This window comes from Oncorhynchus mykiss, chromosome 1 (assembly GCF_057628025.1).
Source record: "Oncorhynchus mykiss isolate SJ-2025 chromosome 1, ASM5762802v1, whole genome shotgun sequence".
Lineage (NCBI taxonomy): Eukaryota > Metazoa > Chordata > Actinopteri > Salmoniformes > Salmonidae > Oncorhynchus > Oncorhynchus mykiss.
This window is the reverse complement of record NC_143022.1, coordinates 25508655-25580743: the sequence shown is the minus strand read 5'-3', so window position 1 is coordinate 25580743 and position 72089 is coordinate 25508655. Positions and strand designations below refer to the sequence as shown.

The following is a 72089-nucleotide window of genomic DNA, read 5'->3' as shown; positions in this document are numbered from 1 at the left end:
CTAACCTGCCCTACCCCAGTCAGCCCCAGCCAACCTCTATTTTGACAAGGAGTCAGTGCTGAGACCAAGGTCTGTTTTCCAGATGAGCCCTGTATAGCACCACAATACACATCAAACTACACATTCATATGCACAATAAAATACACGTTATTATACACAACAATACATGAAAAGCAAAACAATCCTAAAAAACGGACACATTCGTCAGTAAAAAGGACCCCTGACAAACGGCTGAAATGCCCTAGAGGCACCAGTTGTAATTGTTGATCATTCCACAAGTAAGGTGCAAGAAAATGAAAGGTTGATTTACCTAACTCTCTAGACACCAGCGGGCTTGATCATCTGTCATTTTAAATCTTAACAGGGATGTTAGGCAAGGCAGACGTTTGTGGAGCGTATTGATGTGATCTGAATGATGTCAAAGAGGTGGGTGAGATTTTATTAAAATGGGTCTCCTATCGCCCAAACTCTGAACCTCACACCTGACTGAGAACCTCGTGCAAACAGCCTTCTGGACACAGCCTACCCTGTGCTCTTTGGCTGTTTTTGTCAGAGGGCGCAAGCCAATCACTGAATAGGGAATACAATATTGAAAGTTGATTTGAGGTGGCCAGCCAACCAGTGGGTAGAATAAAGAGATGGCTGAAATGAAAGTTTATCTCAGGATTTCCAAAAATGATGAGAGTTCTAGGAAACTGAGAGTTGCTGAGTGAATTGGTTCAGATCCATACAGTATTGGACTGCCACTTGTCTGTAATTCATTGCGTGGTTACGATCAATCCCTGGATACCTAGTCACTCCATTCTACATCTCACCCCAGATCTCACCCCAGATCTCAACCCAGATCTCACCCCAGCTCTGGTATCTATTAAAGTTCAATCTGAACATAACTGTCTTTGTGTTAAAAAGGGATGAATTAGCTATGCCCCTTGGTACCAATGCTATTTGTGTTTGAGACTCAAGAACACCCCTGCAGCCACTGAACCGCAGTCCAGACCTCCCAGACCTTGTGGTTCTGAGTCAGATGATTGAGCCTCAGACATCTAACTGACTGGCTCAGGAACAGTTTCAAACATAAAACCTGGGTCATATGACCAAGGCCCTGATGAATGCTCTTTTCATGGGAAGATGATTCCTAGCAAAACAGAACAGTCCTGTGGGCACAATCAACAGAGCGAAAGCAGGCCTCTCCCCACCCACCCTCCATCTCTCTATTCCTCTCTCTCCTATAATCTCTCTCTCACTATCTCCCTCTCACTCCCCTCTCTCTTCCCCTCTCTCTCCTGATATCTCTCTCCCCCCTGTTGCTCTCTCTCTCCCTCTCTTCTGCTATCTCTCCTCTCTGTTGCTCTCTTTCTCCTGCTATCTCTGTCTCCCTCTCTCCTGCTATCTCTCTTTCTCCTGCTATCTCTCTCTCTCTCCTCTGTTGCTCTCTCTCTCCTGCTATCTCTCTTTCTCCTGTTATCTCTCCTCTGTTGCTCTCTTTCTCCTGCTATCTCTCTTTCTCCTGCTATCTCTCTCTCTCCCCTCTGTTGCTCTCTTTCTCCTGCTATCTCTCTTTCTCCTGCTATCTCTAGCTCTCCTGCTATCTCTCTCTCGTGCTGTCCCTCTGTTGCTCTTTTTCTCTCTCTCTCTCCCTACCTACTCTTACTTTGTATTAAGTGCTTTGCTTTACTGTGTAGTAGTGTTGTGAGATGTGCATGGGTCAGTTAGGAAGACAGTGTGTAAATCATTCGTTTGTATTAATATTTCAGTAGTATGAATAGGATATACCAAACAACAAGAGCATTATTGGATTGGAGGTTCAGAGAAGTATGGGTACTTGCACAGTGTAAATGGACATAGGGCATTATTTAAGGAGGATAGAGCCTTTAGGCTGAATGGTGATCCTGGTCTTGCATGGTTAAACCACTTAAAGGCTTGTGCAAACATACACACACACACACAATTGTTTTTCTATCCTCGTGGGGACCTAAAATTGATTTCCATTCAAAATACAATTTTCCCTAACCCCTAAACTTAACCCTTACCCTAACCTTAACCCTAAACCTAACCTTAACCCTAAACATAACCCCTTACCCTAACCCTAATTCCAACCCTAACCCTAACCCTAATTGTAACCCTAAACCTAACCCCTAAACTCAAAATAACATATTCTATGTCCCCACGAGGAGATGTTTCCTTGTTTTACTATCCCTGTGGGGACTTTTGGAGATTTTAGGTCCCCACGAGGATAAAAGAGCAAGATGACACACACACACACACACACACACACACACACACACACACACACACATACACCTACCAGTGAGACGAAGGGAGCAGTGGCATCCCCTGGTGGTCATTCACAGGAACTTGTTCCTCTACACCAGACTAGAGCCAGCTCTCAGCCTCACTGCATTAAAACAGTCACAATAACAAATAGATTCTGATGCAGACTTTGCATACCTCTCTGCACACACACACTCACAGACATATAGAGAGGAATACAAAGTCCCCATCCTGCGTCAGAGCCTGCATGATGATGCACAGAGTCAGGCTGTGCCATGCCTCTCAGCCATGCCTTTCATCAAATTACCTGCCCTGCATGGATGCACCTAAAGACTGTCTGATGTCTGCAGGCGCTCATGAATATTGATGATGAAATAGATTGACAGTTTGATCTCATTCACTCTCGTAATGGCAGATAAATGGGGTTATGTGCTTTGACTGTCAATAACTGAATCAGTATGCATGAGAACTTCACTCGTGTACCGGTGTTACAAAAAAGAGGCCACAGAGGTATATATAGTATCTGATCTATGGAAGGTGAATTCTCAACTGTCTCTCTCTCTCTTTCTATCTGTCTCTCTCTCTCTTTCTCCCAGTTTGATCTCCCGTATGCTGCAGAGGGACCCGTCTAGCCGTGCCTCCCTGGAGGAGATCGAGAACCACCCCTGGCTGCAGGGGGTCAACCCCTCCCCCACAGGGCACAGTGCCGCCCCCCTCACCTCCCACCGCAGCCTGTCCCGGGAGGAACACGAGATCATCCTCCACGCCATGACCAGCGGCAACATCGCTGACCGCGATGCCATCCAACAGTGAGGACTTCCCTATATCTTCCTCTTCTCCCCAGATTCTCCTTCTCTCAATCCTCTTCCTTTGTACTCTACCTCAGATCTGAAAGCTTTTCAAGCAAGATAACTTGGTGATATGCATTTGTGGATGCAGTTCTGAAATGTGGTTGTTTTAAAATATTCTATTCTAAATTTAAACAACATTTTGTGTCATTCTGGTACGCCCAGGGCTCTAGAAGCGGATCAATACAACCACATCACAGCCACGTATTACCTGCTGGGGGAGCGCATCCTGAGAGACAAGCAGGAGCAGCCCAGCGAGATCCCGAAAGTTGACAGTTCGTGGGCCGAGCCATCACAACTCCAGTAAGACTCAGCATTCATTTAGTACAGTCAGTCACAATGATTCACAAAGGCACACAGTGCAGTCAGTCAGTCACAATGATTCACAAAGGCACACAGTGCAGTCAGTCAGTCAGTCACAATGATTCACAAAGGCACACAGTGCAGTCAGTCAGTCACAATGATTCACAAAGGCACACAGTGCAGTCAGTCAGTCAGTCACAATGATTCACAAAGGCACACAGTGCAGTCAGTCAGTCACAATGATTCACAAAGGCACACATTGCTGTCAGTCATAGTAAAAATGCAACTAGCTGATCATGAACTTATTTCTAATATATCTTTCTCTTCTGCAGGAGGCCGCGGTCTGAGCCTCTGGATCTGGAGCAGAGGGGGCTCCATGGCCTGCTGGCTGGCTGTCCCCGCCGAGGGGTGTCTGATGCTGTGGACTTCCTGACCCACAGGCCCCTGCTGCTTCAGCCACAGCCAAGTCGCACAGAGAGCCCCTTCCCTAAGTACAGCACAGAGCCCTGCCTGGGGCTCACCCTGCACCCTTCACCTCCTGACGAACCTCCACAGATCAAGAGCCTGGGAGCCCTGCAGCTTATCTGTGAAGAGGAAGAGGAGGAGGAAGATGAGGCGGAAGAGACAGGCAAACCACATGTTGGATTTCATAATATTCAAACACTGCCTCATATAATAGGCTTGGTATCAACCTCTGTGTCTACAGAACAGTCTAGTCCCATGCTCACAGCTCCAGAGGCTTCACAGAGCCCAGTCAGAGTAGTCCCAGGTCAGGGAGAGGAAACAGGCCTGTTGGCCACCTCAGTGGAGGAGGCACTGGAGACAGAGAGGGGGGAGTGGGACAGGGAGCTGCAGGCCAGGGTTTCTAGCCACAGCAGAGAGATGGAGCCTGACCAGCTGGCAGCCATACAGGAACAAGAACAGGGTATGATGGAGTCAGGGGAGAAGCCCATGGAGGAAGGAGACATGTCATGTGACCAACTGAGGCTAGGTAGTCATTTGACTTCAGACCAGCCAATCAATGGTAGTTCGATCAGCCCTAAAGCTCAACCTCCATACCTGCCTCGCCTCGGGGGGGTGCAGTGTTGTTGTGGGCAACAGGAAACTCCCAGCCCAGACATCATAGAAGGGGAAGATGCTATTCTTAAAAACAACAACACCACAGAGTCCAAGCCTAAGCTCCTGGTGCAGGGTGGGGGGTCCACCCCAGGCGCCTCACCCCGCTCTCTGCCCCATAACCACTGTGTGGACCTGGGCCCCGACGGGGTGGAGATGACCCGCAAGGTGAGAGGGCTTGGTGGGGAGTCTGAAGGGGACACTCCGGAGGAGCTTCAATTAGAGCGATCCCACAATGCACCACAGGGTCGCCTTGGGCCCAGGGAGACGGGGACCGACCCTACGTTCAGACTGGATCCTGGAAAGGGGAAGAATGTGAACCTGAGAGACCGCCTGCTGCAGTTCCCTCTCTGTGAGAAGGCCCTGTCCTTCAACATCCAGCCCACCTCCAAGGAGAAACTCCTGCCCTTCGCCCAGTACAACTGCTGCCATGTACTGTAGGCAGGGCCACCTGTAGATACCCTATACCTCCCACATTACTCACTCTGTCCCCTAGCCAAGGGGTAGGAATGGGCATCACTCCTGACACCCTCACACCAGGCCCAGACCCTGTCACTGTTCCATCTACTTCAACTTCAACACAAAACACTGGTGCAGACAGTATGTAGCCTATCTGAACTATCGGTCTGCGTCCAACCTAAACGGAATTATCATACTGTGACCTCAGACACGTTCCAGCCAATTGTAGTTAGACCTGTGTGGCCCCCACCCTGACCTCTTCATACTTAACGTCTACTGCTGCTTTCTTTGTGAGACAAAAACTGGACCTCATTGTGCTGCTATGTACTGGACTATAGAAAATGCTTTTTGTGTGGTCTTCTTAGACTATCACGATATACTGTAGCTTTGAATTGATTGCTATTTTATTTGCCCTTGTATCATAGCTTTTCATTTTGTACTAGCCTATCTAGAACTGAGCCCATTTTAGCATATGGTATGTTGTCACTCTGAGGCCTGCTAGTACAGTGCTATAATTGGAATGTGTAAGATGATGCATGCTGTATAGGTGAAAGCTACACTCCATGCCTCAGGCGCCATCCTTCGTTAGCTCAGCTAGCGGCATGATGGAAGGTGTGATGATGCTCTAGACAGTGTAGCTGGAAGCATGGTATAATTTAATGCGCGGGGTTACTTACGTCAATGACATTGTTGGTGCACTAATGTGGGTGCATTGTTGAATCTCAGTGGTACACAGTAGTGCATAAGGAGATGTGTCGGGCAGCGTTGCTCATGGTCACGTGATGAAGTAGCCTCGCTTGCGAACTTCAAAACCAGTGTCTGACCTTGGACCATGGGGGAATTTCCTCTTGGTCTACTGGCCTGGTTGCTCCCTAGGGAGACCCGCGATGATATCCTGTATGTTACATTGGCGACCAACGTGAGGCGATCTCTCGTGGGGGAGGAGGTCAAAGGGGGGTGAATGTAGTGGACTTGTCGGACTTGGTTGCTCATGGTCACGTGATCAGGGTCTGCGTTGGGAGCCGTGGGAGACCATGGTTCATATCACGTGTGTTACAGTAGCAAGGCTTGGGATCTAAACTGAATGTAAGAGCAACACCCAGGGAGAGAAACATTTTTGGACAGAGTTTCATAATGGAGACTTAAAAATATATACTGCTCAAAAAAATAAAGGGAACACTTAAACAACACAATGTAACTCCAAGTCAATCACACTTCTGTGTTATCAAACTGTCCACTTAGGAAGCAACACTGATTGACAATAAATTTCACATGCTGTTGTGCAAATGGAATAGACAACAGGTGGAAATTATAGGCAATTAGCAAGACACCCCCAATAAAGGAGTGGTTCTGCAGGTGGTGACCACAGACCACTTCTCAGTTCCTATGCTTCCTGGCTGATGTTTTGGTCACTTTTGAATGCTGGCGGTGCTTTCACTCTGGTGGTAGCATGAGACGGAGTCTACAACCCACACAAATGGCTCAGGTAGTGCAGCTCATCCAGGATGGCACATCAATGTGAACTGTGGCAAGAAGGTTTGCTGTGTCTGTCAGCGTAGTGTCCAGAGCATAGAGGCGCTAACAGGAGACAGGCCAGTACATCAGGAGACGTGGAGGAGGCCGTAGGAGGGCAACAACCCAGCAGCAGGACCGCTACCTCCGCTACCTCCACACTACTGAGCCTCATTTTGACTTGTTTTAAGGACATTACATCGAAGTTGGATCAGCCTGTAGTGTGGTTTTCCACTTTAATTTGGAGTGTGACTCCAAATCCAGACCTCCATGGGTTGATAAATTTGATTTCCATTGATCATTTTTGTGTGATTTTTGTTGTCAGCACATTCAACTATGTAAAGAAAAAAGTATTTAATAAGAATATTTCATTCATTCAGATCTAGGATGTGTTATTTTAGTGTTCCCTTTATTTTTTTGAGCAGTGTATATATATGATATGGTATCAACTAAGTAAATGCAGGTCTTCCAGATTGTTTGTGTATACTGGTATGTACTTTATCCTTATTCTTACAAATGCCATTGAACTCTTTTATCATAACGTTTATTTTTTTTTGTTGTAGAAGAGAGGTGTGTGATTATAACAATTGTTTTGTGTTGTAAGTGTGACAGAATTCATCCGGAGTGATCATGAGTCTCATGAGTGCCCATATGGGGGGAAAAAATACATTTCAAATATATGTTTTGATAAATTATTTAGGATACATGTGAAATTTTAAAAAAATTGGCGAAATAATGCATTTTTATTTATTGAATACACTTTAAATACATTCCAACATAAATGACAGAATATATTTAAAAGGTTTATATCAATGTGTATAAAAATGTATATCACAATATATGTTAAAGTCATCAAAAAATGTATTTAATGTATTTTAAAATGCATTCTGAAATACATTAAAGATGTATTTTAGAATATATTTTGACATGTATTTGGAAGTGTTTTGTTAAATATATTCCAACATGCATTTAAATGTATTTGTAAGAAATATATTTTTTTATTAAAATGTATGGCAAACATGAAAAAAAAATGCCAAATCGTATTGCAGCAAAATGGTGACTGTCTTAACAATGAAGCTTTAGTAGGCTCTTTGGTATCACATGCAGTTATGTGAGTCTCATTAAGACTGCAGAACTGTCAGTCTACAAGCTTAACATTTAAGCACAGAACACAACATAACACATTAAGTGTCATGTCAATTTGTCACATGAGGCTAAAAAGACTTAGCCACGCCCCAACAAGCCACACCTCCAAGTCTTCTAATAGGCTGCCACTATTACACAATCCATCTTGTCAAAATACATTTATTGTACTTGACACATACCAAAAGCACTAACATGAATATACATGCATTTAAATGACAAAAAAAATAACTACAAACATGATACATTATCGGTCAGTGAATGTGCATATGACAAATAAACAAACAAACTTGATGAGAGCATTGCAACCAATGTCCAACGGGCAGAATTTAACATGTGCTGGGTCGTTCCACAAAAATAGTGCCTTTTTGCGTCCCTTTTATATGTTAAGTATAAATTATACACCACTATTGAATTTTGAAAGCCTGTTATATGAAATTAAGTGCCCTTTGATATAGACCATAAGGATAATTCAATAAATCTGATTTTCAATATGAATAAAGCTTCCAATCCCCCTGTCACAAGGGGATTTATGGCTGATTTAACTAGTAGTTACCAGTTGGAGGGCCATTCAGTTTTTCCCAGATTTGGTAAATTCCCAATTGGTTACGAACGCACCATAACACCACTAACCATCCTCTGTAGAGCTGCTATAACACCACTAACCATCCTCTGTAGAGCCTCTATAACACCACTAACCATCCTCTGTAGAGCTGCTATAACACCACTAACCATCCTCTGTAGAGCTGCTATAACACCACTAACCATCCTCTGTAGAGCCGCTATAACACCACTAACCATCCTCTGTAGAGCTGCTATAACACCACTAACCATCCTCTGTAGAGCTGCTATAACACCACTAACCATCCTCTGTAGAGCTGCTATAACACCACTAACCATCCTCTGTAGAGCTGCTATAACACCACTAACCATCCTCTGTAGAGCCGCTATAACACCACTAACCATCCTCTGTAGAGCTGCTATAACACCACTAACCGTCCTCTGTAGAGCTGCTATAACACCACTAACCGTCCTCTCTAGAGCTGCTATAACACCACTAACCATCCTCTGTAGAGCTGCTATAACACCACTAACCATCCTCTGTAGAGCCGCTTTAATACCACTAACCATCCTCTGTAGAGCTGCTATAACACCACTAACCATCCTCTGTAGAGCTGCTATAACACCACTAACCATCCTCTGTAGAGCTGCTATAACACCACTAACCATCCTCTGTAGAGCCTCTATAACACCACTAACCATCCTCTGTAGAGCTGCTATAACACCACTAACCATCCTCTCTAGAGCTGCTATAACACCACTAACCATCCTCTGTAGAGCTGCTATAACACCACTAACCATCCTCTCTAGAGCTGCTATAACACCACTAACCATCCTCTGTAGAGCTGCTATAACACCACTAACCATCCTCTGTAGAGCCTCTATAACACCACTAACCATCCTCCGTAGAGCTGCTATAACACCACTAACCATCCTCTGTAGAGCTGCTATAACACCACTAACCATCCTCTGTAGAGCTGCTATAACACCACTAACCATCCTCTGTAGAGCTGCCATAACACCACTAACCATCCTCTGTAGAGCTGCTATAACACCACTAACCATCCTCTGTAGAGCTGCTATAACACCACTAACCATCCTCTGTAGAGCTGCTATAACACCACTAACCATCCTCTGTAGAGCTGCTATAACACCACTAACCATCCTCTGTAGAGCCTCTATAACACCACTAACCATCCTCTGTAGAGCTGTTATAACACCACTAACCATCCTCTGTAGAGCCTCTATAACACCACTAACCATCCTCTGTAGAGCTGCTATAACACCACTAACCATCCTCTGTAGAGCTGTTATAACACCACTAACCATCCTCTGTAGAGCTGCTATAACACCACTAACCATCCTCTGTAGAGCTGCTATAACACCACTAACCATCCTCTGTAGAGCTGCTATAACACCACTAACCATCCTCTGTAGAGCCTCTATAACACCACTAACCATCCTCTGTAGAGCTGTTATAACACCACTAACCATCCTCTGTAGAGCTGCTATAACACCACTAACCATCCTCTGTAGAGCTGCTATAACACCACTAACCATCCTCTGTAGAGCTGCTATAACACCACTAACCATCCTCTGTAGAGCTGCTATAACACCACTAACCATCCTCTGTAGAGCTGCTATAACACCACTAACCATCCTCTGTAGAGCCTCTATAACACCACTAACCATCCTCTGTAGAGCTGTTATAACACCACTAACCATCCTCTGTAGAGCTGCTATAACACCACTAACCATCCTCTGTAGAGCTGCTATAACACCACTAACCATCCTCTGTAGAGCTGCTATAACACCACTAACCATCCTCTGTAGAGCTGCTATAACACCACTAACCATCCTCTGTAGAGCCTCTATAACACCACTAACCATCCTCTGTAGAGCTGCTATAACACCACTAACCATCCTCTGTAGAGCCTCTATAACACCACTAACCATCCTCTGTAGAGCTGTTATAACACCACTCATTGGAAGCACAAGACCTAGACCTACACTTTGACATATTGTGGAGCGTTGTATGATGTATCGTTTTTGTTTGAATTGATAAAACATTTTATAATAATAAAAACAGCCTTGTGCCCAATGTTTTTATTATTTAATTAAGCTGAAGAGGGGCACTTACTAAAAGCCTGTTTGTTTTTTTTATGGGGAAAACATATTTTTTATGAAGTTGAACATGTGCTCTTTATGACAGAATGAAATAATTAGGTGAAATCAAATGTTTTTTTTTGTACTCACCATCACAATTTAAATGATATCACTGCCTAAGTTTTTCCCAATTAGGAACCACTTTGACACCCTTTAGACTAGATGTCATAGCCATGCGTTTCCGGAATACATGCATTTTAGTAAAGATGCAAATGTATCTACATGTATTTGAAATATATTTTACGTTACGTTAAATATATTGAAATGTATTTTTTTTTTCGTATGGGGGAGGATACCTGTAAAATGTTGTTGGATTTGCCTTGTGATTTGTGTATACATTTTGTCTGTCTAGTGTTTTCTGAGCGAACGTACTGCTACTACTCTAAGAGATACAGCTTGATCAAATCAGAAATCCTACTCTAGTCTAGATGGGAACTAGCTATTATGCAAGGAACAAATGTTATTGGAGAGTGTTACAGTACGAGTGTCTTCAGAAAGCTGTGTTCTTTCTCATCAGTGGAATGCCCAGAGGAACGATGGAACAGTGGTACACGGAAATCCCATGCTACTGAATGCGAGCAGAATGAATGGCGTAGTCTCAGCCCCCTCGTTGTGGAAGAGAAGAGTGTAGTGATGGACACAGATCACTAACCTTAGCTGGCACATATATGATATGAACACGCCAACTCCACCTCCCCTGTCTTCTTTCCTCTTCTGTCATTGGACGGGGGTGGGCCTCGGATTCCACCAACCAGCTGTCTGGTCCTCCTCCACACCTGGCCTGGAGTCAGCTGACTGAGGTGTGTCCATCTGTCTGTCGGCCCATTGACCCTGATTTAAACTATGACTATGTCTCGATGAGATTCATTTATTTTTGTATTTATTTATTAAAGTGGATTAAACCAGTCACGGTGTTGTGATGTGGATGATTTAAGGGGTACAGTTGAAGTCGGAAGTTTGCATACACTTAGGTTGGAGTCATTAAAACTCGTTTTTCAACAACTCCACAAATGTCTTGTTAACAAACTATAGTTTTGGCAAGTCGGTAAGGACATCTGCTTTGTGCATGACACAAGCCATATTTCCAACAATTGTTTACAGACAGATTATTTCACTTATAATTCACTGTATCACAATTCCAGTGGGTCAGAAGTTTACATACACTAAATTGACTGTGCCTTTAAACAGCTTGGAAAATTCCAGAAAATGATGTCCTGGCTTTAGAAGCTTCTGTTAGGCTAATTGACATAATTTGTGTCAGTTGGAGGTGTACCTGTGGATGTATTTCAAGGCCTACCTTCAAACTCAGTGCCTCTTTGCTTGACATCGTGGGAAAATCAAAAGAAATCAGCCAAGACCTCAGAAAAAAAACTGTAGACCTCCACAAGTCTGGTTCATCCTTGGGAGCAATTTCCAAACGACTGAAGGTACCACGTTCATCTGTACAAACAATAGTTTGCAAGTATAAACACCATGGGACCACTCAGCCGGCATACCGCTCAGGAAGGAGACGCGTTCTGTCTCCTAGAGATGAACGTACTTTGGTGCGAAAAGTGCAAATCAATCCCAGAAAAACAGCAAAGGACCTTGTGAAGATGCTGGAGGAAACAGGTACAAAGTATAGATCCACAGTAAAAATGAGTCCTATATCGACATAACCTGAAAGGCCGCTCAGCAAGGAAGAAGCCACTGCTCCAAAACCGCCATTAAAAAAACACTACGGTTTGCAACTGCACATGGGGATAAAGATGGTACTTTTTGGAGAAATGTCCTCTGATGAAACAAAAATAGAACTGTTTGGACATAATGACCATCATTATGTTTGGAGGAAAAAGGGGAAGGCTTGCAAGTCGAAGAACACCATGTCAACCGTGAAGCATGGGGGTGACAGCATCATGTTGTGGGGGTGCTTTTTTGCAGGAGGGACTGGTGCACTTCACAAAATAGATGGCATCATGAGGTAGGACAATTATGTGGATATATTGAAGCAACATCTCAAGACATCAAGTTAAAGCTTGGTTGCAAATGGGTCTTCTAAATGGACAATGACCCCAAGCATACTTCCAAAGTTGTGGCAAAATGGCTTAAGGACCACAAAGTCAAGGTATTGGAGTGGCACACACTTGTTCGGTTGTGGGCAGAACCGAAAAAGTGTGTGCGAGCAAGTAGGCCTTAAAACCTGACTCAGTTACACCAGCTCTGTCAGGAGGAATGGGCCAAAATTCACCCAACATATTGTGGGAAGCTTGTAGAAAGCTACCCAAAACGTGACCCAAGTTAAACTATTTAAAGACAATGCTACCAAATACTAATTGAGTGTATGTAAACTGCTGACCCACTGGGAATATGATGAAAGAAATAAAAGCTGAAATGAATCATTCTCTCTACTATTATTCTGACTTTTCTGACTTTAGCCAAATACAAGGAATTTTTACAAGGATTACATGTCAGGAATTGTGTAAAACCTAGTTTAAATGTATTTGGCTGAGGTGTATGTAAACTTCCGACTTCAACTGTATGTGCTGTAGAGATTATCAACCAATAATATTCCTCTGAAGCAGTCATGGTTTTCTTTTTTAGTCAGTCAAATGATAAAAATGCATCAAAAGGAATTTCAGTACCTTTTTGGATGATTAGCTATGTTTAGTTTATTTAGTCAAACACAACCATCAACCCAGCTGTTTATATTCATCCAACACTGCATCTGTTCTAAAATCTTCCTTTTTACAAGATACAGATAATGCACATGTAAAAACATAACATATTCCAACATCAAGCTCATCATCAATCCATATGTTTAAATATAGTCATCTTCAAATAAAAGTACACAGATATTATGTGATATCAAGTGCTTTCAGTGGTGTTGCAATGTGCCTGAAGCGTATAACATGACACTCATAATGTGAAAGTACATGCTTAGAAAAAAGAGTTCCAAAAGGGTTCTTCGGGAAGTCCCCTTAGGAGAATCCTTTTTGGTTCCAGGTAGAACCCAAAAGGCTTCTACCTGGAACCAAAAATAGTTATTCAAAGGGCTCTCCTATGGGGGCAGGCGAAGATCCCTTTTAGGCTAGATAGCACCTTTCTTCCTAAAAGTGTACATGGAACACACTGTCGGGAAAAATTTACAAAATTATATGCATATTTGCACTTGTGTGATTATACAGCAAATGAAATACTTGCATAGTATGTTTCACACACACAATAAAGTCCAAAGCTACCCAATATTTCAAGAAGTCTCAAACATACTTATGCTGAAGCTGCATTTACACAACGTACAAAAGCTCTTAGCTCTTGCTCTTTGGTTTTCCTTCATCAGTGCCTCGCCTCTCACTCTAGTACAGGGATGTCAAATATATGGCCCACGGGCTGGATCCGGCCAGCGAAAGGTTCCTATCCGGCCTGCGGGTGGTTTAAGTATGTGTATATATATATATAGATATAGATATAGATAGATATATAGAGATATAGATAGATATATAGAGATATAGATAGATATATAGAGATATAGATAGATATATAGATAGAGATATAGATAGATATATATATAGATAGATATATAGAGATATATATAGATATATAGAGATATAGATAGATATATAGAGATATAGATAGAGATATAGATAGATATATAGATAGATATATAGATAGATATATAGAGATATATAGAGATATAGATATAGATAGAGATATATAGATAGAGATAGATAGATAGATAGATAGATAGATAGATAGATAGATAGATAGATAGATAGATAGATAGATAGATAGATAGGTAGGTAGGTTCGGCGCATGTGACACATGTTTTTCCTCATCAATCTACAGTAATAATACCCCATAATGACAAAGCAAAAACAGGTTTTTAGAAATGTTATGAGACTCGAAATTGAGCTCAGGTACATCCTGTTTCCATTGATCATCCATCCGTGAGAGGTTTCTAGAACTTGATTGGTGTCAGACGCTCCCCATCCAACTTGACAGAGCTTGAGAGGATCTGCAGAGTGGAATGGGAGAAACTCCCCAAATAAAGGTGTGCCAAGCTTGTAGCATCATACCTAAGAAGATTTGAGACTGTAATCGCTGCCAAAGATGCTTCAACAACGTACTGAGTAAAGAGTCTGGATACTTATGTAAATGTGATATTACAGTTTTACATTTTTAATAAATGTGCTAAAATTTCTAAAAACCTGTTTTTGCTTTGTCATTATGGGGTAATGTGTGTAGGTTGATGAGTAAAAAAATATGTAATCCATTTTATAATAAGACTGTAACGTAACAAAAGGGGGTCTGAATACGTTCGAATGCACTGTATACATACAGTGGGGCAAAAAAGTATTTAGTCAGCCACCAATTGTGCATGTTCTCCCACTTAATATTTTTTTTTCATCATAGGTACACTTCAACTATGACAGACAAAATGAGGGGAAAAAATCCAGAAAATCACATTGTAGGATTTTTTATGAATTTATTTGCAAATGATGGTGGAAAATAAGTATTTGGTCACCTACAAACAAGCAAGATTTCTGGCTCTCACAGACCTGTAACTTCTTCTTTAAGAGGCTCCTCTGTCCTCCACTCGTTATCTGTATTAATGGCACCTGTTTGAACTTGTTATCAGTATAAAAGACATCTGTCCACAACCTCAAAAGGTCACATTCCAAACTCCACTATGGCCAAGACCAAAGAGCTGTCAAAGGACACCAGAAACAAAATTGTAGACCTGCAACAGGCTGGGAAGACTGAATCTGCAATAGGTAAGCAGCTTGGTTTGAAGAAATCAACTGTGGGAGCAATTATTAGGAAATGGAAGACATACAAGACCACTGATAATCTCCCTCGATCTGGGGCTCCACGCAAGATCTCACCCCGTGGGGTCAAAATGATCACAAGTGCGGTGAGCAAAAATCCCAGAACCACACGGGGGGACCTAGTGAATGACCTGCAGAGAGCTGGGACCAAAGTAACAAAGCCTACCATCAATAACACACTACGCCGCCAGGGACTCAAATCCTGCAGTGCCAGACGTGTCCCCCTGCTTAAGCCAGTACATGTCCAGGCCCGTCTGAAGTTTGCTAGAGAGCATTTGGATGATCCAGAAGAAGATTGAGAGAATGTCATATGGTCAGATGAAACCAAAATATAACTTTTTGGTAAAAATTCAACTCGTCGTGTTGGAGGACAAAGAATGCTGAGTTGCATCCAAAGAACACCATACCTACTGTGAAGCATGGGGATGGAAACATCATGCTTTGGGGCTGTTTTTATGCAAAGGGACCAGGACGACTGATCCGTGTAAAGGAAAGAATGAATGGGGCCATGTATCGTGAGATTTTGAGTGAAAACCTCCTTCCATCAGCAAGGGCATTGAAGATGAAACGTGGCTGGGTCTTTCAGCATGACAATGATCCCAAACACACCGCCCGGGCAACGAAGGAGTGGCTTCGTAAGAAGCATTTCAAGGTCCTGGAGTGGCCTAGCCAGTCTCCAGATCTCAACCCCATAGAAAATCTTTGGAGGGAGTTGGAGGGAGTTGAAAGTCCGTGTTGCCCAGCAACAGCCCCAAAACATCACTGCTCTAGAGGAGATCTGCATGGAGGAATGGGACAAAATACCAGCAACAGTGTGTGAAAACCTTGTGAAGACTTACAGAAAACGTTTGACCTCTGTCATTGCCAACAAAGGGTATATAACAAAGTATTGAGATAAACTTTTGTTATTGACCAAGTACTTATTTTCCACCATCATTTGCAAATAAATTCATTAAAATCCTACAATGTGATTTTCTGGATTTTTTTTTCTCATTTTGTCTGTCTTAGTTGAATTGTACCTATGATGAAAATTACAGGCCTCTCTCATCTTTTTCAGTGGGAGAACTTGCACAATTGGTGGCTGACTAAATACTCTTTTGCCCCCCTGTATGGATATATATATCTATATATCTCTATGTATATATATATATATCTATATATCTCTATGTATATATATATATCTATATATATATATATATATATATATATATATATATATATATATATATATATATATAGTACCGGTCAAAAGTTTGGACACACCTACTCATTCAAGGGTTTTTCTTTATTTTTACTATTTTCTACATTGTAGAAATAGGCTGTCATCAAGGCAAATGGTGGCCACTTTGAAGAATCTCAAATATAAAATATGTTTTGAATTGTTTAACACTTATTTGGTTACTACATGATTCCATATGTGTTATTTCATCGTTTTGATGTCTTCACTATTATTCTACAATGTAGAAAATAGTAAAAATATAGAAAAACCCTTGAATGAGTAGGTGTGTCCAAACTTTTGACTGGTACTGTATATATATATATATATATATATATATATTATTCTTTAAATTATTATTGTCCAAACTTTTGACTAGTACCGTATATATTATTTAAAAAATTATTATTATGCATTTTTAAGGGGGAATCAAACTCATTATACTTTGAAATGACTAAAACAACATTGAAACTGTGTAGAAATGCTAATGGGCCTACATTCTTACAGTTTCTTGAGTGTGTCCAGCAAATCACCGAAATGAAAGCTAGACAGACAAGGAGTAACATTTTCAAAAATAATAGAGAAGATTTTTTTGCACGTTTTGACAGTGAGGAATTATAGCACATTTTCAGTGCAGCTCTCCGGACCTCGATGAAGACCAAATGGCCCCCGGACCAAAATTAGTTTGACACCCCTGCCATCTTCCATGACATGAGAGACTTCTCTAGTTATGACTAGAGCAGTCCTCCAGGGTGAGATACTGAGACTGACAGAGCTTCTCAGGGCAGACTCTGGCAGGCTCCAGGATTTAGGTTTAGAGGTCAGACAGACATCTCTTAGGATCCTCCTCTCCCTCATCGCCATGGCAGCTGATTCTAATGAGCCCCCAGGTCCAGACCAACATTTGAAGGGCAACAGGAGACAGATTATGGACTTCCCCTCAGGGGTTCCCAGTGGTGTAAAGTACTTAAGTAAACATACTTTTAAGTACTACTTAAGTAGTTTTTTGGGGTATCTGTACTTCACTATTTTTATTTTTGACTACTTTTACTTTTACTCCACAACATTCCTAAATAAAAGAATGTACTTTTTACTCCTTACATTTTCCCTAACACACAAAAGTACTCATTACAATTAGAATGCTCAAGCAGAATTATGGCACCTATCAATATAACACTTTGTCATCCCTACTGCCTATGATCTGGCGGACTCACAAAACACAACTACTGTGTTTGTAAATTATGTCTGAGTGTTGAAGTGTGCCCCTTTCTGTCCGTAATTAAAAATAACACGAAAATAGTGCCAACTAGTTTGCTTAATATAAGGAATTTTATGTACAGCATTTACTTTTACTTTGTACTTTTACTCAAGTATGACAATGTAGTACTTTTTCTACCACTGTACTTAAGTACATTTAAAACCAGATACTTTTAGACTTTTACTCAAGTAGTTCTTTACTGGGTAACTTTCACTTTTACTTGAGCCATTTTCTGTTAAGGTATCTTTACTTTTACTCAAGTATGACAATTGAGTACTTTTCCACCACTGGGGGTTCCACAACCTTTAGAGCTTCTGTAAAGTCAAAGGGAGATGTTTGATTGTCAGACACTTGATTGTTACGGTAAGGTCAGGGCTTTTCTATAATGATTATTCTCTCACCTGCTGCCCAAGAGCTTGCATGGAGTGAAACTCAATCTGTTCCCTCTTGATTCTGACCCAGTCTGGTTCGTCTGGGATCATAAAAGCAAGAATCATCTTGACCAGGATCAGGACATGCTGACAAACAAACACACACATATACACTAAGTATTAGTATACAATACATGAAGAACACCTGCTCTTTCCATGACTGACAACCCTAGTCACAGACTGTTCTCTCTGCTACTGCACGGAAAGCGGTACCTTAGTGCCAAGTCTAGGTCCAAGAGGCTCCTAAACTGCTTTTACCTCCAAGGCACGAGACTACTGAACAGCTAATCAAGTGGCTACCCAGACTATTTGCATTGCCCCCCCCCTCTGTTATTATCTTTGCATAGTCACTTTAATAACTCTACCTACATGTACATATTACCTCAATTACTTCGACACAGGTACACCTACACATTGACTCTGTACTTGTACCCCCTGTATATAGCCCCGCTATTGTTATTTACTGCTGCTCTTTTATCATTTGTTTTTCTTATCTCTTACTTTTTAAAAGTATTTTCTTAAAACTGCATTGTTGGTTAAGGACTTGTAAGTAAGCATTTCACTGTAAGGTCTACTACACCTGTTGTGTTTGGCGCATGTGACAAATAACATTTAATTTGATTTGACCAGATGAATCGAGATGAATGCCATGGTCCCTAATTGACGCGTGTTAAATCCACTTAGATGTAGATGAAGGGGAGGATAGTATTTTTAAGCCTTCATACAATTGAGACATGGGTTGTGTGTGTGTCATTCAGAGGGTGAATGGGAAAGACAAAAAATGTAAGTACCGGTTTGTGTCAAAAACTACAACACTGCTGGGTTTTTCACACTCGACAGTTTTCTGTGTGTATCAAGAATGGTCCACCAACCAAAGGACATCCAGCCAACTTGACACAACTGTGGGAAGCATTGGCGTCAACATGGGCCTAGCATCCCTGTGGAACGCTTTCGGCACGTTGTGGAGTCCATGCACAGATCAATTGAGGCTATACTTCAGAGCAACTCAATATTAGGAAGCTGTTCCTAATGTTTGGTATACTCAGTGTACATACAACATATGTCAGTTGGGTAGATAATGACAGAGTAATATGCTATGAATAAGACAACTGTTATGAGCAAGATACTGAACTGTACTATAATCATACTGTACCTCGACCAGAATGGCGAAGAGAATGATGTTTCTGCCGCTAATCCCTCCCTCCAGACAGAACTCCCGGACCCGAGGAGACAGTAGCAACAGCCAGCAGTTAGACATAACTGAAATAAACCCCAGAACCTCAAACGCTGTCTGAAATATACAAAGGCAAACATAAGTATAGTTACAGGCACATACAAGGACAGGAGCAAAGACAGACACGTGTACAGCAACATGGATTGGCACCAATTTGAAAATGACATTAACCACATCTATTTATTCACCTGATGTAGCTACATAGCTAATTTCCATCTGCAGTAAAATTGTTCACATTTTCACATTCCCTCTCTTAAAAACCACCTGACCTGCCACACTCCTATGTTGGACACAGGGGCTGAAAAGGGTTTTCGGAACAGTTTACAGATCTTGTATGCATCTGCTCTGATCTCTGTGACGTTGTTGAGGAGCAGGAGGACGGCGGTGAGCGGGTACACACAGGAGAACAGACTCAAATACCCAAACTGCACCAGCAACTCAATGTACTCAGCAAATAGGCCCTGAAACATAGCGACAGATGCGATAAGTTACACACCAAAACATAACATTCAGTCACATTCAGTACAAATACAGTGCAAATACACCCTACATTCAACCCCCTACGGCACAGATACAAAGAAAGTCAGACAAGAGCACAATGAAGAGAAACAGAGGAAAACATGGACTTACTGGAAAAGGGGGCAGGCTTCTCTGGGCTCTGAGTTTGTCCACATTTGGGTCATCCTCCTGCTGCTTCTTCTGAGGAGCACTGAAGAAGCGGTCCACTATGAACGGCACCACCACCTCTGTACACTGGTTCACCAGTTGGGTCACGATTAGCAGAGACGCAAGCCTCTGCGTACACAGACAGATGGTTAACACACACAAATAGTTACCTGCTGTATACAAACGCACTCATGCATGCACCTGCACACGCACACACACACACACACACACATTCTGTGATCAACTACTTTAGGTGCAGTACATACTGCACACAGAGAGATCATGATGTGTTCTGTTGCACAGCTCAAGAAAACATTTATTTACATTAGCGATTTTTACTGTTACATTGTAAATAATTTCCTCTGGCCAGTCATAAACAAACAGTGCTGCCCAGCTGAAATCTCTTACCTTCCTTAGAAGTGAAAGGTCTTGTTTGTAGAAGGCAATGTGAAATAGCACAGCAAAGTAGTTGAAGAAAGTGAACTGAAAAATAGACATTTGCAGTTTCAAAGCTAATTTCCAGCAATGCTACACATTTTGCTATGGGGCTGAGAAGATTTTACCGTTTTAAAGCTGGTTTCCTGCAATTCTACTTATTTTGCCATAGTGCTGAGAAAACATGTAACAGTTTTAAAGCTAGTGTCCTGCAAATCTTTACATTTGTCATATGGTTGAATGAAAAATGGCAGTTTCAAAGCTAATTTCCTGCAATTCTACACATTTTGTCATTGGGCGGAAAGAACATTTTACAGTTTTAAAGCTAGTTTCCTACAATTTTACACATTTTGACATGGAGCTGAGAGAAAATTAGCAGTTTTAAAACTAGCTTTCTGCAATAGCACAAATTTTTACCATGGCTTATGTCATGTTCTTATGCTATCTGGGTGACTCAAACATTATAACAAAATCAATGGGGGACTCATGCCATGACTACATTTTTATTTTGGTGATTGTTAGTTCCCAGAGGTGATCTAAATTTTAAATATATTGCTCCAATATATTTTCTACATACTTTATATCTAGTTCTAGTCATTTAAGTTCACACTGAAAACATTTTACTGAAAATGATTTGGGATGGTAAAATAGCACACCGCCGCTGCTAAATGCATATGTGAGAAACACTGAATACATATCCTGTTTTACTGTATCTGATTTGCCTCTGACTAAGGAATGGCTCCCACATCTGCTTATACATACACAGATGATACCATCTGCACACTACACCTACCTGTATCAGAATACATTTAGCTCTGCACCAGGGACTAATGCAACAGATTTAGATATTCAGTAGGAACAGAGAGAGAGGGAGGACCAGAGGGATAGGTGAAGGATGAGGAGGAGGAGGAGGAGAAGGAGGGGGAGGGGGAGGAAGAAGGAGGAGGAGGAGGAGAAAGAGGAGGAGGAGGAGGAGGAGGAGGAGAAGGAGGAGGAGGAGAAGGAGGAGGAGGAGAAGGAGGAGGAAGAAGGAGGAAGAGGAGGAAGAGGAGAGGAATAAACTGACAGATGGGGAAGGACGAGTGGGACTGACCAGGAGGACTTTGGTGGTATGATGGTTCTGGAAGGAGGACTCCTCTCTGTGGTTTTCTACAAGAAGAAAATAAACAGATTTTCAGGTGTTACATTTGCATACTGTATGATTCTATTAGCCTATGCCCTTCGGTGAACTTAGCTCTGTTTTCCCAAACATTTTACCCCCCACCACAATTATTCATCAACATCAAACTTATTGTCTCACTCCCTCTTCTCAATGATTATTTTTCACCTCCTCCCTATCTAACCCATCTACCTCTCCGTCGCCCAGTGCCCTTTCTCACCCCACTCGGTGAGTTGCATGGCCACAGTGCGGTACACATTCCCCAGCATGTTGGTGTAGATGATGTGAGCCACAGAGGGCAGGTAGAGCAGAGCTCCAGAGAACAGGGAGTCGCTGTCCTGATGGAAGCCCTGTGCCAGTGCCTCTCCGTGGTAGAACCCTGTCATACCCAGCACCACCATCCCCAGGAAGAACCCCACCAGGGGCACAGACACCAGGCCTACACGCAGCTGCCTCTGCCACTCCGGGAACAGGGGCTCCAGCCGCCCGGTCACAGGGTTGATCCCCAGGGTGCCGTGGAAACCAGGGCGGGGCTCAGCGAAGCGCTCGGCCAGGTGCAGCAAGCCCCAGCGGTGGGAGAGGGAGGAGCTGCGTCGCTTCCAGAACTCCATGACCAGCGTGGACCACAACATGCTGAACACGGCCTGTACCATGTGACCGCTGACCGAGGGGCTGTCGTCCACCTCTACCACCCCCCCAGCCTGCTCCTTTACAACTCCAGCTCCTGATCCACCTCCAGGCAGCAGAAAGGTCAGCACCAGGCCTAGGATAGCAGGGGGCACCAGAGCCCAGGTGTAGAAGTCCAGAAAACTGAAGTAAAACCCCACGGTGCCTCCGAAGTAGGCTTGGATAGAGTCTGCATAAAGGACAGAGAGACCATTAGTAGGATAAAGGAATACAAGTTTGTGTATGTGTGTCTATGTTTATATTTATGTTGTTGTTGTTTACCAAGAGGCTGTCCCCATATCTGCTTCCCAGAGTACCAGTTTCTGCACAGGTCTGTCAGTCTCTGCTTGTCATGCAGAGGGAAGATGTCCTTTATCACTCCCGCCTTCTCTAGCTTCTGACCTACAATATAGAGACAAGAGGGATAGGCTAGGACAGGACAGAGAGCTGTACAATACAACTACCATTACTACACATACAGACAGGGAAGAGGAGGTAACATAGGCAGAAGCTCGGCAGAATTGCATTACACTGTTAACGCTATCCAGCATATGTAAGGGACAGTGTGTTGTAGTTCTCAGAGCAGTAAGGGAGGACAGGAGAGAGCACAGAAATGATCAACCAGAGGTGGAGCTCTGCCCTGCTGCAGAGCAGCTTAGCTAAGCAAAATAATGACAAAGAGAACAGAAAATGCTGAGGTAAACAGAATATTTAAAACAGCGCGCGCGCACACACACACACACGCACACACACACACAGAGTAGAGACTCACATATGTTCTCCCTGGCCTTCAGGACCCCCTGAGACTCAGGGACTCCAGGGATTTTCTGCCCCTTCTGGGCCCTTAGAAAGTCCAGCTCATACTTGACTATGTACTGACGCTCCGCTAGCGTCAGGAACTCCTGCATGTCATCTGGTAACACAGAGGACAGGCGTCAATCAAGACTGTCATATATATTACATTTCATATTGTATTTGATCTTTATTACTACAGTTTATTACCACAGTGAATGTGTTGATTGTATTCCAACAGAAGGTGTATTGGGTGCTGAATATCTACACAACAAGTTCAATTTTAACTTGCCTAGTCGTGTTAGTAACTGTTATTACCGTAACTATCCCTCTACTCTTTTCCTGCTGATTACCAACATTCTTACCAACATTTCTGAAGTTGTCTCTGTCATTGTAGGAGAAAGCAACCATGTCTCCATTGTGGTATTTCTTACACAGACCCAAGTCCTCTGTGGCTCTGAGGAGGGTGCAGCGAGGAGCAGACACCACGATCACATCCCCACACTCATCCTCTCCAGGGTGGGCCAGCAACGCTGCGCCTAGTCCAGGGAGGAAGAGAGAGGTTCAACCATATTATCATTGCCTCTACTGCAGTGTTCTTTGAGGGTGTAGTCCTACAATCTTCAGTTTCAGCCCGGTAATGACTGACACCTGATTCAGCTAATAAACTTAGATACTGATGAATGCTCCCGCAGTTGTAATGTGCAGCGCTTTGACTCAAAGGTCTTCGTCAGGCTTAACCCACGTTAATAAAGCAGTCCCTGGATGTACGTACACTACTTTGTAACAAGAGACTCAACTAATAAACTAATATTACTCAATAGTACTGAGCTGGAACAAAACACAACAAAGATTGAAGATTTCTGATCTGCTGCTGACCCTATCTGACCTGACCTCTCACCTCCGTCTCTCTCGGACACCTCGATCAGGGAGATGAGCCACCTCTTGGTGACAGGCTGGATGTTGTCTGAAAGCTGAATGAGGACCAGGGGCTCCACCTGCTCAGACACACAGCAGGGACAGCTGACCTGCGTCCAGGAGCCCTGGTTCAGGACCTTCGTCTGGGTTTGGACGGAGCCTTCATCTTCATTACCCAGCAATGCCGTTGTCTCCCTGTGGCCTTCACCTTTATCACCTAGTGATGTCATCATCTCCCTGTAGAGAGGCAGTGTGTGTTACCTGGTTCATCATCTGTGATATATTTATACACCCTGTAATCCACACATTTACATGGAGTTCAATTGGCCATAGAAGGTTGTGGCTGTAGGTTAGAGAGCAGGCCAATTTGCATGTGATGCTGAGAGGACAGGGTAGCAGTAAAACATAGAGAGGACAGAGAGGAATGACCAGATGGCAATCTGAGATCTGAAGTTGTGAACACTGAGTCAACATAGGAGGGCAGCAGTAGCCAGAGATAGACGTTATCAACAGATACAAGGGGCCAGGCCGGCTGCAGTACATAGTCTTCTTTGTGCTTGGCTCTAAGTGCTTTAAAGCACTGTCTCTTTAATTATGTTGTGCGTCAAGAAGGAACTGCAGAGAGCAACGGCAGTGTGGTAGCAGCATCTGAGCAGATAAGCAACTTCCTATGGGCTCTGCCTCTGACAACACAGATATATATAACATGTAACATCAAGGCCGAGAGGAAGAAAGTGAAAGCTAGATAGAGGAGGAAGGAGGGAGGGAGGTAAAGAATAATGAGTGTATGAAGGAGTGTACGGTACCTGACAGGGCGCTGAGGTATAGGTCAATAGGCGTATGTGGATAGCTGGACCACACCCCCTCCAGTATGATGTTTGAACACACACAATAGCAAAGACAACACACACACGAACATACACACACAGTTGTCCTGAAATAAAGGTGGGGCCTGGTCAGGGGTCCTGAACACAGACCTAAACACACACACTTACACACTACGGATCTGTCCTTGCAGATGGTTGATTGAAAGTTGAGTTGCAGGACAGGAATGCAGTGAAACTTCTCCTTCCCTTCAGGGTGTGGAGCTCTGCTCACTGCGTTTATTTTTCCTCCCTGACAGGCACCTCCCATCTCTGTCTGCCTTTGTCTGTCTGCAGCCCTGGGTCCTACTGTCCCACAGAGCTCTGAGTCACAGACCATAGCCGCCACAGTACTGAACTACTCACACACAGCAGGTTGCATATGCAGTGGGGGCTGAAATTGACACTCTTGATAAAGATTAGCAAAAATGACTGTATAAAATAAATCATTCAAATACAATACTATATTGTATGCCCTCCAAAATTGGGAAATTCTATTATTTTATACTAATACAATTGCTCAGATAAAGAGATTTTGTTTAGTAAGTAATACATTTTTCTCTGAAACAGAGCATAATTCATGGTTCCTTCAATGATGGCAAGTCGCCCAGATCCTGAGGTAGCAAAGCATCCCCAAACCATCACACTATTACCACCATGCTTGACCGTTGGTATGAGGCTCTTACTGTGGAATGCAGTGTTTGGTTTTCACCAAACATAACGTGAGCAGTGTTGTCCAAAAAGTCAACTCACGTTTGCCCAAAAAAGCACCTGGAAGTACCTGGATGATCGTCAAGACTCCTGGAAAAATGTAATGTCTTGGAAGGGCCTAGTCAAAGTCCAGACTTAAACCCCATTGAGATGTTGTGGCCGGACTGAAAACAATTTATGCTAGAAAACCCTCAAATATTGTTGAGTTAAAACAGTTCTGCATGGAAGAGTGTGCCACAATTCTTCCACAGTGATGTGAGAGATGTTTGGTTGCAGTCATTGCAGCTAAAGGTGGCACAACCTTTTGAGTTTTGCATAACTGTATAAAATAAATGAAAATGATCCAAAGTTGAATTTGTTAACTCAGGTCCCTTTATCTAATATTATGTTTTGGTTGAAGATCTAAAAACCAGTGTCGAAAATATGCAAAAATAGAGAAAATCAGAAATGGGGCAAATATTGTTTTTCACGGCACTGTTTGCTGTAGGAAATCACCTTCATTAGTAGCCATTAGTAAGGTAAAGAATAACAGAATGATCTACAGTTCAGTACATCAACATGACTATTAAAAAATAAATCATTGTAGGTTTAGAGTAAAAATCTGCATTTCGCTACACTCACAATAACATCTGCTAACCATGTGTATGTGATCAATAAAATTTGGTTTGAAAACAAAACATGACAAGTGATCAGAAATATAAAGACATTTATTTACTGATACTTCCCCATTTGCATAGACATTTGAAATGCCAAAACAAAAGGCAAAACATGCGCTAAACCGATTTTACAATATTATTGCATAATTGAGCAGAGAATTTCATTTGTCAGAATCAAAGCTTACAAGTTGTTAATAAATATAGAAAAATGTATCTACAGGTTCTATACTACTTTAACACAACAGGTGGCACCCTCCTGCTCAGCAAGATGCTTGGTCCAGTCAAAGGCTAGGGTGGGTGTAGATACAGAGGAGGGGGGAGGGGCATGCCAAACTCAGATGTCATTATTATCATTTTTATCAACACCATCAGCATCCTTATTATCATCCTTATTATCATATCACAACAATATTTGGTTCTTCATCAAGTCATGAAAAGTTCATTATACAAAAGTCATAAGCACGGGTACAAATATTGTCTTGAACGTGCATAGTCACTACTGTGAGATGAGTTCTTGATGCTAATCAGGGTATCTTACTGATCCTCCACTGACAGTTCTCTGTCCGAACACAACGTGAACACGACCAGACCCTGAGTCCTGACCCCAAACCTGACCTAAGTTCCAAACAGACCACTCCCACCCCCATTTAAATGACTGCAAGGAGGAGGATGTTATACAGTAAAGCAAATGCTGGATTACACATATTTATGTGATGAAGAATTACTCTCTTGGCATATAATAACTCCCATCAAGCCCCAATGGAGGTGATAGGAGACTGTGGACCCAGGACGTGTCCTTAGCTGTAGTGATATATACATTTGTACGTTTGCCCACTGACAAAGAAAGGATCAGTCTATAATGTTAATGGTAGGTTTATTTGAACAGTGAGAGACAGAAAAACAAAACAAAAATCCAGAAAAACACATGTCAGCATTTTTATAAAATGATTTGCATTTTAATGAGGGAAATAAGTATTTGACCCCTCTGCAAAACATGACTTGGCAAAACCCTTGTTGGCAATCACAGAGGTCAGACGTTTATTGTAGTTTGCCACCAGGTTTGCACACATCTCAGGAGGGATTTTGTCCCGCTCCTCTTTGCAGATCTTCTCCAAGTCATTAAGGTTTCGAGGCTGATGTCTGGCAACTCGAACCTTCAGCTCCCTCCACAGATTTTCTACGGGATTAAGGTCTGGAGACTGGCTAGGCCAGGTGCTTCTTCTTGAGCCACTCCTTTGTTGCCTTGGCTGTGTGTTTTGGGTCATTGTCATGCTGGAATACCCATCCACGACCCATTTTCAATGCCCTGGCTGAGGGAAGGAGGTTCTCACCCAAGATTTGACAGTACATGGCCCCGTCCATCGTCCCTTTGATGCGGTGAAGTTGTCCTGTCCCCTTAGCAGAAAAACACCCGGAAAGCATAATGTTTCCACCTCCATGTTTGACATTGGGGATGGTGTTCTTGGGGTCATAGGCAGCATTTCTCCTCCTCCAAACACGGCGAGTTGAGTTGATGCCAAAGAGCTCCATTTTGGTCTCATCTGACCACAACACTTTCACCCAGTTGTCCTCTGAATCTTTCAGATGTTCATTGGCAAACTTAAGACAGGCATGTATGTATATGTGCTTTCTTAAGCAGGGGGACCTTGCGGGCGCTGCAGGAATTTAGTCCTTCACGGCGTAGTGTGTTACCAATTGTTTTCTTGGTGACTATGGTCCCAGCTGCCTTGAGATCATTGACAAGATCCTCCCGTGTAGTTCTGGGCTGATTCCTCACCGTTCTCATGATCATTGCAACTCCACAAGGTGAGATCTTGCATGGAGCCCCAGGCCGAGGGAGATTGACAGTTCTATTGTGTTTCTTCCATTTGCGAATAATCGCACCAACTGTTGTCACCTTCTCACCAAGCTGCTTGGTGATGGTCTTGTAGCCCAATCCAGCCTTGTGAAGGTCTACAATCTTGTCCCTGACATCCTTGGAGAGCTCTTTGGTCTTGGCCATGGTGGAGAGTTTGGAATATGATTGATTGATTGCTTCTGTGGACAGGTGTCTTTTATACAGGTAACAAACTGAGATTAGGAGCACTCCCTTTAAGAGTGTACTCCTAATCTCAGCTAGTTACCTGTATAAAAGACACCTGGGAGCCAAAAATCTTTTTGATTGAGAGGGGGTCAAATAAGTATGCCCCTCATTAAAATGCAAATCAATTTATAAAATTTTTGACGTGCTGGATTTTTTGTTGTTATACTGTCTCTCACTGTTCAAATAAATCTATCATTAAAATTATAGACGGGTCATTTCTTTGTCAGTGGGCAAACATACAAAATCAGCAGGGGATCAAATACTTTCCCCGGGGGGAAAGGGGGGAAAGTATTTGATCCATACATACACACACACTACGTTATGACCTAACGGTTCAAATCACTGTGAGACACATGTACTTTGTGAGGCCCCAGTCCCCTGTCACAGTCTCCTCTCTCCATGGTCCCCTGAGGAAATGTAGGAGTTTTTGGGCTTATCTTTAGCGGCTTCACCCAAAGGACAAATTAAAAGGGGGAATAAGGGAATGAACAAAAACATATGGATTGCAGAAGATGGTGAAAAGGCTAGACACTTTAGGATATAAAACTAGTCAGAACAGTCGAGGATCGGCCTGGAACTGAACCGAAAGCCTCCCCTGTGGTTTAGTCTGATGCAAGATCGTCATCCTACATGCAGAGAGGGGCACAGGAACCTATAGTGGAGTCCTTATCAGTTCCATTCTGTAGCCATGTGCTCCTCCCTTCAGCAGGAGGCCTGATAGACTGGCCTCATGCCCTCAGTGTTCTGTCTCTGTATCCATGACAACACATATCCATCCATGCTTCCATCAATCCACACATCAATACACATCCATCTTCCTCTCACTCCATCTCTCTCCACCTAGTAAAACATCAACTCATTTGAGTTGTCATGTCAACAACAAACCAGAGTGTATAGGAGAGAGATGGAAAGGGAAAGATGCAGTCTCCCTTTGTTTGTACGAATATTTGTATACATTTATTCATACTATTACTGAATAGAAAGACCTTGTTGAAATATAAATTAGTCTGAACATAGTGAAAGACTAAATCAGCTCCCTCCATACCTTCCCACAGATTTGAAAAGGAAATGCCCAAGTTTAAGAAAGACACTACAGACTAACCATCAGTGAATTCAGTGGGCACACGCTGTCAACAGCAATTTTCTGTGTCAAAACAGCATAGCTGTGATATAATGTTGAGAATGGGGTTAAGTCCTCATAACAATGTTACTAAGCGTTACTAAAAGTATTACTACCTCTTGACCTCTAGCTGCATAAACACTCCAGGGATAGAGAAGGGACTTTCCTGAATTTTCTTAAAATGTATAAACCTGGACAGCTTAGATGTACAGTTGAAGTCGGAAGTTTACATACACCTTAGCCAAATACATTTAAAACTCAGTTTTTCACAATTCCTGACATTTAATCCTAGGAAAAAATCCCTGTCTTAGGTCAGTTAGGATCACCACTTTATTTTAAAAATGTGAAATGGTAGAATAATAGTAGAGAGAATGATTTATTTCAACTTTAATTTATTTCATCACATTCCCAGTGGGTCAGACGTTTACATACACTCAATTAGTATTTGGTAGCATTGTCTTTAAATAGTTTAACTTGGGTCAAACATTTCAGGTAGCCTTCCACAAGCTTTCCACAATATGTTGGGTGAATTCCTCCTGACAGAGCTGGTGTAACGGAGTCCTGTTTCTAGGCTTCCTTGCTCGCACACACTTTTTCAGTTCTGCCCACAAATTTTCTATAGGATTGAGGTCAGGGCTTTGTGATGGCCACTCCAATACCTTGACTTTGTTGTCCTTAAGCCATTTTGCCATAACTTTGGAAGTATGCTTGGGGTCATTGTCCATTTGGAAGACCCATTTGCAACCAAGCTTTAACTTCCTGACTGATGTCTTGAGATGTTGCTTCAATGTATCCACATAATTTCCCTTCCTCATATTGTCATCTATTTTGTGAAGTGCACCAGTCCCTCCTACAGCAAAGCACCCCCACAACATGATGCTGCCACCCCCATGCTTCACGGTTGACATTGTTGTTCTTCGGCTTGCAAGCATCCCTCTTTTTCCTCCAAACATAACAATGGTCATTATGGCCAAACAGCTCTATTTTTGTTTCATCAGATCAGAGGACATTTGTCCAAAAAGTACAATCTTTGTCCCCATGTGTAGCTGCAAACCATAGTCTAGAATATTTTTATGGCGGTTTTGGAACAGTGGCTTCTTCCTTGCTGAGCGGCCTTTCAGGTTATGTCGATATAGGACTTGTTTTACTGTGGATATAGATACTTTGTACCTGTTTCACCCAGCATCTTCACAAGGTACTTTGCTGTTGTTCTGGGATAGATTTGCACTTTTCGCACCAAAGTACGTTCATTTCTGTTACTTTTAAGTTGTGTGTTTGTAATTTATTTTATTTGGGAATAATAACTGTTACTGTTGCAGGATTCCTGCGTTGTTTGATGCTTTCAAGTCTCCTTCCTGAGCGGTATGACGGCTGTGTGGTCCCATGGTGTTTATACTTGCATACTATGGTTTGTACAGATGAGTGTGGTACCTTCAATTTTTTTTCTGAGGTCCTGGCTGATTTCTTTTGATTTTCCCATGAAGTCAAGCAAAGAGGCACTGAGTTTGAAGGTAGGCCTTGAAATACATCCACAGGTACACCTCCATTTGACTCAAATTATGTCAATTAGCCTATCAGAGGCTTCTAAAGCCATGACATCAATCTCTAGAATTTTCCAAGCTGTTTAAAAGGCACGGTCAATTTAGTGGATGTAAACGTCTGACCCACTGGAAGTGTGATACAGTGAATTATAAGTGAAATAATCTGTCTATAAACAATTGTTGGAAAAATGACTTGTGTCATGCATAAAGTAGATGTCCTAATTGACTTGCCAAAACTATAGTTTGTTAACAAGACATTTGTGGAGTGGTTGAAAAACAAGTTAATGACTCCAACCTAAGTGTATGTAAACTTACAACTTCAACTGTATATAAGGACAACTACAATCTCTAACTTTCACCCTCCTAAACATCACTCTTTATCCTCTCTTCCACATTCACACTCCCTCTCTCACTTATTCTCTCTCTACTGCAGGGTTGGTAAACTCTTACCCTAGGAGGTCCGGAGCCTGCTGGTTTTCTGTTTTGTTCGAAGCAGCCAGAGCCAGCCAGAGACAAAGACAAGGACAGACAGACAGACTATAGGGACAGGCTGGGGTCAAAGGGTGTGGCGTCATTGAAGGGGTTGATTGCCAGGTCTAAGAGGGATGGGTGAAGGTCGCCCCCCAGTGGAGAGTAGAGTAAGTTGGGTCTTCTGAAAGGTCTGTTCAGGGATCAGTGTGTTGAACGGATAGTCCCACAATGTGGTGCTGATTCCAAAGCCTGCAGAGGGAAACCAATTTATGCCATCAGTGAGAGGACAGAGTCAGAATTATTTTTGCACACATACAGGAATCCAGGTATAATATTTATGAGAACCATACACAAAGCTGAACTACAGGCAATTACAGAGACATATGGACGGTCTGAGGTAATATAATCAGTGCTTGACTTGGGCAGGAGCTCAGCGGAGATGAGTACCAGCACCTCAAAATGTTCAACTGCTTGAGATCCTGCTCCTGTTCTAGAATATTAGCTCAAAAGTACCAGCACCTATTTCAGTCCAAGACAAGCACGGAATATAATACTTGATCTTGTTCGTCCCCCATCCTCTTTATCAGAAGTCACTGTAACAGAAGTATGGTGACACAAAGCTATTCAAATCAAATCGTATTGGTCACATACACATTTTTAGCAGATGATATTGTGGGTGTAGAAAAATGCTTGTGTTCCTAGCTCCAACAGTGCAGTCGTATCTAACAAGCAATGCCGGAGTGGCATTCACTAAAATACAGTAGAATAAAATACAGTATATACACATATGAGATGAGTAAAGCAGTATGTAAACATTGTTAAAGTGACTAGTGTTCCATTATTAAAGTGGCCAGTGATTCCATGTCTATGTATACAGGGCAGCAGCCTCTAAGGTGCAAGGTTGAGTAACTGGGTGGGAACCAGTAAGTGATGGCTATTTAACTGTCTGATGGCTGTTGTGGAATAATCAGAATTTGTTGGTAACATATGTAAGATGTTTTGTATTCATCATATGTTATTAAAATGTTATTTTTGTATAATACTGTGGCAGGGTTGCAGTTATCTGTTCTATGTCAAGACTAAGTTGCATGGGCCGCAGAGAGGGGAGAGGTCAAAGTGTCATCATGTGTAAACATATCTTTTGCTCCACTGTGTCTGTATGCCAGTCCCTACTTTTCCCATCGGGGAAAGGAGGATGGCAGTGTCTGGAATCATTCTATCCTATCCGTCAGCTTGTCCAGGATTGGTTGTATTTAGAGTTGGTTGTATCTAAATGACAATTTGATATATGCCTGTTGATATGGAGGGTTGGTTTATGGTTTCGGGGTTTGAGTAAGGAGACAAAGCTGAACGATTTATTATGTCTATGCTGTCTGACTATGTGTGTTTTTGCTATTAAAGGAACTCAGCTGCATTGAAGGGGGGCTCTCAGAGAATTCATGGTTAGACACTGAATTGCCTGAGAGTCACAGGGTTGTGATAGAGCTCATATAATTAAAGTTGAACTTTGATAACTAACTCTGACTTGTGTGTGGTTTGCGCTCATGATTTGGTAAATAGAGGAAATTTCCACGACATGGCCTTGAGATAAAAGCTGTTCAGTTCAGTCTCCCGGTCCCAGCTTTGATCCACCTGTACTGACCTCACCTTCTGGATAGCGGGGTGAACAGGCCGTAGCTCAGGAGGTTTATGTCCTTGATGATATTTTTGGCCTTCCTGTGACATTGGGTGCTGTAGGTGTCCTGTAGGGCAGGCAGTGTGGGCAGACCGCACCACCCTCTGGAGAGCCCTGCGGTTGCGGGCAGTGCAGTTTCCGTACCAGGCGGTGATACAGCCCGACAGGATGCTCGCAATTGTGCATCTGTAAACGTTTGTGGGGGTTTTAGGTGACAAGCCAAATTTCTTCAGCTTCCTGAGGTTGAAGAGGATCTGTTGCACCTTCTTCACCACACTGTGTGGGCGGACCATTCCAGTTTGTCAGTGATGTGTACGCCAAGGAACTTGAAGCTTTCCACTTTCTCCACTGCATCCCCTGTCGATGTGGATAGGGGCATGCTCCCTCTCCTGAAGTCCACGATCCATTCTTTGTTTTGTTGATGTTGAGGGAGAGGTTATTTTCCTGGACCACTCCACCAGCGCCCTCACCTCCTCCCTGTAGTAGGTGATTGAGTTGGAGGCGTGCCTCAGTCATGGGTGAACAGGGAGTACAGGAGGAGCCTGAGCACACACCTTGTGAGGCCCCTGTGTTGAGGATCAGCAAAGTGGAGATGTTGTTTCCTACCTTTACCACCTGGAGGCGGCCCGTCAGGAAGTCAAGGACCCAGTTGCACAGGGTGGGATTCAGACCCAGGGCCCCAAGCTTAATGATGAGCTTGGAGGGTACACCCATATTGAAGGCTGAGCTATAGTCAATGAACAGCATTCTTACATAGGTATTCCTCTTGTCCAGATGGGGTAGGGCAGTGTGCAGTGCGATGGACATTGCATCGTCTGTGGATCTATTGGGGTGGTAATCAAATTGAAGTGCGTCTAGGGTGTCAGGTAAGGTAGAGGGCATATGATCCTTAACTAGCCTCTCAAAGCACTTCATGATGACAGAAGTGAGTGCTATGGGGAAATAGTCATTTAGTTCAGTTACCTTTGCTTTTTTGGGTACAGGAACAATGGTGGACATTTTGAAGCAAGTAGGGACAGCAGACTGGGATAGGGAGAGATTGAATATGTCCGTAAACACTCCATTCAGCTGGTCAGTGAGGATGTGGCTAGGGATGCCGTCTGGGCCGGCAGCCTTGCGAGCGTTAACACGCTTAAATTTCGGCCACAGAGGACGAGAGCCCACAGTCCATGGGAGCGGGCCGCACCGGTGGCACTGTGTTCTCCTCAAAGCGGGCGAAGTAGGTGTTTAGCTTGTCCGGAAGCAAGACGTCATTGTCCGCGATGTGGCAAGTTATCCCTTAGTAATCCATGATTGTCTGTAGACCCTGCCACATACGTCTTACGTCTGAGCCGTGAATTGCGACTTTACTTTGTCTCTGTACTGACGTTTTGTTTTGCCTGTTTGAGGGAATAACTACACTGTTTGTATTCAACCATATTCCCAGTCACCTTGCCATGCTTAAATGCGGTGGGTCGCGCCTTCAGTTTTGCGCGAATGCTGCAATTTATCCGTGGTGTTTGGTTTGGGTAGGTTTTAATAGTCACAGTGGGAACAACATCCCCTACACACTTCCTGATGAACACAGTCACCGTGTCCACTTCAATGTTAATCTCAGAGGCTACCTGGAACATATCCCAGTCCATTTGATTAAAACATCCTTGAAGCATGGATTCCGATTGGTCAGACCAGCGTTGAATAGACCTTAGCATGGGTACTTCCGTCGGACTTTCTCTATGTTATCAGAACCACACCATCTGTAGTTAATCATGAAACATACACCACCGCCCTTCTTCCTGGAGAGTTCTTTATTCCTGTCTGTGCGATGTACTGAGAACCCAGCTGGCTGTATGGCTGGGGACAGTATATCCCAAGAGAGCCATGATTCAGTGAAACAGAGTATATTACAGTCCCTGATGTCCCTCTGGAAGGAGATACTCGCCCTGAGCTCATCTACTTTATTGTCCAGAGACTGAAGATTAGCGAGTAATATACTCGGAAGCAGTGGACGGTGTGCACGCCTCCTGAGTTGGACAAGAAGTCTATTCCGAACAGCTCTTCTCCGCCGGAGGCGTCTTAGAGCAGCCGCTGGGTTAAGTTCAATTGCCCTAGGGGTACGAACAAAGGATCCAATTCGGGAAAGTCGTATTCCTGAATGTAATGCTGGTGCATGCATTACCATCGCTCTGATATCTTTCTGGCTGTATGTAATAACACAAAAAACATTCTGTGTGATTAATGTAAGAAATAACAGACACAACAAAATACTGCAAAGTTGCTTAAGAGCTAGAAGCAGAGCGGTCATGTCTGTCGGCGCCATCTTATTGGTCCTCCTCACCTGCTCTTTGGTTTTCAAAGTGGTGCTTGACGTGGTATGCCTTGAGGCTGTACAGGTAGGAGTTTTTCTGGGGGGAGCCGTAGTGAAGGTAGTAATGGATCATGTCGTACACCACGTACCCAAACAGCCCCCCCACAAACAGGGACACCCCTAAGGCCTCAGGGAAGGACTTGGTCAGCAACAGGTAGAAGCTGCCTATCACCACTGAGGCCAGGCAAGGAGGAAAGACTAGGCGGGAGCCATCGTAGGGAGACTGGAGGGGAGAAATCACCATGGTGTTAGTATAGGAGCACATATCAGTTTAAAAAAAAGACGATACATTTTAAATGTTAGTGAACAATACTCTGGAACTCTCTTCTGTATATGTACATATCTCACCTTATGATGCTGTCCGTGCAGCAGGAAGTGAAGGGTGATGAGGTAATAGTTGTGGGCAGGCGGGCGCATGTGAAAGATGAAGCGATGGACGCAATATTCGATGAAGGTCCACGTGACCATGCCCATCACAAAGATGAGCGGAAAGCTGTATTTGTGCACCAGGAAGGAATAGTCTGCAGAGGGAGTGGGTGGGACAGATGCAGGCTTAAACAGGAATCACATTTCTACTAGACTGTACATGGGAACAAGCATGAATTTGCTGGACAGATGAATTAACAAATAAATGTGGCTGGAATGAACTACTTCTATTACTTCTTATTTGTCATGTTTTTTATTTTATTAGTTATACTATTTTGAGTTTGAATACTGCACTGTTGGATAGGGCTTGCATGTTAATCATTTTACTGTACAAAATGTATGTTTTAAATAGTCTACTACTTGAAAGTATTTTCAAATACTTATTTCCAAATACATTATTTCAAATACCAAATGCATGGGTGTATTTAAGTATTTGTATAAATACTGTGTATTTGAGTATTTTCAAATACATGCCAATACTTTACATGTGTATTTCCAAATATTGAACTACTTACATTTAAAAAAAAATTATAAATCAAAATACTTACTACCCTAAATAGTATTTTACCCCAGATCTGATGATTGTGTCTTTGTTACCTGTGCTGGCGAATAGTCTGGTTGTCTCCTGAGCCAAGGTGGTGTAGCAGTACCAGCTGAGATAGAACACCAGTGGCATCCACACAGCAGGGACCATATACCTACACGCAGACAATCATATGGACTGAGGTAACATGCAAGTGTTAGGGTGGCAGGTAACAAGGTAGCAAGGGTGGCAGGTAGCCTAGCGGTTAAGCTCGTTGGGCCAGTAACCAAAAGGTCGCTGGTTCAAATCCCCTAGCTCTAATGAAAAAAATCTGCAGATGTGCCCTTAAGCACTCAACCCTAATTGCTCCTGAAAGTCGCTCTGAAAAAGAGTGTCTGCTAAATTATGTAAGTGCTTTCCTACATTGTATGGGCTGGTTTTCCTGACAGCGATTAAGCCTAGTCTGGACTAAAAAGCATGCTTAAAGGAAATGTTTGGGACCTCCAAACCTTTAAGAGGCTCAATTGAAAATGCCTTTAAGTCCAGGACTTAATCTGTGTCTGGGATACATGTACATATCATCTCTCTTACCAGGATGTCTTGGTGCTGGCCTCCATGAACTCGTTCCCAAACAGGCGAATGGGCCGATTCACAGGCTGGTGCACCCAGGTCTCGTATTTCTCTCCTAGGTTGCCCACCTGCCAGGCCAGGGGCTTCCGCCAGTCCACCAGGTCCTGCAGGCATAGCAGGGGAGACACAGCTCGGGTTACAACACTGCACATACAGTTGCTTAAGCCTTACAGCACACAACAGTTCATTACAAGATGTCTATAGAGTGTCATAACCTCATCAGTACTGCTTCTGCCTAAAACCTTCAATTGTCAAAGGACATATTGTTCTTGTATAATCTAGATAAATGGAAATTGGACTCTAAAACTTATTTCAGTCATAGCTTTATGTGATAGTGTGATCAATCAGTCTGGGCCCTTCTGTAGGTGTTGTAATTGTCCAGCAGGTGGCGGTAGAGAAACATATGGCCAGAGGAAGGAGTTATCTCAATTTCTGTGAAGGATCTGCAGATTGTATCTCTGTCCATACCTTTTACTAAATGTCTCCTTCACCATGAGTTCTCAGAGTCATGGTCTCTTATACATTATCATAGATTATAGGGCGGGTACTATATTAACTAGACCACAGAGCCATGCATGGAATAGCTTTTTGCTATAGTTGACAATATTGGATGAATTGAGGCAAACAGAAATCTAAAATCATTCATTGGGGACGTCGATTGTCTTGGAGAGTAGGTTAAAAGTGGAGAATGGTTCTCAAAACATACCTGAAACCCCAAAAGATAACAATGAGTGACAAGTGTCATTGTATTCAGGACACATATTCCCTCCACTGTGTAAGTATGTAGGGCTGAATGAGCTAGGAGGAGACAAGCTGCACTAGGTACAGTGCCTTCAGAAAGTATTCACACCCCTAGACTTTTTCCCAGGTTGTTGTGTTACAGCCTGAATTTAAAATTGATTGATTTAAAATTTTGTGTCACTGGCCTACACAAAATACCCCATAACGTCAAAGTGGAATTATGTTTATAGACATTTTTACAAATTAATAAAGAGTGAAAAGCTGAAATGTCTTGGTTCAATAAGTATTCATAAAGTTGCATTAACTCACTGTGTGCAATAATAGCGTTTACATTTTGTTTATGACTACCTACCCCACACATACAATTATCTGCAAGGTTCCTCAGTCCAGCAGTGAATTTCAAACACAGATTCAACCACAAAGATCAAGGAGGTTTTCTAATGCTACACAAAGAAGATCACTTATTGGTAAAAGGGTTAAAAAAAGTAGATATTAAATATCCCTTTGAGCATGATGCAGTTATTAATTATAATTTGGATGGTGTATCAATCCATCCAGTCACTAAAGATGCAGGTGTCCTTCCTAACTCAGTTGACGGAGAGGTAGGAAACCGCTCAGGATTTTCACCATGAGGCCAATGTTGACTTTGAAACAGTTAGAGTTTAATGGCTGTGATAGGAGGAAACTGAGGATGGATCAACAACATTGTACTTTCTCCACAATAGTACCATAAACAACAGTGTGAAAAGGAAGCCTGTATAGAATAAAAAATATTCCAAAATATGCATCCTGTTTGCAACAAGGCAAAATGTGGCAAAGAAATTAACTTTATGTCCTGAACACAAAGTGTTATGATTGGGGCAAATCCAATACAACACATTACTGAGTACCACTCTTCATATTTTCAAGCATGGTGGTGGCTGCATCATGTTATGGGTATGCTTGTCACCAGAAAGGACTATGGAGTTTTTTTAGCATAAAAATAAATGGAATAGAGCTAAGCAAATGCAAAATCCTAGAGGAAAAGCTGGTTCAGTCTGCTTTCCAACAGACACTAGAAGACACATTCACCTTTCAGCAGGACAATAACCTAAAACACAAGGCCAAATATACACTGGAGTTGCTTACCAAGACAACATAGAATGTTCCTGAGTGGCCCAGTTACATTTTTGATTGAAAATCTATGGCAAGAAATGTCTGTCTAGCAATGATCCAGGGGTATGAATACTTTCTGAAGGCACTGCATGTGATAATCAATGTCAAGTGTTATGCCATCACCCAATGTATCACAATGACAAACACACACAGAGCTGGCCCTCACACACACAGGTGGCCCTCACACACACACACACACACAGGTGGCCCTCACACACACACACACACAGGTGGCCCTCACACACACACACACACACACAGGTGGCCCTCACACACACACACACACACAAACACACACACACACACACAGGTGGCCCTCACACACACTCACACACAAACAGGTGGCCCTAACACACACACACACACAGGTGGCCCTCAAACACACACAGGTGGCCCTCACACACACACACACACAGGTGGCCCTCACACACACACACACACAGGTGGCCCTCACACACACACACACACACACACACACACACACAGGTGGCCCTCACACACACAGGTGGCCCTCACACACACACACACACACACTGGTGGCCCTCACACACACACACACACACACACGGCCCTCACACACACACACACACACACAGGTGGCCCTCACACACACACACAGGTGGCCCTCACACACACACACAGGTGGCCCTCACACACACACGTGGCCCTCACACACACTCACACACAAACAGGTGGCCCTCACACACACACAAACAAACAGGTGGCCCTCACACGCACACAGGTGGCCCGCACACACACACACACACACACACACACAGGTGGCCCTCACACACACAGGTGGCCCTCACACACACACAGGTGGCCCTCACACACACACACACACAGGTGGCCCTCTCACACACACACACAGGTGGCCCTCACACACACACACACACAGGTGGCTCTCACACAGGTGTCCCTCACACACACAGGTGTCCCTCTCACACACACACACACACACACACACACACACACACACACACACACACACACACAGGTGGCCCTCTCACACACACACACACAGGTGGCCCTCACACACACACACACACACACACACAGGTGGCCCTCACACAGGTGGCCCTCACACACAGGTGGCCCTCACACACAGGTGACCCACACACACAGGTGGCCCTCTCACACACACACACACAGGTGGCCCTCACACACACACACACACACACACACAGGTGGCCCTCACACAGGTGGCCCTCACCACACAGGTGGCCCTCACACACAGGTGGCCCTCACACACACACACACACGTGGCCCTCACACACACAGGTGGCCCTCACACACACAGGTGGCCCTCACACACACAGGTGGCCCTCACACACACACACACACACACACACACACACAGGTGGCCCTCACACACACACACACACAGGTGGCCCTCACACACACACACACACACAGGTGGCCCTCACACACACACACACAGAGGTGGCCCTCACACACACACACAGAGGTGGCCCTCACACACACACACAGAGGTGGCCCTCACACACACACACAGAGGTGGCCCTCACACACACACACAGAGGTGGCCCTCTGTTGCAAAGCAAAGGTGACTGGCTGCTATCCACTAGTCAATCCCAAAATATTCCTAAAGCCCGAGGAAGACTGCCCCTGTTCTGTCATTGAAAACATAGCAATATCTCCCCTGAGATATGGCACTTTTACACTATGACATCACTCTGTGCATACCATTCGCTGTCTATCTCTACTGAACACTGATAAACCTGCCACATAGTTGATCTACTATAGACTGCCAGAAATGCCCACGAAACCACTCCCACACGGTCTCCAATGAGTAGCTGTGAAAATTGGTGACCACACAGTTTTTAGCAAAGCTGGGTGAATGACCGTAAAAGTGGTCACCTCTCGATCTTCTCCCTCTATGTGTCAATGCAGGAGTGTACTGTAGCTCACAGGCCTCAGTCAGAGAAGCGCTGAACTCAAGGTCCTTGGACCAGACACAGGTAGAAAACCCTGCCTACCTGCAGCAATGACAGCTGTGCTCTGTAGGAGACGCAGTGCCACAATGTTGGGCCAATGACAGTCTCAAATACAATACGGCTCTGGCATATGAGCTCTACTTTGACTTGTAGTTAAACCCCAGAACATCCTCTGATTAGATCACCAGGCTGGCTGGCTGGTCTGATGCAGTGGTTGGGTTTTAATGCTTAGAAAGATCTAGATGATGTCCCTTAGCCTGATCTTAGTCTTTTTTCTTCCGGTTTTCTTTCTGATTCTCTCTCTCCCACTCTCTTTCTCTGGTTGTGTTTTTCTCTCACCGTATCCAGGTTGACTTGACTGCATTTGCTAATGGGTGAAGTCTCCTCATCCATTGTCTTCTTCCTCTCCCTCGCCATCTGTGGAACAACAGGAGACAATGAAAGGGATTGTGAGCTCCAAATCAAATTGCAAACATGGTCAGGCTATCCATTAAGGCAACCTATTCACAATATAAATGTTACCATGGGGATATAATGTGGTTAAGATTTGTCTGTGGCTAATCATGGCAGGTTATTTGTTTCTGCACATCCTCATGGCTATACTTCAGATTATTATTATTATTCACTCTTCAAAGTTGTAATAATAGAATGCAATTTCAAAAGTGCACCATTAGTTCCTCTTGTCATGTTAGTCATTGCATGCCTTAGAGAGCCATTTATAACTTGTCAGAAGTGTCCATATCAACAAGCCCATTTATTTATTTTTAATTTAACCAGGCAAGTCAGTTAAGAACAAATACTTATTTACAATGTCGGCCTACCCCGGCCAAACCCGGACGACGCTGGGCCAATTGTGCGCCGCCCTATGGGACTCTAAATCACGGCCAGATGTGATACAGCCTGGATTCGAACCAAGGACTGTAGTGACACCTCTTGCACTGAGATGCAGTGCCTTAGACCGGTGTGCCACTCCGGAGCCATGTCAGTTAAGGTTTTATTATTTACGTTTTTTTAGGGGCGCGGGATGTTCCAGCCAGAGTTTTTTTTTAAGTTTGCAAACCCCTGCCTTAGAGTACCACAGTATGAGTCATAATACCCATAAAACCTGGAGGTCAAACAGGGGAACGATTCCAATCATTTTCCCACCATAAATTCTTCCCAAACGGGGATTTTGGAAACAACCCTGGCGTAACATTTTGATGACCATGTAAATCTCTCTAGGACAAGGGGACTTTTATCAATACAGCCAACTGTATTTACCCCCCAAAAGTGCATGCAAATTAGCTGCTAATGTGGCTGTCATAAAGAACTACAAATGCCAAGAGGATCTGAAAGAGACTGCCGAATCCAGGCAAAGGTACATTCTCTGGATTAACTATCTAATGTTAGCTAAATGTAGTAATTAGTAAAAATTTTTTTAAATGGACAATTCTGTGAACAGTCTTGTGCAAGTTTAAAATTGACACAATACCTGTTAGCAAAGGTACTATTGTATCAACTAGAGATTATGTGCAGGGGCTTGCAGTCATTTCTAGTTTTGAATGTCTACTTTCACGCTAATTAACATTTTTGAATCTGGAGAGTAAATAGAGGCGAATATATTGATAAAAGTCACCTAGATTTACACAGTTATCAAAACGTCACACCAGGGTGAGCCTACACCAAACACAGACCTTATTTAAGTGCTTGTAAAATCCACTATGGGAAAAATGAATGGTGGAAAACCATTTGGAACCATTTCCCTGTTTGACCACTAGGTATTACAACGCCTCCACTGTGGGGCTCTAATCAGCCCCATTCAGCGATATGACACACTTCAAATTCAAATACTCCGGCTTCATGCAGCATTTTCCATAGGAATATGTAGATGACGTCAGCGCTATCATTATCTACTGGTTTCAATGTCCATACTTTTATGTTTAAGGGCACATTACATGAATGTGTGGGTTGGTACTCAGGACCAGGGAATCTCCTCAAAGTGGAGTACTATTAGCTGATCATCTATATTCTAGGTTGTCCTAAAAACTAAGTGGGAAAATTACAGAGAGGTGAGGGATAACTAGATCCTTGGATAGCCAGGCTGTCAAGCTTGGTGATATGTGACATGAGGAGTTTGTACAATTAATACGACCAGGCAGTGAGGCATGCCTCAGCTTGTTACACAAAGGCATGCGTTTAAAAGTGTTGACTATTTAAAACAAAGCAACAAAAGTACAGTATATTGTTGTGTCTTTGGCTATGCCGGATTAAGTGATATGACATGCTATTTTATAAAATCCTTTCTCCGTAATTAAAATTACCTGATTGAGCTAATCATGTAAATGTAATTAACTTGAAAGTCAGGACACCATGAAATAATATTTATAGAGCTGTTATCTTCCGAATAAACTCTTAAAGACCTAGTAATATTTTACATCAATAGCAGTCAATATTAATCGTCACCTTATTTCAGTCTCATTTGAAAGTTGTAAATTCTTGTTTATCTGCATGAACTCTGGCTAACAAGTGTCACACCCTGGTCAAAGTATTTTGTGTTTATCTTTATTTATTTGGTCAGGCCAGGGTGTGGCATGGGTTTTTGTATGTGGTGTGTATGTATGGGGATTGTAGCTAGTGGGGTGTTCTAGCTAAGTCTATGGCTGTCTGAAGTGGTTCTCAATCAGAGGCAGGTGTTTATCGTTGTCTCTGATTGGGAACCATATTTAGGCAGCCATATTCTTTGAGTTTGTCGTGGGTGATTGTCCTTAGTGTCATTGTTCTGTGTTAGGTTACACAAGTATAGGCTGTTTCGGTTTTCGTTAAGTTTATTGTTTTGATAGTGTTTGTGTTTAGTGTGTTACTTCATTAAACATGGATTGCAATAGACACGCCGCATTTTGGTCCGACTCTCCTTCTCATCAAGAAAACCGTTACAGAATCACCCACCACAAAGGGACCAAGCAGCGTGTCAACAGGCAGGAGCAGTGTGAGGAGATGCGCAATAAGGATTTCTGGACATGGGAGGAAATCCTCGACGGGAGAGGACCCTGGGCTAAACCAGGGGAGTGTAGCCGCACTAAGGTGCAGCGGGAGAAGAAACAACAGGAACAGCCCAAGGAGGAGTACAGTATGGAGTATACTACTTGGGAGGAGATCGACAGGTGGGCGGCCGACCCAGGGAGAGTACCGGAGCCCGCCTGGGATTCGCTGGAGCAGTGCGAGGAAGGTTATCGTAGAATGGAGGCGGTGAAAGCAGAGAGGCGCTGGTATGAGAAGGCAGCACGGCGACGCGGATGGAAGCCTGAGAGGCAGCCCCAAAAATTTCTTGGGGGGGGGCTAACAGGGAGTATGGCTATGCCAGGTAGGAGACCTGGGCAGACTCCCTGTGCTTACCGGGGGGCTAGAGAGACCGGACAGGCACCGTGTTATGCAGTGGTGCGCACGGTGTCTCCAGTGCGGGTGCATAGCCCGGTGCGGTATATTCCAGCTCCGCGTGTCTGCCGGGCTAGATTGAGCGTCGAGCCTAATGCTATGAAGCCGGCTCTACGCAGCTGGTCCCCAGTGCGTCTCCTTGGGCCGGTTTACATGGCACCAGCCTTGCGCTCGGTGTCTCCGGTTCGCCTGCATAGTCCAGTGCGGGCTATTCCACCTCGCCGCACTGGCAGGGCGACCGTGAGCATTCAACCAGGTAAGGTTGGGCAGGCTCGGTGCTCAAGAGCTCCAGTGCGCCTGCACGGTCCGGTTTTTCCAGTACCACCTCCACACCCCAGCCCTCCGGTAGCAGCTCCCCGCACCAGGCTTCCTGTGCGTGTCCTTGGCCCAGTACCACCAGTGCCAGCACCACGCATCAGGCCTACAGTGCGCCTCGCCTGTCCAGCGCTGTCGGAGCCCTCCTCCTCTCCAGCGCTGTCGGAGTCTCCCGCCTGTTTAGCGCTGTTAGAGCCTTCCTTCTCTACAGCGCTGCCGGAGTCTCCTGCCTGTTCAGAGCTGCCAGTTAGCATAGAGCTGCCAGTTAGCATAGAGCTGCCAGTTAGCATAGAGCTGCCAGTCTGCAAGGAGCTGCCAGTCTGCAAGGAGCTGCCAGTCTGCAAGGAGCCGCCAAAGCTGCCAGTCTGCAAGGAGCCGCCAGAGCTGCCAGTTAGCATGGAGCAGCCAGGGCCGCCAGTCAGCATGGAGCAGCCAGAGCTGCCAGTCAGCATGGAGCAGCCAGTCAGCATGGAGCAGCCAGAGCTGCCAGTCATCATGGAGCAGCCAGTCAGCATGGAGCAGCCAGATCTGCCAGTCGACCAGACTCTCCCAGATCTGCCAGTCGACCAGACTCTCCCAGATCTGCCAGTCGACCAGACTCTCCCAGATCTGCCAGTCGACCAGACTCTCCCAGATCTGCCAGTCGACCAGACTCTCCCAGATCTGCCAGTCGACCAGACTCTCCCAGATCTGCCAGTCGACCAGACTCTCCCAGATCTGCCAGTCGACCAGACTCTCCCAGATCTGCCAGTCGACCAGACTCTCCCAGATCTGCCAGTCGACCAGACTCTCCCAGATCTGCCAGTCGACCAGACTCTCCCAGATCTGCCAGTCGACCAGACTCTCCCAGATCTGCCAGTCGACCAGACTCTCCCAGATCTGCCAGTCGACCAGACTCTCCCAGATCTGCCAGTCGACCAGACTCTCCCAGATCTGCCAGTCGACCAGACTCTTCCAGATCTGCCAGTCGACCAGACTCTTCCAGATCTGCCAGTCGACCAGACTCTTCCAGATCTGCCAGTCGACCAGACTCTTCCAGATCTGCCAGTCGACCAGACTCTTCCAGATCTGCCAGTCGACCAGACTCTTCCAGATCTGCCAGTCGACCAGACTCTTCCAGATCTGCCAGTCGACCAGACTCTTCCAGATCTGCCAGTCAGCCAGGATCTGCCAGTCAGCCAGGATCTGCCGAAACCACCAGCCAGCCTGGATCTGGTAGATTCATCAACCTGCCTGAGCTTCCTCTCACTCCTGAGCTTCCTCTCACTCCTGAGCTTCCTCTCACTCCTGAGCTTCCTCTCACTCCTGAGCTTCCCCTCAGTCCCGAGCTGCCTCAGTCCTGAGCTGCCCCTCAGTCCCGATCTGCTCCTCAGTCCAGTGGGGTTCTGGGTGAGGACTACTAGGCCATGGTCGGCGGCGAGGGTGGACTATCCAGGGACGCGAGGAGAAGGGACTAAGACATTGATTGAGTGGGGTCCACGTCCCGCGCCGGAGCCGCCACCATGGACAGACGCCCACCCGGACCCTCCCTATTGTTTTGAGGTGCGTTCGGGAGTCCGCACCTTAGGGGGGGGGGGAGGTTCTGTCACACCCTGGTCAAAGTATTTTGTGTTTATCTTTATTTATTTGGTCAGGCCAGGGTGTGGCATGGGTTTTTGTATGTGGTGTGTATGTATGGGGATTGTAGCTAGTGGGGTGTTCTAGCTAAGTCTATGGCTGTCTGAAGTGGTTCTCAATCAGAGGCAGGTGTTTATCGTTGTCTCTGATTGGGAACCATATTTAGGCAGCCATATTCTTTGAGTTTGTCGTGGGTGATTGTCCTTATTGTCCTTAGTGTCATTGTTCTGTTAGGTTACACAAGTATAGGCTGTTTCGGTTTTCGTTAAGTTTATTGTTTTGATAGTGTTTGTGTTTAGTGTGTTACTTCATTAAACATGGATTGCAATAGACACGCCGCATTTTGGTCCGACTCTCCTTCTCATCAAGAAAACCGTTACAACAAGTTGAATCAGCAATACAAAACTGGGTTTAATTATTTATTTACTAAATACCTAACTGATCACACAGAATGACATACACAGAATGAATCATACCTTGATTACAAATTACGTCCTAAAGGAAAACGTCCCTGGCGGGCGGAACAGATATGGTTGCACAAAGAAAAGGGCGATTGGTCTGAGTGAAAGAGCGGGAAGACTGAGGAACAAAGTGAGAAGCGATGTCTCTTTCGTAAATACGTTATCTTATTCATTCTAAATTACTGCCCATTTGGAAAAGGAAAATGCAATAAATATTTACTCTGAGCTGCGCTTCGGTAGGTTGGTGGTAGATGGAAGGCCGTGTTGCCCAACCAAGTCCTTTGAAGAATGTCTCTGGTGGTAAATTATATACGTTGTAGTAACGTCGTTGTGTGGTAGACGGGATACTCTGTCTGTTCTTTCCTAGCCCACGTTTGCAGCTGCTGTTGCTAACTCAATGGCTGGCTAGGATGTATCACTTGTGTAGTGAATAAGAGTTCAAAGTTCATACCATTTGCAACCAAAGCTCACGCTGAGGTTGGCTTAGTTCTGTAGTTGACATGTTAGTCCTTTTAACGCAGAGGCTGCAGACCTCACGTACTTGGAACCGGAGGTTACATTTTCTTCAAGGCCTTATATAGGAAGGGAGAGAAGGGTGTGTTTGAAAAGTTTTATAACCCAGGTCACTTCACAGGGGCGGGCTACTGATTGAGCAGAGCCCTAACCTTATGAAAACCCAAATCTCTCATGTGGAAGCTAAAATTACATTTAATCTCTTCACCAATAATTTTATATTCAAATATTTAAATTGAACAACAATTCAGATAACAATTCCGATAACTACAATGTGCAGACTTTCCACTGTAGAGTTTATGTCATCCTATCATTGATGAGAATGTCTCAGATGACAACCGAACTGATGTCATATTCATTAAGTACCACCGCATAAATTCAATTGGTCGGATTACCAGAATATAGTTCATTTCCCCCCACCTTCTGATGTTCCCAGAATCTATGTTAACCAAGGGATTTTCAAATGTCACATCAGTAGGGTAGAGAGGAAGAAGGGGGAAAAGGTATTTATGACTGCCATAAACCCCCAGGCCAACGTCATGACAATATGCCATCATTTACTATTCAACAATTACTTTTGAATTCTTCATTCATTCATTCTTGTAAAATGTCAGGTGAATATGCCAATAAGAAACCCATGCTCATTTCTGAAGGTAAATGACATACAGTAGCTCAAGTTATGAGTGTGTTACAAGATGGTTTCACTTACCCTCTAATAATAATAATAATACATTCTATAGTCAATTTTATTTAAGAACAGAATCCTTGCGGCACTGTTTTGGATGTAGTTTATGAATTGAATTTTCAGGCAGCCCCCCCCCCCGCATTCCCATAATCAATTCTGGAGAAAAAGCTTTTCATCGATGTGGTGAGAGAGAGACTTAGGCGGGAGATGTTATTCTTTCACCTGAAGAACGTTTTTCAGACGTGATCAATGTGGCAATTAAAAGGAGACCGCAGGGTCAAATTTCACCTTCAAATGAAGGGGATGACGTGGCCATCTATGACAGGGTGGATGCTGCAGGAGTTGGTGATCTGCTGGGGGGTCTTGCTGCTATTGATTTGGGGGAAGTTGTTCTGCATCCAAGATTTGACCTCTTCCAGACAATGTTGACAGAGCAGATATTGTGTCAGGCTTTGTTTTAATGTACACCTGTAGTCTGCTTAGCAGTGGAATTGGACACTGTAGTCTGACAATCTGGCCAAGCGGAAGCATGTAGAGCAGGAAGAGGATAGGACCTAATATAGAGCCTCAAAGCTGGTTAGCACCGAGGTGTGACTGAAGTGTAGTTGCCACTAGGTCCACACTCGGTGGTGATAATGCACCTTAAAGTTGGTTGCCAACTGAAATATAAAGTCCACAGAAGAAGACAAGGAATACAACTGAAGGAGGAGTGGTTACTAGAAACTATTAATTTCCCCTTTTAAATGTCGGAGTAGAGAACATACTATTGCGTGTGACTCAACATTCTACAAAGATCCAGAAAAAAGGACATTTTGCATTTCAGTTAAAATAACAACCCAATATTTATATGCCAAGACAAATTCACTAGCAACAGCAAGCTATATGTCCATGAATGTTTAATGTGTTTCAACCTGTCCCCAAATTAATATAGTTGGTTCAGAGTTTGTTTTAATATTTCAAACAGACTCCTGGAATAGGATGTGTCAATGGACTTAATGTTTCTGAATTTAATAGTGTGCTTGGTACGGAGCTGAATTGCAGGTGTACTCAGACATTTTCATGGCCAGATACACCCATCTCATGTACATCCAGGTATGAGGCTGGGACTTCTCCAGTGATGAGGTCTAGTGTATGCTCATGATTGTGTGTGGAGATGTTGACATGCTGTACCAGATTGAGACAGTCAAGCATGTTCAGGAAGTCAGTAGCAGAGGAACATTTTGATGAATCAATGTAAATGTTGAAATCACCTAGGACAGTGGATCCCAAACTTTTCATAGTCCCGTACCCCTTCAAAACATTCAACCTCCAGCTGCATACCCCCTCTAGCACCAAGGTTAGGGCACTCTCATAATGTTGTTTTTTGCCACCATTGTAAGCCTGCCACACACACACACTATACGATTCATTCTTAGGTTTAATGAATGTATGTGAGTTTTTGTCACAGCCCGGCTTGTGGGAAGTGACAAAGAGCTCTTATAGGACCAGGGCACAAATAATAATATATTAATCAATAATCTTGCTCTTTATTTAACCATCTTACATATAAAACCTTATTGGTTCAAACATTGTGAATAACTCACCACAAGTTAACGAGAAAGGTGTGCTTGAAAGGATGCACATAACTCTGCAATGTTGGGTTGTATTGGTGAGAGTCTCAGTCTTTTTCCACACAGTCTGTGCCTATATTTAGTTTTCATGCTAGTGAGGGCCGAGAATCCACTCTCACATAGGTACATCTTTGCAAAGGGCATCAGTTTCTTAACAGTGCGATTTGCCAAGGCAGGATACTATGAGCGCAGCCCAATCCAGAAATCTGGCAGTGGCTTCTGATTCAATTTTCACAGAACCGCTTGTTGCAATTTTGATGAGGCTCTCTTGTTCAGATATCTGTAAGTGGACTGGAGGCAGGGCATGAAAGGGATAACGAATCCAGTTTGTGCCATCCGTTTCGGGAAAGTACCTGTAATTGCTCTCCCAACTCACTCAGATGCTTCGCTATATCACATTTGACATTGTCCGTAAGCTTGAGTTCATGTGCACACAAAACAAAAATAGTACAATGATGTAAAGACCTGTGTGTTGTCCTTGTTAATGCAGACAGAGAAGAGCTACAACTTCTTAATCATAGCCTCACTTTTGTCCCGCACATTGAATATAGTTGCGGAGAGTCCCTGTCATCCTAGACTCAGATCATTCAGGCAAGAAAAAACATCACCCATATATGCCAGTCGTGTGAGAAACTCGTCATCATGCAAGCGGTCAGACAAGTGAAAATGATGGTCAGTAAAGGAAACTTTAAGCTCGTCTCTCAATACTGTGCACCTTGATAACCAGCGCACTTCTGTATGTTGTAAAAGTGTTACATGGTCGCTGCCCATATCATTGCATAGTGCAGAAAATACACAAGAGTTTAGGGGCCTTGCTTTATCAAAGTTAACCATTTTCACTGTAGTGTCCAAAACGTCTTTCAAGCTGTCAGGCCTTCCCTTGGCAGCAAGAGCCTCTCGGTGGATGCTGCAGTGTACCCAAGTGGCATCGGAAGAAACTGTTTGCATGAGCGTTACCACTTCACTATGTCTCCCTGTCATGGCTTTTGCGCCATCAGTACAGATACCAACATGAGCAGCAGCTTTGCTACATATGGACCGTTAGTGGATTTCCTGCAAGAGAGTAACGGTTAACGTAATTGAATGTTAATTATTTGACTAGAACATATTTCGCTGAACACTAGATGATTTCATTTTATTTTTGGCAGTGAAATGAGGCTACTCATTTTTGAGGCTACTTTAATTTTTTAAAATTATTTTAATTTTAAATGTGAATCACATTTGTACTTGGCGTACCCCCAACGGCATTGCACGTACCCTTGGGGGTACGCATACCCCAGTTTGAGAATACCTGACCTGGGATAACAACATTGGAGAGGGTGGGACACAGAGAGTTGATCAGCTCAGAAAACTCTGTAGTAAAAGAGACTGTTTAATGGGAGTGATACATGAGTACCACAGTGAGATAACTGGGTGATATCATTTTAAAAGCCATGTAATCAAATGACAAGCCAGCAGGGACAGATAACATTTTCAGGTCAAAACAGTCTGCAACTGCACATGGGGACAAAGATCATACTTTTTGGAGAACTGTCCTCTGGTCTGATGAAACAAAAATAGAACTGTTTGGCCATAATGACCATCGTTATGTTTGGAGGAGAAAGGGGGATGCTTGCAAGCCAAAGAACACCATCCCAACTGTGAAGCACGGGGGTGACAGCATCATGTTGTGGGGGTGCTTTGCTGCAGGAGGGACTGGTGCACTTCACAAAATAGATGGCTTCATAAGGGAGGAAAATTATGTGGATATACTGAAGCAACATCTCAAGACATCAGTCAGGAAGTTAAAGCTTGGTCGCAAATGGGTCTTCCAAATGGACAATGACCCCAAGCATACTTCCAAAGTTGTGGCAAAATGGCTTAATAAGGACAACAAAGTTAAGGTACTGGAGTGGCCATCACAAAGCCCTGACCTCAAACCTATAGAAAATTTGTGGGCAGAACTGAAAAAGTGTGTGCGAGCAAGGAGGCCTACAAACCTGACTCAGTTACACCAGCTCTGTCAAAAGGAATGGGCCAAAATTCCCCCAACTTAAGGAAGCTTGTGGAAGGCTACCTGAAACGTTTGACCCAAGTTAAACAATTTAAAGGCAATGCTACCAAATACTAATTGAGTGTATGTAAACTTCTGACCCACTGGGAAAGTTATGAAAGAAATTAAAGCTGAAATAAATCATTCTCTCAGCTATTATTCTGACATTTCACATTCTTAAAATAAAGTGGTGATCCTAACTGACCTAAAACAGGGATTTTTTCCTAGGATTAAATGTCAGGAATTGTGAAAAACTGAGTTTAAATGTATTTGGCTAAAGTGTATGTGAACTTCCGACTTCAGCTGTAGCTAATCCACCACATAACAGGCTAGTGCCGCTCATATCCAGAGAGCAGTTCTGATAATGAGTGGGATGAGTAACTGGCAAAAAAACAGTGATCAGGACTAGGGTTGCACATTTTGGAGAATTTTTACATTGGATATATTTACCATATCATATGGAGACAGAAACATAAACCTTTTACCTTATAAGTAGACATCATTTCAAATTATTAAATAAAAAAGACAATTTAGTTACGAATTTAACTTTAATTGAGTTGACTCTTCACATGGGATGATTTCCCTGAACAACAAAAGAAAGGGAATATTGAATGATCCCCAATGATTCATCGTATCTCCCAAAAACATTTTCAACATTCATCTGTAAAATGATAGTCTAGAAACTATAGCTTTGGTTGTCTTCTTCTCAGGCTTCCATGTCTTCTCCTTGGACCTCCTCAATGTCCACCTCTTGAAAAATCAGACTCTGAGGCCTCCTCTTCACTGTCATTTTCCAACCTTGTTGAGGATGGCTCCTTGTCAGGTTCATAAAGACTCAAATTTGCCCAGATGGCTACCAATCTTTCAACCCTTGTATTGGTCAGCCTGTTGCGTGCTTTGGTGTGTGTGTTCCCAAACAAGGATCAGTGGCGCCCTGAGGCGGCTGATGTTGATGGGATTTGGAGGATGATGAAGGCAACAGGGGAAAGAGCCTGAGATCCAAAGTCCCTTCCACCAGGTGGCTGATGAGATACAGTGCCTTGCGAAAGTATTCGGCCCCCTTGAACTTTGCGACCTTTTGCCACATTTCAGGCTTCAAACATAAAGATATAAAACTGTATTTTTTGTGAAGAATCAACAACAAGTGGGACACAATCATGAAGTGGAACGACATTTATTGGATATTTCAAACTTTTTTAACAAATCAAAAACTGAAAAATTGGGCGTGCAAAATTATTCAGCCCCCTTAAGTTAATACTTTGTAGCGCCACCTTTTGCTGCAATTACAGCTGTAAGTCGCTTGGGGTATGTCTCTATCAGTTTTGCACATCGAGAGACTGACATTTTTTCCCATTCCTCCTTGCAAAACAGCTCGAGCTCAGTGAGGTTGGATGGAGAGCATTTGTGAACAGCAGTTTTCAGTTCTTTCCACAGATTCTCGATTGGATTCAGGTCTGGACTTTGACTTGGCCATTCTAACACCTGGATATGTTTATTTTTGAACCATTCCATTGTAGATTTTGCTTTATGTTTTGGATCATTGTCTTGTTGGAAGACAAATCTCCGTCCCAGTCTCAGGTCTTTTGCAGACTCCATCAGGTTTTCTTCCAGAATGGTCCTGTATTTGGCTCCATCCATCTTCCCATCAATTTTAACCATCTTCCCTGTCCCTGCTGAAGAAAAGCAGGCCCAAACCATGATGCTGCCACCACCATGTTTGACAGTGGGGATGGTGTGTTCAGCTGTGTTGCTTTTACGCCAAACATAACGTTTTGCATTTTTGCCAAAAAGTTCAATTTTGGTTTCATCTGACCAGAGCACCTTCTTCCACATGTTTGGTGTGTCTCCCAGGTGGCTTGTGGCAAACTTTAAACGACACTTTTTATGGATATCTTTAAGAAATGGCTTTCTTCTTGCCACTCTTCCATAAAGGCCAGATTTGTGCAATATACGACTGATTGTTGTCCTATGGACAGAGTCTCCCACCTCAGCTGTAGATCTCTGCAGTTCATCCAGAGTGATCATGGGCCTCTTGGCTGCATCTCTGATCAGTCTTCTCCTTGTATGAGCTGAAAGTTTAGAGGGACGGCCAGGTCTTGGTAGATTTGCAGTGGTCTGATACTCCTTCCATTTCAATATTATCGCTTGCACAGTGCTCCTTGGGATGTTTAAAGCATGGGAAATATTTTTGTATCCAAATCCGGCTTTAAACTTCTTCACAACAGTATCTCGGACCTGCCTGGTGTGTTCCTTGCTCTTCATGATGCTCTCTGCGCTTTTAACGGACCTCTGAGACTATCACAGTGCAGGTGCATTTATACGGAGACTTGATTACACACAGGTGGGTTGTATTTATCCTCATTAGTCATTTAGGTCAACATTGGATCATTCAGAGATCCTCACTGAACTTCTGGAGAGAGTTTGCTGCACTGAAAGTAAAGGGGCTGAATAATTTTGCACGCCCAATTTTTCAGTTTTTGATTTGTTAAAAAAGTTAGAAATATCCAATAAATGTCGTTCCACTTCATGATTGTGTCCCACTTGTTGTTGATTCTTCACAAAAAAATACAGTTTTACATTTTCATGTTTGAAGCCTGAAATGTGGCAAAAGGTCGCAAAGTTCAAGGGGGCCGAATACTTTCGCAAGGCACTGTATGTTGGCAGGACTGCCATATTACATCTCCATCCCAAAGCCCTTGCTTGGAAGTGTACTTCGCCAGACTGCCAAGAACCATGCCCTCATCCAGGCCAAGGTGGCGAGAAACGGTAGTTATGACACCATAGGCCTTGTTGATCTCTGCACCAGACAGGATGCTCTTACCAGCATACTTGGGGTCCAACATGAAAGCTGTTTGATGCATTTTGATGCATTTCAGAACTGCAGTATCCTCTGCTTGTTGCAACAGTGAAGTGAACATCAGACAGGATGACATTTCCTCCCTTAATCCATGCAATGGCTACTGCTATAGGTTTCAGGCTGTTTATTACCACTCCCTCCCAAAATACATCATCCAGGAGGATCTTCTTGATGGGCCTGTCCATATCTGCAGACTGCTATGGCCATTTCTTGGAGAGACTCCTTCCCCTCCAGGAGACTGTCAAACATGATGACAACACCACCCCAATGGATGTTGCAGGGCAGCTTCAATGTGGTGCTCTTATTTTTCTCACTTTGCTTGGGGAGATAGGTTGCTGCTATAACTTGATGACCCTTCACATACCTAACCATTTCCTTGGCTCTCTTGTAGAGTGTATCCATTGTTTTCAGTGCCACGATGTCCTTGAGGAGCAGATTCAATGCATGAGCTGCAGAGCCAATGGGTGTACTGTGAGGGTAGGACTCCTCCACTTTAGACCAAGCAGCCTTCATGTTCGCAGCATTGTCTGTCACCAGTGCAAATACCTTCTGTGGTCCAAGGTCATTGATGACTGTCTTCAGCTCATCTGCAATGTAGAGACCGGTGTGTCTGTTGTCCCTGCTCTTGTAGAATACTGGTTGAGGGGCGGAGATTATGTAGTTAATTATTCCTTGCCCACAAACATTAGACCACCAATCAGAGATGATTGCAATACAGTCTGCTTTCTCTATGATTTGCTTGACCTTCACTTGAATTCTGTTGAACTCTGCATCCAGAAAATGAGTAGATAAAGCATGCATGGTTGCTAGGGTGTATGCTGGGCGAAGAACATTCAGAAATCTCTTCCAATACACATTGCCTGTGAGCATCAGAGGTGAACCAGTTGCATACACAGCTCGAGCAAGACATTCATCAGTAATTCTCTGACTACGTTCCTCCATTGTCAAAAAAACTTCTGATTCCAGGAGGATTTTCCTGTAAAGATTAGAAAATTAGTAAAAACAATTCCATGTACAGATAAATATTTAAGCAGTTAGATTAAAACAACTCCTTCGTAAGAATGTTTTAAAATGAAACATGTATGGAAACAGGTGAATTAACACTCCTCAGTTAGCAGGCTCAAGTAAGCTAAAACCCACATGATATCAAAAAACTAACTAGCAGAAATTGTTAACAAGTTAGAATTGATTTAAAAACACACTTTGCTGTAAGCTACTATTTAACAAAAAAATTGTGTATGTCATAAAATGTATTCACCCCACCCAGTATTGTAATTAAAACTTACCAGAAAGCATGTAGTCCTTGGCTCAGACAGTGAAGTAGTGTGGGCTCAATAGCATCTCAGTCTGCAAGATCTTGAAAATCAGCTGTACATGTGATGGAAGAATGCACTGTGCAATTCCATTGAATTGGGGATAGTTTAACGAAAATATGTCACAAGACCTAGAATTGCCTTGTGTATCCCACAAATAAGCCTCAATGTTATAAGCTAACTTCGATGAATTTAAGCAAAATTCCCCAAAGACCGGGGCTTAACTTCCCTTGGAAAATGTCCTGAAAAATGTACCAGAAAGTTTCAGACCCTTTGCAACCCTAATCAGGACACAAATCTCAACTACCACACAAACAGACTAATAGTTATGCTAAGTCCAGGCTGTTGTGAAAGATTATGGATGGATACCTTGTTGTATAAAGGAGCAATAAGAGAAAGCAGGGAGTTTCTTTGAACAGTATCGAGCAGATTATTCAAGTGTTGGCAAACAGTTGCTGGGTTGGGCTGTTTAGTCATTTCCAATGGATACAGGTTCAAAGTTTACACTCACACTATTGGAGTCCTTGAGCTGAGCAGTTTGTTAAAAAGAGGAGACAAGACACATTCAGTATTACTCAAATACATGTGTACTTGAAAAATATCATAAACATCTACCTCAAGATATTAATCACATCTAAGCATATCTGAGGAGCAATGAGGACCCAGTCAAAGCCTCTATTAAGCATATCATTATATCACATTAAAAAAAAAGGTGTCCCCCAGATGACATCAATGGTTGTTGTCTGGGGGTCATGTGACTCATCTTGGTTAATTGTTAACCATCACTATTATATATGTGCCAGGGTAAACAGTCAGACGGCTACATAGTTGAGAGCAATAAGCCACACACACACACACTTAATTGAGTGTTAACTAAAACATTATACATCTCATTCAGTGGAGGCTCCTTAGAGGTGGTCCATCCTACTCAAGGAATTTCAGAATTGGTTTAATAATGAAACATAAAGTTGTAATTTTTAGATGAAACTATGCTAAATACACTGCTCAAAAACATAAAGGGAACACTTAAACAACACAATGTAACTCCAAGTCAATCACACTTCTGTGAAATCAAACTGTCCACTTAGGAAGCAACACTGATTGACAATAAATTTCACATGCTGTTGTGCAAATGGATTAAACAACAGGTGGAAATTATAGGCAATTAGCAAGACACCCCCAATAAAGGAGTGGTTCTGCAGGTAGTGACCAAAGACCACTTCTCAGTTCCTATGCTTCCTGGCTGATGTTTTGGTCACTTTTGAATGCTGGCGGTGCTTTCACTCTAGTGGTAGCATGAGACGGAGTCTACAACCCACACAAATGGCAAGTGCAGCTCATCCAGGATAGCACATCAATGCGAGCTGTGGCAAGAAGGTTTGCTGTGTCTGTCAGCGTAGTGTCCAGAGCATGGAGGCGCTACCAGGAGACAGGCCAGTACATCAGGAGACGTGGAGGAGGCCAACAACCCAGCAGCAGGACCGCTACCTCCGCCTTTGTGCAAGGAGGAGCAGGAGGAGCACTGCCAGAGCCCTGAAAAATGACCTCCAGCAGGCCACAAATGTGCATGTGTCTGCTCAAACGGTCAGAAACAGACTCCATGGGGATGGTATGAGGGCCCGACATCCACAGGTGGGGGTTGTGCTTACAGCCCAACACCGTGCAGGACGTTTGGCATTTGCCAGAGAACACCAAGATTGGCAAAATCCCCACTGGCGCCCTGTGCTCTTCACAGATAAAAGCAGGTTCACACTGAGCACGTGACAGTCTGGAGACGCCGTGGAAAACGTTCTGCTGCCTGCAACATCTTCCAGCATGATCGGTTTGGCGGTGGGTCAGTCATGGTGTGGTGTGGCATTTCTTTGGGGGGCCGCACAGCCCTCCATGTGCTCGCCAGAGGTAGCCTGACTGCCATTAGGTACCGAGATGAGATCCTCAGACCCCTTGTGAGACCATATGCTGGTGCGGTTGGCCCTGGGTTCCTCCTAATGCAAGACAATGCTAGACCTCATGTGGCTGGAGTGTGTCAGCAGTTCCTGCAAGAAGAAGGCATTGATGCTATGGACTGGACCGCCCGTTCCCCAGACCTGAATCCAATTGAGCACATCTGGGACCCCATGTCTCGCTCCATCCACCAACGCCACGTTGCACCAGACTGTCCAGGAGTTGGCAGATGCTTTAGTCCAGGTCTGGGAGGAGATCCCTCAGGAGACCATCCGCCACCGCATCAGGAGCATGCCCAGGCGTTGTAGGGTGGTCATCCAGGCACGTGGAGGCCACACACACTACTGAGCCTCATTTTGACTTGTTTTAAGGACATTACATCAAAGTTGGATCAGCCTGTAGTGTGGTTTTCCATTTTATTTTTGAGTGCGACTCCAAATCCAGACCTCCATGGGTTGATAAATTTGATTTCCATTGATAATTTTGGTGTGATTTTGTTGTCAGCACATTCAACTATGTAAAGAAAAAAGTATTTAATAAGAATATTTCATTCATTCAGATCTAGGATGTTATTTTAGTGTTCCCTTTATTTTTTTGAGCAGATTTGTGAACATATCAAAATACTTAAACTTACATGCAAAATACCTGCTGTTAACTTTTAAATGATTGGAATGAATTATCCAAAGAGAGTATAAAGATTGGGGATGATAAGAGGAGTTTTGGAAGTCTCTTTCACTTCCGTTGGGAGTGCAGAGGTTTCCATGGAGATGGCTTAACCTCTCCGTAACCAAATTACCAAATTACTGATTAAAACATACTGTTTTGCAATGAAGGTCTACAGCACTCTCTAGGGTAGCACCATGGTGTAGCCGGAGGAAAGCTATTTTCCGACCTCCTCTGGGTACATTGACTTCAATACAAAACCTAGAGGCTCATGGTTCTCAACCCCTTCAATAGACTTACACAGTAATTATGATGACTTCCGGAAATGTCGTCCAACCTATCAGAGCTCTTGCAGCAAGAATTGACCTGTTGTCCATGCAATCAAAGGATCAGAGAATGAATCTAGTACTGAAAGCATAAGCTACAGCTAACTGGCACTGGAGTGCTTAAACTGTGGTCAGTAGTTGACTCAAAGAGAAAGAAAGAACAGTTTAATTAATTTCTTTAAAAATATATATGTTTACATAATTTTTTTCTTCTTACTTTACATTTCACTTACTTAGCTAGCTAATGCAACTATTTTAGCCTAAACAACAACCTGACTCAAACAGAGAGGATGCTATTTATGTTAGCTAACTGGCTATCCAACACCGCAACTCTTCCAACTCAAGGTAAGCTTTCGGTTGTATTAATTTATTGCCACCAGGGCCCGCCGGTGTAACTGCTAGCTATACACTGTACTGCATGATTGTACACATGGATTGGTTTGTGGGTTTACTAACACGTGAACGTAAACTCACCCCATTCCGTACAAAATGTGCGCAACCGCAACATTCAAACGACGCTACAAAGAAAACTAATGGGACTGTAGCGACTGTGTTGACTTCAAAATCTGGGGTGTGAACTACGTTTCTAATCAAGCGTTGATCGACATGGTAATGGCTCTATAGTATTGGAGAAAAGTTTTTTTTTTCAACTGACCCTCCGTTACATTGTGACGTGTCATGCCGTAACGTACAGCACGCATAAAGCAACATTTCTGTCTTACAATCGCTCTCCACCAGGTGTAGCACTTCTCTCATCGTTTAAAAACAAGAAATGGACAGTGACGGGGGTAAGGGGGGATACCTAGTCATTTTTTTGCATCATCACTGCATGTGATCATCATTCTCAAAGCCGCTGTTCACTTCTGAAGATCACTTTAGCACCGCCCTCAAAATCCGATTCAAATTCGACACAAACCTTCAACTCTTTATAGTGTTTTATTTACATTTTAGAGGCAATAAGGTGATAAGTTGGACAGATCGAGTGAAAAAAAAACTATTTTCCCACACAACATCTCTCCTTCTCACTATCACGCATTAGTTTCGCTTCCCCGCCCGCCATTTTTAAAAAGACCTGACGGAGCTCATTGCCTGCTTGAATTATGCAGAAACGGGCAGTGTTTAGGTCATCTAATTGATTCTGTTGGAAAGGGGAGAAATTGTGCTTTACAATGGTATTGACATTACAGTTGATCTGGAAGTATTACGTTTTTGGGGCGCTAAAATAAGGTCAGTTGTACGGACCAAGGCGATGTACAAAAGTGAGTGAGTTTACATTAGTTCTAGTAGCTATGTTGACTATGACATTAGCTAATATGATGACAATGATGTAGGTTGTGTAGCGGGGATGTATGAACATTTGGCTTGGAGTTTTTTTTCCACCGGTTCACAAACAGCTGTTGTGTAGTGCACTGAAGTCCACAAGTAAAGGGAAAAGGTGAGAGGAGGAGAGTGTGTTGATGTCAGAAAGAACTAGACAACGAGCAAAGTGACGATGCTGTATGTGCCTGCTATGAAAGTCAACTGTGTGTGAAGGTGATCAGGGGTGTGTTCATTCAGCCGATTCTGTTGCAAAATGAGAATCGTAATGAAACGGGATGGACCAACCTGAATTTGTCCAATGGAAACTCTAGTTTAAGTTGCAAAACAGACCATTTTTCAACTGTTTGGACTAATGATCACACCCCAGATCAGCTAGATGCAAGCAAGAGTTTACAAGGCGGTATTGAATGCCTCACTGTCTGTCAGCTTGATTACTCCAATTTGTCTCAACCTGTGCACCGACGTTATAAACTTATAAACCGCCACTGACCTCATTGTCAGATAAGTCTCATTTACATCAGTTGAAATGGCTCTGTTTAAATGTGTGTGAGCAAGCTGTCTCGCTTTCTCAACCCTGGGCCTATTGGGTATGAAACTACCACCTTGTCACATCTTGGCTGCAAATTGCTAATTGCAGCAAGTGGGTAATGAAGTAATTCAGGTTGACTTAATTACACAATTAAAGTAACTTACGGCACATGCATTCAAGTGACAACAGTCACCTTGCACAAATGTCACCTCAGCTGTTTATTAACGTGTAAAAACAGTCCCAGGCAGGGTGTTTCCAATTTTAGGAATATGTCTGCCATATAACAATGATTCCATTTAGGGGAGTAAGATGTCTTTCTAAAAGTGTGACTTTTCCTTGTGGAAGACATTGTGGAGAGAAACAGTAACAGGGTATGGTGGTGTGAGCCCTCTCCCTCTCCTCAAACACACAGAGGTATAAGTTAGGATAGCAGGATAACTCAGCTCCTCTCACTAATAAAACCAGTCAAACCTGACTGGCAAGAAATCAAGATAACTCTCATTCACAAACACACAAATGATCTTTCTTTCAGTTGGGTGGATAGGGATGGTACTACAAGCAGAGAGAGAAATTGTAGCTGGAGACGTTTGGGACTTGGTATCATGTTACTACATGCACAGTTAGACAAGACACTGCCATAATTTTCCCACAATATCCCAGAAAAGCCCTTATAGATTTCAAACACGATGTGGACATGGTGACCAGTGAGTTGAGCTAGATTCAGTCTGAGCAGCAGGCAACCACTTAAAATCTCTTGCGGGGGAAACTGGGAAGACTCTTCAGTATACAGATTCATATTTAGTAGGTAGAAAATTCAAAGCTCACAGATTGGGAAAGACAGGTGTAAGGGTATCTCCACATATACCAACATGGTCTCAGCATTTCGTATTGTTCTGTACGTAAATCCGAGACACTCCATTTAGTGTGATATGTTAGATTTTGTATGGTATGTATTCATTTGTGGATGTCAATCATTAAATTTGTATGTTACTAATTACAATTTGTATGATATGTTACAGATTACAATCAAGGTTAGCTAGGTGGCTCGGTTTCTAACATTAGCTATCTGGCTAACATTAGCTAGGCTTGGGGTTAGGGGTTACAGTTAGGAGTTAGGATAAAGGGTTAACGAAAGGATTTGCTAATATGCAAAGTAATTGCAAAGCAGCAAAAAAGTAATAAAAGTTGTTGCTAATTACAAAAAAAAATCTAAAGTTGTCCGTGATGAGATTCAAACACGCAACCTTTCGGTTGCTAGACGTTCACGTTATACGTCTACCCATCCACACCAACCAACCACTCTCCTTTCATTTTTTCTTTAAGTAACCATACCAAACATAATTTATCATACTACATTTCAGTGTCCCGGGTTTAAGTTTACTATGTTACGTCTAGTCTGTGACCAGTCTGCATATACATTTTAGCACACATGAACATCATAAATGACCAGGACAATGCTGACATGGGCCTTTGCAGACCTAAATAACACTAACATCAGGAAGTAGGCATAGAAAGATGATTTTATATGTTCTTCATGCTTTTAGCTCAGCATAAGATGTTAGTCTCTTAATCACTGATACAATAGGTTTGAGGAAGGCGGCTCCCCCCCACTGGGCAAAAACTGGTCATTCCAACAACAAAAATGTAATGTGATTTGTTTAACACTTTTTCAATTAACACACATGGAATCATGTAGTATTTCATAGTTTTGATGTCTTCACTAATAATTCTACAATGTAGAAATTAGTAAGAAATAAAGAAAAACCACTGAATGAGTAGGTTTGTCCAAACTTTTGACTGGTACTGTATATTTATTATTTTCATGAGTAAGACACGTAGTTTGGACACTTGTGAAGTTACACATGTACATTTTAGATGTGGTCACCCTAATTCCACCAGAGAAAACATTGCTACTGCAACATGCTAACACCATCTTTTCTCATGTGAGGAGAAAAACATTACTTCAACCCCACATGTGAATCTCCAATTCCACATGTGAAAGTGAGATTTTCACAGTTGGAGTTCTTACATCTGAACCTGCAAATTAGATTTTCACATGTGTACTTGCAATTCCACATATGAATGTTTTTTTACATTTGAAACTGAATATCAGATGTTCACAAGTGAAAGTTAACATGTGAAACAGAAGCCTGTCAATTGAAACTAAACCCGATGGTTTGAATTGAAGTGAGAAAATCAGACTTTCACAGTGAGATGAACATGGTTGAAATTACATTAGATATTTACATACACCGCCCTGATTGCCTGATAGGATAGTTGAGAGCCCACCCCCTTACCCAGATTAACAGTCATTGGTCTATTATAAATCAGATGACATTGTGACATCATGATGTGGGCTGAAAGTTCAAATCACATGAACCACCTGAAATTCAAGGCATTTTTTTTTATGTGTGTGTAACACACACACAAAAACAAAATTCAGAGTGTTATTTCGACCTCATAGTTTGGAAATATATTAAAAAAAAACAGGAAAATCAAATGTTTAATTGCACTGCCCCTTTAACAGGATCAACACAGTGACAGTGTTCAACTGTGGTTAACAGGATCAAGGTCTTCTGTAAATTGCAGTCTGGACACATATGCAGAACGTAGTCAATAAGCGCCTCCTTAGTCAATAAGCTCCTCCTTAAAGGCAGACAAAAATGTAACTGTGTGTAACTGTGGTTAACAGGATCAAGACAGTGGCAGTGTTCAACTTTAGTTAACAGGATCAAGACAGTGACACAGTGTTTAACTGTGGTAAAACGGGATCAAGACAGTGACAAAACCACATGCCCCCCCTTTGCCCACACTAGGTACTGGAGGAGAGATAATCTGTTTTATCCGATCTTCATTTTCTGGAAGACATTGATTTCAACTCCCTCTCCAACTAAACCTGCATGTCGCCTACCACCATTAGAGTGATGGAAAGTTTCTCTCAAAATTCGCTGACTATGTTATGGGTCATACAGTACTCTGCTTGCATAGTGGGTCAAATCTGACTCAGAGAGACAGGATTGACCAGTTTTAAAATACAAACACAGTGAGATTCTGAAAGGAATTGCCTTTCTGACAAAACCTTTGTTGCAAGTAATTCACACAAAATGTTTTTTTAAATAAATAAAAAATTTTAAAAAACACACCATCTTTCGCTCTTTTGATTATGTTGTCATGGTAACATGCCTGAATTTTAAAATGTTCCACTCTTCGGCTGAGTCTTTTTCTACTTTGACAACGCTGTTTAAAATGTCATCAACTCTGAACTGGTAACTTTGGCTTAAATAAACTCAGCAAAAAATAACCATCCTCTCACTGTCAACTGCATTTATTTTCAGCAAACTTAACGTGTAAATATTTATGAACATAAGATTCAACAACTGAGTAACAGACATGTGAGTAACATAAATTGAATGTGTCCCTGAACAAAGGGGGGGGGGGGGTCAAAATCAAAAGTAACAGTCAGTATCTGGTGTGGCAACAAGCTGCATTATGTAATCCATCCACCTGACAGGTGTGGCATATCAAGAAGCTGATTAAACAGCATGATCCTTGCACAGGTGCACCTTGTGCTGGGGACAATAAAGGACTCTAAAATGTGCAGTTATTTTCACACAACACAAAGCCACAGATGTCTCAGGTTTTGAGGGATTGTATAATTGGCATGTTGATTGAAGGAATGTCAACCAGAGCTGTTGCCAGATAATTTAATGTTAATTTCTATAACATAAGCCAGCCCCGGACCTTCACTCCCGACTTCTTCACCTGGGGGATCGTCTGAGACCAGCCACCCGGACAGCTGTTGAAACGGAGGAGTATTTCTGCCTGTAATAAAGCCCTTTTGTTGGGAAAAACTCATTCTGATTGGCTGGGCCTGGCTCTCAAGTGCCCTCCCAGGCCCACCCATGGCTGCCCCCATTTCCAGTCGTGTGAAATCCATAGATTAGGGCCTAATTCATTTATTTCAATTGACTGATTTTCTTATATGAACTGTAACTCAGTAAAATAATTTAAATGTATATTTTGTCCAGTATATTTTTCAGTGCGCACTGTGTACCCAGTTCTTAATCCCCATGATGGGTATCAAAGTAGTGTACTTCCTGCTGAATGTGGAACGAGGGAGAACTTGTTTAGTTGTATTGGAAAGTATTTAAATTCTCTGAAAAAGTATTCTATTGAACATGCTTTGTTACTAGCTAGATACCTTTTGAGTTTGGATACCGTGACATGTTTGTAATGCTTAGAGAAGATCTCATGTCAAGTGTTATTGAAGTGTTGTGGTTGCAGGTTCACATGCCTCATCTAAGCCTATTATTTTGGGGTGTTGCTATAGGCCACAGTCAGTATCTAAATAAAGTGTGTGAAATGTATGTGTATGTGTGTATGTGGTGTAAGTGTATGTGGTGTAAGTGGTCAAACTTAGCCAGGAAATGCCAACAACAAACAGTGAGCCATCGTATTCATGCAAAAAATATCAAATAATGAAAGAAAAACATTGTAAGTTTGAATTTTGTAAAGTTAGTGTGGGAGAAGTGGGGAAATTATTGTTATCAATCTATAATGACAAACCTCTTGGCATTGATAATTTAGATGTAAAGCTACTGAGGATGATATGACCACTCCTATCTGTCACATCTTTAATCTGAGTCTAGAGGAAGGAGTTTGTCCTCAGGCCTGGAGGGAAGTCAGTCATTCCGCTACCCAAGAGAGGTAAAGCGGCCTTTACTGGTTCTAAGCACACTGTTGGAAAAAATTGTGTTTGACCAAATACAATGCTATTTTTCTGTAAACAAATTGACAACAGACTTTCAGCATGCTTATAGAGAAGGGCACTCAACATGTACTGCACGGACACAAATGACTGATGACTGGTTCAAATAAATTTATAATAAAAAGTGTGTAGGAGCTATACTGTTAGATTTCAGTGCAGCCTTTAATATTATTGTGGAGAAAGCGTAGATTTTATGGCTTTTCAACCTCTGCCATATCGTGGATTCAGAGCAATCTATCTAATATAATTCAGGGGGTTTTCTTTAATGGAAGCCTCTCTAATGTCAAACATGTAGGATATTGTGTACCACAGGGCAGCTCACTATGCCCTCTACTATTTTATATTTTTACCAATGACCTGCCACTGGCATTAAACACAGCCTGTGTGTCCATGTATGCTGATGACTCAACCATATACACTACCAGTCAAAAGTTTGGACACACATACTCATTCAAGGGTTTTTCGTTATTTTTACTATGTTCTACAATGTGTAATAATAGTGAAGACATCAAAACTATGAAATAACACATATGGAATCATAAAAGTGTTAAACAAATCCAGATACATTTTAGATTTTAGATTCTTGAAAGTAGCAACCCTTTGCCTTGATGACAACTTTGCACACACTTGGAATTCTCTCAACCAGCTTCATGAGGAATGCTTTTCCAACAGTCTTGAGGGAGTTCCCACATATGCTGAGCACTTGTTGGCTGCTTTTCCTTCACTCTGCGGTCCAACTCATCCCAAGCCATCTCAATTGGGTGAGGTCAGGTGATTGTGGAAGCCAGGTCATCTGATGCAGCACTCCATCGCTCTCCTTGGTCAAATAGCCCTCACGGAAGCCTGGAGATGTATTTTGGGTCGCTGTCCTGTTGAGAAACAAATGATAGTCCCACTTAGCACATACCAGGTGGGATGTTGTATTGCTGCAGAATGCTGTGGTAGCCATGCTGGTTAAGTGTGCCTAGAATTCTAAATAAATCACAGACAGTGTCACCAGCAAAGCACCCCCACACCATCTACCCAGGGCTTCACAGTGGGAACCACACATGCAGATGTCATCTGTTCACCTACTCTGCGTCTCACAAAGACACAGCGGTTGGAACCAAAAATCTCAAATTTAGACTCATCAGCCCAAAGGACAGATTTCCACCGGTCTAATGTCCATTGCTCGTGTTTCTTGACCCAAGCAAGTCTCTTCTTCTTATTGGAGTCATTTAGTAGTGTTTTTTTTGCAGCAAATCGACCATGAAGGCCTGATTCATGCAGAGTCCTCTGAACAGTTGATGTTGAGATGTGTCTGTTACTTGAACTCTGTGAAGCATTTATTTGGGCTGCAATCTGAGGTGCAGTTAACTCTAATGAACTTATCCTCTGCAGCAGAGGTAACTTTGGGTCTTCCTTTCCTATGGCGCTCCTCATGAGAGCCAGTTTCATCATAACGCTTGATGGTTTGTGCAAATGCGTTGGAGGAAACTTGCAAAGTTCTTGAAATGTTCCACATTGACTGACCTTCATGTCTTAAAGTAATGATGGACTGTTGTTTCTCTTTGCTTATTTGAGCTGTTCTTTGAAATGCAAATGACATTGACAGCTACATGCATCCATAGATAGTACCAGCGAACCATAGTAATTTGGAAACATTTGTGAACGTAACCTAGACTAAGGAGATTATTGTGGACTACAGGAAGGGGGGGGGGGGGGGGGGGGGGGCTAGCCCTCACCCTCCAATCCAACAGGTCCCACCCAGACGTGCTCAATTGAGATCCGGTCTCTTCACTGGCCATGGCAGAACACTGACATTCCTGTCTGGCAGGAAATCACGCACAGGACGAGCAGTATGGCTGGTGGCATTGTCATGCTGGAGGGTCATGTTAGGATGAGCCTGCAGGAAGGGTACCACATGAGGGAGGAGGATGTATTCCCTGTAACGCACAGCGTTGAGATTGCCTGCAATGGCAACAAGCGGAGTCCGATGATGCTGTGACACACCGCCCCAGACCATGACGGACCCTCCACCTCCAAATCGTTCCTGCTCCAGAGTACAAGCCTCGGTGTAACGCTCATTCCTTCGACGATAAACGCGAATCCGATCATGACCCCTGGTGAGACAAAACCGCAACTCGTCAGTGAAGAGCACTCCCACCGGACTCCACTGGTGTACCAATCCTGTGCAGGTGTTGTTACACGTGGTCTACCACTGCGAGGACGATCACCTGTCCATCCTGTCTCCCTGTCTTAGGCGTCTCACAGTACGGACATTGCAATGTATTGCCCTGGCCACATCTGCAGTCCCCATGCCTCCTTGCATCATGCCTAAGGCATGTTCACGCAGATGAGCAGGGACCCTGGGCATCTTTCTTTTGGTGTTTTTCAGAGTCAGTAGAAAGGCCTCTTCAGTGTCCTAAGTTTTCATAACTGTGAACTTAATTGCCTACCGTCTGTAAGCTGTTAGTGTCTTAACAACCGTTCCACAGGTGCATGTTCATTAATTGTTTATGGTTCATTGAACAAGCATGGGAAACAGTGTTTAAACCCTTTACAATGAAGATCTGTGAAGTTATTTGGATTTTTAACACTATACTGAAGATACGTCAATCCTATGGGTCCTGGTTAAATGTAGTGCATTAAATAGGGAATAGGGAGCCATTTACTTCCTTCAACAAAGTAGTGAATTATATAGGGAATAGGGTGCCATTTACTTCCTTCAACAAAGTAGTGACTTATATAGGGAATAGGCTGCCATTTACTTCCTTCAACAAAGTAGTGAATTATATAGGGAATAGGGAGCCATTTGGCTCCTTCTCCATGAGATCAGACCCAGGACATGAAAGCATTGATCGTTCCAAATGGATGTTTTAATAGACTGTCTGTTATGATAGCAACAAATATCTGTTATACAGTGGGTAATGAAAGTAACCACCCCCTTTCAAAAATGTTCACCTTTTGTTGCCGTCGAGCCTGAAATGAAAACTAAAATCAGACTTTTTCACGGCTTTATTTACACACATTAACCCACAATAGCCAAGTGAAAAGAATGTAATCTAAAAAACCTTCAGAAGATGAATTAAAATAAAACACACTATTTGGATAAGTGAACACCCCACCTTACAATTGCAATTACAAACTTGCTGAGGTATAACCAACCAAAATTGAACTTTTTGGCCTGAACGAAAACGATATGTCTGGCGAAAACCCAATAAATCTTTCCACCCAAAGTACACCGTGCCTAGAGTAAAGAACACCGTGCCTACAGTAAAGAACACCGTGCCTACAGTAAAGCACACCGTGCCTACAGTAAAGCACACCGTGCCTACAGTAAAGCACACCGTGCCCACAGTAAAGCACACCGTGCCTACAGTAAAGAACACCGTGCCTACAGTAAAGAACACCGTGCCTACAGTAAAGAACACCGTGCCTACAGTAAAGCACACCGTGCCTACAGTAAAGAACACCGTGCCTACAGTAAAGAACACCGTGCCTACAGTAAAGCACACCGTGCCTACAGTAAAGAACACCGTGCCTACAGTAAAGAACACCGTGCCTACAGTAAAGAACACCGTGCCTACAGTAAAGAACACCGTGCCTACAGTAAAGAACACCGTGCCTACAGTAAAGCACAGTGGTGGCGGAATCCTGTTGTGGTGGTGTTTCTCTTCAGCAGTGACTGGAGCACTTGTCAGGATAGAAGGGAAAATGGACAGTACAAAATGCAGACAGATTCTTGAGGAGAACCTGCAGCCATATTCCAGGAAGTTGAAAATGGGAAGATGGGTCATTGTCATGCTGAAACGTGAACTAAAGCAACTGTACAGTGGCTGAAGGACAAGAAGGTGAATGTCCTTGAGTGGCCTAGTCAGAGCCCGAACTAATCGAGAATCTGTGGAATGACTTGAAGAGTGCAGTCCATGAGCTGTCACTGTGCAATTTGACTGAGCTTGAACAATTCTGCAAGGAAGAATGGGCACATATTGCAAAGTTAGTAGAGACGTATTCAAAGAGACTCATGGCTGTAATTCAAGCAAAAGGTGGTTCCACCAAGGTTTAACTCAGGGGGGTGTTCACTTATCCAAGTAGGGTATTTTAATGTTTGAATTGTAAATCATTTGAGGGGGTTTTTCTCACTTGGATATTGTGGCTTACTGTTTTGTAAATAAAGCTGGGGGGGAAAAAAATTGCATTTTGTGTTTTCATTTGAGGCTGTAAGGCAACAAAATGTGAACATTTTGAATGGGGTTGGTGACTTTCTATGCCCACTGTATATGGGCATAGTATATTCCTTCACATTCTTAACACAAAAATATTGTTGTGCCATCATGTCCTAATGCCTCCACATTAGAGAGTATGATGAATGACAAACTTAGCCTCTCCTCTATTTATTCAGGTTCAACGGGCAGCCAATAGAAAGCAATTGTGGCTGGCAGACCAAGCCAGGCAATTTTATCCTTCAAGAAAAGCCCAAGTATCCAAAGTTGCCCCTGCCAAGAGTGAGACAAGTGGAGCCACACAGAGCTATCTTATTCCTCACAGAAGAAAACTAGGAGGAATTAAAGAAATGCAGTAGGCCAAACATCAAGCGACAATAGAAAAAAAAAAAATATATATATATATATATATATATATATATATATATATATATATATATATATATTTGTAACTCAGGAAATTCACTTATTTTTGTGAAAATCCACTCCTATAAAATACTGTCTTTACTCATCTAATGTACTGTACGTTCGATCAACATTAATGTTTACAAAACACATGCATGTGGTTTACAAATAGGGGAAATGAGAGAATGATAGATGCAAATAGGAAATGCGTCTCAAAGCAGATGTGAAAATCACACCTACATGTGCAGCAAGTTTCGTTTTACCATGAGAAAATGAAGCATATCCTACTTTATGTAGTCTACTTTCAGTCACAGTCAATAAACTATGCTTGAGTTAAAAGTATCTGCGATATACTTGTTATTCTCTTTGAAGGCTCTTTATTGGCATATAGGCTGCACCTGTATTTCATCGGCACTACCGTCTGTGTCCAGCTCTCCGATGTAGTACTGTTCCATCCACCGCCTTGCGTTCTCCGAGTGCCGGTGTGGGGGTCCCGCCATCTCCATCCTGATATCATTCCCTGACCGGCTTAATATCAGAGCCTCTCCACCCGGGTGAATACGAAGGAATCCCGTCACATCATAAATTCTCGTCCCCGTTAATACCCAACATGAGTTTTTGGTGGAATGATTGGCTACCTCCTTCTCAGAGAAAAACCGAGGTGATTCCGATGGAGACATTTCGATGTTGAAGTATGCACAAAAAAATAACTAAAGGAATGGGTCAAGCCCCCTTGGCATGCCGACTGACCGCGTACTGACTTCTAGCTCATCTCAGCACTGACTGATTTTACCCTATCAACTCATTTACATATCATGAATTATTCACTGCTCAAGATTGCTCTAAACTCAGCATTTGATCTACCTGTTGCGCGCTAGCTTTTTACCTCCAATGTTTACAGCTCTAATATAATTACTCCAACGTTAATTAGGGGTTGAAGCCAGCGTAGCTGGGTGAAACGCTATTGTATTTGTTGGGGTTCAAGCAGAATATCTGGTGAAACCATATTGCATTTGTTGGCGTTCATTATTATACATCGTCTGCCAAGGAAAACTGACATGAACATTCCTGTAAAATCATTTCTATGATGATGCAAAATCGCATGATGATAAAGGACCATTGGCCTTATCCTCTCATGCAAATGCCATGCCAATTGGCTGTATGTGGTGCTATAACAAGCAATTGAAAATGCAAACTTTGAAAGGTCACGCCCCACCCGGTGTGACATATAGTCCAGAAATTCGGCCCTTCTCCTCCACAAGGAAAGAATTTGCCTCAAGGACCTATAAGGTCTGCCATGATGGATTCTCCACGATTTTTTATTTTGTGAAAACTACATAATATGCTACTCCTCTAGCACCGAATGACCGATCTGCAAGAAACTTGATATGTGGCATCTATGGACCAAGCTCTCTCAACGCATTTTCCAGACTATTACCTCGAACAACATGGCCGCTACTGACCAATAAAAATGAACGAGGGCGTGGTCTGGCACATAAACACATATAAATCAGACATGAATATTCATATGGTAACAAAACGATTATATCCAAATGCTGTCAAGAGTCAACAAATGTAAGCACATTCAGATCAGCCACACGGTGGCGCTATAAATGGCACATATTTATATATCTTGATCGGTTTGACTCAGAATGCTGGCATTTGTCTCACATGCTCAGAGATATGAGTTCAGTAAAGCTGTAAACGTATGCTTAAGTTTGGCCGCATGGTGGCACTGTTGGGCAGGAAAAACATTAATGCAAGCACATTGGCTCATAGCGGCCAGTATGTTTGAGTTATGGTAAATGCTGTACATTTTTCTAAATTTTTAAACAACATCTTCTCAGAAACCACTAAACCGATCTTTCCAAAACTTGTAGTACAGTATAAATTGCAAGATCTTTAACTGCATTGCAAATTAAGTTGATATCTTTAACGTTATGGCCCATGTGAGAAATTGAAGTTGAGTAAGTTTGGGCCTGACAATTCAAGTCATTCTTGGAGGGCAGTGGTGTAGTGGAGAGTATGTGCAGGCATGTGGCCCTTATACCCACTTATACTGAACAAATACAAATACAACACGTAAAGTGTTGGTCCCATGTTTCATGAGCTGAAATAAAAGATCCCATAAAAGATCCCATTCACACAAAAAGCTTATTTCTCTCAAATGTTGTGCACAAATTTGTTTAAATCCCTGTTCATGAACATTTCTAATTTACCAAGATAATCCATCCACCTGGCAGGTGTGGCATATCA

At 43.1% G+C, this 72089-nt stretch overlaps 3 protein-coding genes across 6 annotated transcripts in view; 1 reads left to right on the top strand and 2 right to left on the bottom strand.

The window, feature by feature from the left end:
* Nucleotides 1–6169, top strand: part of snrkb (SNF related kinase b) — a 49187-nt gene extending 43018 nt beyond the window's left edge. For all 3 annotated transcript variants that reach the window (XM_090213227.1, XM_021593323.3, XM_090213232.1), the window contains 3 exons: nucleotides 2868–3080; nucleotides 3285–3422; nucleotides 3755–6169. In XM_090213227.1, coding sequence (XP_090069353.1) covers nucleotides 2868–3080; nucleotides 3285–3422; nucleotides 3755–4979 — 1576 coding nt within the window. In that variant the 3' untranslated portion in view covers nucleotides 4980–6169. The remainder of the gene's footprint in view (nucleotides 1–2867; nucleotides 3081–3284; nucleotides 3423–3754) is intronic.
* An 11259-nt stretch (nucleotides 6170–17428) lies between these two features.
* LOC110513261 (anoctamin-10) lies at nucleotides 17429–25121 on the bottom strand. 2 transcript variants are annotated; one of them, XM_036973483.2, is made up of 13 exons: nucleotides 24955–25121; nucleotides 23943–24196; nucleotides 23407–23580; nucleotides 23022–23162; nucleotides 22532–22651; nucleotides 21804–22439; nucleotides 21518–21573; nucleotides 20398–20472; nucleotides 19954–20118; nucleotides 19593–19784; nucleotides 19243–19380; nucleotides 18060–18176; nucleotides 17429–17972 (listed from the first exon to the last, which is right to left on the bottom strand). In XM_036973483.2, the coding sequence occupies exons 2-13, from the start codon at nucleotides 24190–24192 to the stop codon at nucleotides 17964–17966; spliced, it is 2073 nt and encodes a 690-aa protein (XP_036829378.2). In that variant the 5' UTR covers nucleotides 24193–24196; nucleotides 24955–25121; the 3' UTR covers nucleotides 17429–17963. The 2 variants fall into 2 exon arrangements, with proteins under 2 accessions (XP_036829378.2, XP_036829302.2); XM_036973407.2 differs by having other exon boundaries at nucleotides 24766–25101.
* Nucleotides 25122–26224: 1103 nt separating this feature from the next.
* On the bottom strand, nucleotides 26225–71055 carry LOC110513138 (fatty acid 2-hydroxylase). Its single transcript, XM_021593154.3, has 7 exons — nucleotides 70232–71055; nucleotides 41199–41276; nucleotides 36967–37109; nucleotides 36450–36550; nucleotides 35775–35947; nucleotides 35397–35649; nucleotides 26225–31653 (listed from the first exon to the last, which is right to left on the bottom strand). The coding sequence occupies exons 1-7, from the start codon at nucleotides 70511–70513 to the stop codon at nucleotides 31505–31507; spliced, it is 1179 nt and encodes a 392-aa protein (XP_021448829.2). The 5' UTR covers nucleotides 70514–71055; the 3' UTR covers nucleotides 26225–31504.
* Nucleotides 71056–72089: the final 1034 nt, after the last annotated feature.

Excerpts from the sequence above, each read along its gene's own strand:
- LOC110513138 (XM_021593154.3), bottom strand. The coding sequence starts at position 70,513 with ATGTCTCCATCGGAATCACCTCGGTTTTTCTCTGAGAAGGAGGTAGCC. Across the intron at positions 41,277-70,231 it reads GTAGTGCCGATGAAATACAG|ATGGCGAGGGAGAGGAAGAA; the intron begins GTGCAGCCTATA and ends GTTGTTCCACAG. Across the intron at positions 36,551-36,966 it reads GCCAGCACCAAGACATCCTG|GTATATGGTCCCTGCTGTGT; the intron begins GTAAGAGAGATG and ends GTCTGCGTGTAG.
- LOC110513261 (XM_036973483.2), bottom strand. The coding sequence starts at position 24,192 with ATGATGACATCACTAGGTGATAAAGGTGAAGGCCACAGGGAGACAACG. Across the intron at positions 20,119-20,397 it reads ACCTTTCACTTCTAAGGAAG|AGGCTTGCGTCTCTGCTAAT; the intron begins GTAAGAGATTTC and ends CTGTGTACGCAG. Across the intron at positions 18,177-19,242 it reads TCTTCGCCATTCTGGTCGAG|CATGTCCTGATCCTGGTCAA; the intron begins GTACAGTATGAT and ends TTTGTTTGTCAG.